This window comes from Pinus tabuliformis, chromosome X, assembly GCF_031772625.1.
Source record: "Pinus tabuliformis cultivar Carrire ecotype Pingquan chromosome X, CPIR1, whole genome shotgun sequence".
NCBI classification, from domain to species: Eukaryota; Viridiplantae; Streptophyta; class Pinopsida; order Pinales; family Pinaceae; genus Pinus; species Pinus tabuliformis.
The window spans coordinates 1,154,971,433-1,155,043,521 of record NC_142308.1 but is presented as its reverse complement, the minus strand read 5'-3'; the positions used below and the strand labels follow the sequence as shown (position 1 = coordinate 1,155,043,521).

At 37.3% G+C, this 72,089-nt stretch overlaps 1 long non-coding RNA gene across 1 annotated transcript; it reads right to left on the bottom strand.

Moving 5' to 3' along the window:
- Positions 1 to 32,486: 32,486 nt before the first annotated feature.
- LOC149143992 (uncharacterized) lies at positions 32,487 to 68,757 on the bottom strand. The gene is made up of 3 exons (XR_016264990.1): positions 68,342 to 68,757; positions 67,610 to 67,674; positions 32,487 to 32,767 (listed from the first exon to the last, which is right to left on the bottom strand). It is a non-coding gene; the product is annotated as an uncharacterized LOC149143992 (long non-coding RNA).
- Positions 68,758 to 72,089: the final 3,332 nt, after the last annotated feature.

Below are 72,089 nucleotides of genomic sequence, written 5' to 3'. Positions count from 1 at the left end.
CTGAGTCACATGCTCCTGCATCAGATAACTTTCTTGGAAGAAGACTTGTGTATAATACTCTTGATGACCTAAGGTTTGAGGATGCAAACCCTAGGATGGACATAGAGACTAGTGGTAGAATTTTCCTGTAAGTCTTGAACTTGTGTCTATGTAGGATTAGTGTCTTAAAAGGCTTCAAATCCAATTGCATGTTTGCCATCATAAGGAACTCCCCTTCGTTAGGAAAAATACATATATGGATTGAACTTGGTTCCATAATTGAAGTGATTGCTAAATACGTCATTGAAGGTTACAATTGATCAATTTAGGGAAATTACATTGAAATTCTTGAAAATCATTCAGTGTTTGTATTTATAGATTTGTGACATCCTATACATATATTGTTCCCTGCAACAATGTATGACCAAAATTCTCTCTACAATGCATGTACAAGCTCACAGATATGGAATTTGATTTAGTTGTTTAAAAATATTTCTTGTAACTACAAACTGGAGAAATAGGTTATGCACATGTCAAGCCTCTTTCCAAATAGACTTGACATTACTGTGGGTTAATATAAATTAAATTTGAGGTAATTGGAATGTTAAATGAGGATTGAACCCATTTCAAAACAAATCGGGGTTATAAAGAGGTTTTAAACTGTCAAACTAAAAATAACGACCTCTGATATTACTTGCTATATCCTTGTAAGGGTTTTAAACTGTCAAAGTATAAAACTACAACCTCTCGAGATTGCTTGCAGTATGTGTTTGATGTACATTGACTTTATATTTCCTGAAAACAAAGTAAGATTACTAGCAAGAGAATGATCATTGTATATATGCGTTTGTAGCTATATGAATGGAAAATGATTTGTAGTCAAACTTAGAAAGATAATAGACTATGTAATGATTTCTAGTTAACAAAAAAGCGCAAACAAAGGAATCTTTAATGATCATTAATGAAACTTTCTCTGCAATGAAAAACAAAGATTTAGTGGTGAGATGGGTCTTGAAATAATGATTGCAAGTACTCATATTGAAGTGGGCTATATAAACAAGTTATGTTTGATATACAACCTTATCACAAACTTAAACATATGATCAATACTATTGAAGTTTGACTCTCATATTGAATGTGGGCTATGATAGGTCCTTTTATTTGCTAAGTTAGAAACTACTATCAAATCATATTTTTTACACAAGCATGAAACATATGATGTTTGAAGGATTCAAGGTAGGGATTGCCTTAGAATGTCAAGTTTTAGCCTAGTACCTTTAGGATGGATTAGTTCCTATGGAATCATAAAGCACCTAAAGATTGATTGTACATAAGCCAAGGAAAATAAATGTATGGGCCAAATCGGAGCAATCAAAGCTACATGTACAATATTGAGATTCGGATTTGAAAAGCCTCTAGACTATATCAGATTTCAAGTGATATGGAAAAGAGAAACCATAGCCTTTGTCTTTTAGTTGTAGACCCAAAATATTCTTGATTGTCTTCATAAAATAACAAAGAAAAAAGAAAAAAGAAAAGATGTGGTGAATCTGAATCTCACTGCAAGTTAAAGGCACTTGATCTTCATACAAGCTTTGTTTTCATCACTACAATCCAACTTACAATCTTAACATTTCTTTCATGGGTTTATAACTATTATGGTAAATGGTTTCTATTCCTTAAAACATAGTATGTATACTAATAAGAGGTAGCATGGTAGCGCGCACGCACACACACACACACAATCATATTTGTCATCTCCATAAAAACTTTTGAAATGTTGAAAAGTAGTTGGCTTAGTGTAACCATACTGTAAATTGTCTCTATAAAGAAATGAGATTTATTTATGTTGGTAAAGGTCAATCTTGGCAATAGAGTGAATTCTTTCCCATGATAGATTTGTCCTTCTTACTTATTAATTTAAACATCGTAACCCTTATATATGGCTCTAACGCAAAATGACTAGAATGTTACCCAATAGCCAAGAAGTACCCAATCCTCTTTACTAAGTACCATTTCCTACCCTTTGTGATAAACATCACTTGATTTGATCTTGAATGATGAGCTACTGAACTCCTGCACTCTTTTAAGTGGTTTGGCAAGGTAGGTTTCAAAGAAAATAATGTATATTTTTTGCAAAATCTTATGATCCTATGATACTCTATAGAAGAATCTATAGGAAACATGATGCTTCAGCATGAGCATAGATACGCTCATCTCAAAAAATTTATGTTGATGGAAAGGGACCTTTGATTCCCTTTGGGGTTTAAATCTATGATTTCTAGCACTAGCACTCCATTTATCGTACATTTTGAAATAATCATGTTATCATGAATAACGACCTTTAGTCTCGTGAATAAACCTTTCCCTCTCAAATTTTTTCAATTCTGCCATAGTAGAGTTGTGCCTTTTTTGAAATTTGCTTGTAAATGTAAATTCAATCTAACTGGATTCTAGATATTTAGCTACTCTTTCAGATCCTGAGTTGGCATTTACTTGTACTCATTTTCTTGTATTTCTACTTAAATATGTTATTTTTTGTATATGAGGATCTATTTTAACACATTTGTACCCAATCTCCAAGGTGTGATTCTAGTGCTTGCTTTAAACAATGGTGGTTGTTGTCTTTGGTGGTTACAATGGATTACACATTTCCTAGCCAAAAATAAATTTGAATTCAAAACTATATCTACATCTCCATTCCTTGCATTATATTTTATTTCTTACTCTTGTTTACCATGTAGCTTGTACTAGTACAAGTTAACAAAACAAACATAACTATGAGCTCAAGTTGACCAATGCTCAACCCTCATTCTCAAAACCCTCATTGTGAGGGCTCCAAACCAAAACATAAAAAAACTAAAAAACATAAAGTAAAAGAAACCAAAAGAGATGGGCCTTTCCTAGGAAGGACTTGGGCTTCCTTCTTCCTTGATCAAGCTAGGGGCCTTTCATTTCAAAGTGTCTGTGAGATTGGACAATGGGGCTAGCAGATCGTCTAGGCTTAGGATGTGATCCTCTTGTAAGCCCTTATACCCACATGAACTAGCATGGTCATCCCCTCATTCATTGTTTCACAAGCTACCTTTTGCAATAATGGACAGTCTAAAAACCCCTTTGACAAAGGCCTCAAATTTTCCCCTCAAGAGGGACAATTATTACCTTAGCACTAGTACCTCCTCTCATTCTGTTGTCGTGACCTATGCCCCCATGGATTTTGTATGCCAATACATCTCAACCAATCAGAAGAATTGGGTTTCCCATATATGAAAATTTCCCAACTCGAACACCTGCCCTTGGTTTTCACTTAGTAGTCTCTCTAAATCCATTATTTTCCAAATATTATAAATGACTACATCAATGTCATCCATTATTTCCTCCCCTTCCATTGAACACCCATACAAGAATCTATTACATGCCATTTCCATATCATATTATGCTTTGGTTACATGTCAATAATTAGAGTCTTGACCATGAGATCCCCCAAAGATGTTCCAAGGGGTTCCCCCCCTTTTTTTTCCCCTCGATTTCAAAGCCATGTATTCGAATTCTATCCTGCACCCTGTGAACTAAAATCATCCTTCCACTTTCAAGGTGCAAACATGAGGGAAATTATAGACTAATTTGGTGAATCCAAGGAAACATAATTCATAAAATTCATAGCACTAATGGACTATTAATCCCTTGATCACATCCCACCCGACACTTTGCTTCATCATATTTCAATTTGGGGCTCATGGAAATAATGGCTAGAGCCTGGTTCATCCCTCATACAATTCTTGGCTTTCACATCGCATGTACTTGGCATGTTGTGATCATCCTTCACCTTTCCCCGGGACATCCTTTCATATGTCCTATATTCTACATATCCATGGGTCGTGTCTTTGATTATGTTCCCACTATTATGCTCATTCATGGTGACATTAATTGTAGGTGGTGGTACCATGTTTTAAGCTCCATGGGAATGATGGTTGATACATCTTTTTATGGGCATAAGCCATCTAACTTAGTTTCCCACACCTCATCCATATGCCTTGCCACTTAAAATTCCCCATTCATTGCGTCTCATGCATGACTAATCCAACTATGTTCATCATGGTTGGGCACCCATTTGGGGTCAATGGTACCTTGTTAATGCTCCATAGATTCATCCCTTTTCCATTGGTTTTACAAATGAAGGAAGGTATCAACTATTACTAACAATAGTTCTTAGTAACCTTGTCGAACTTTAATAGAGATAAGTCCGATGACTTCCATGGTCATTATCTCTTAATAGAAAGGTAAACCAACTAGACCATCACTTATGGTTAGATTTCCCTATATAAATAAATGGATGGATAGATAAATCTTTTACCATTTTATATCATTTTATATCATACATCTAAAATATGATTTTTTATACATTAGCATTAGCATTAACATAAACTACACTTGTTTTTCTCATGAATAAAAAGATCAAAAAGTATATATCATTAATAAAAAAGAGTATACATAAATCATAAAATCGGGTGATCCTCTTAGTTTGATATAAGGATCCTAAACTTCTAGACTATTCACACAAGGAAAATCGAATTTATCATTGATTTATAATTGAGCATTTATACACACAAGTTGATGACAACGATTTTTCTTATTGTGATCATTTATGCATTAGTGCCATGATTAGAATGTAACATTACAAGTAAAAGTGCATATAGAAATTAATCAAATCCCAATTAAATATCAAATTTATAATTAAATTTTAATATATTTATTTATTTATAAAAATATAATGTAAATCAAATATATCATACTTAAAATAAATAATTAAATAAATAAAATAACTAACTTGAAATAAATAAAATAACTTATTTGAGGGAGTATTTAAAATATAATGATTTAATATTTATGCAACTTAATTTACATTAACTGAACATAGTTACTTGCTACCAACTAGATCTATCTTAACTTGGGATCTATCAAGCACCAAAAAGGATCAAATCTCTTAAGATACAAATCTCTTTTAAAGTGAAAAGAGATATGATCCATCTAAATGCTTAGTAGATTTGAAGTTAAGATGGATCTCGACTAGTTTAATTATCCATTATAATCAATTATAAATATAATTATTAATTTATATTTTATTAATTTATTTATTATTTTAATGTAATTCCACCAAGTCAAAATGTTTAATTGATAATTATAATTATTAATGATTTTATTTTATTTTTGTTTTTATTTTATTTTGATCTAATTAAGCCCCGAGGGTTAGCTCAATTGGTCAAGTCCATATTGCTAAAGCACCTTATCATTGGGATGTCACACAGATAGTTCTCTTTAATGTCCTTTGGATTAGGATTTGATAAGTTTGGCTAGTGATATGTGATTCATTCGGTGGATTTTCCTCAGAGAAAATTAAAATAATAATAATATATATATATTACAACATCTCTACCACAATTGGGTGGAGAGCGCCTCTCGGTCCAAAATGCTTCATAACATGGTGATCATCAATTAAACTGGGGAACAATAATACACTTTTGAATGCATAAATGGATTATGCACCCTGAAAATCCCCTCAGGCACTTGATCTTTGTAAATTAAACAACTTAAACATATGATTTTTAAAAATTTGTATTGGGTTTTGAATAAAATTGACAAAAAGATGTTTTTGAAATAACCATTTCATCTATTAATTAGACTACCTAAACTTAATTCATAATCTTGATAAAAGATGTCATAACTTTTAATTTACAGTGGAATAGTTTAATTCTTAGTTTATCTATTTATAATTTTTGAATTTTACTTATAAATTGAGATGAACATCTTCATATATATTATTTACTATAATTAGTGTTAGAGTGTTTTACATTTATTAAATCATTAATATATATAGTTATATTTTATATTAATTATTTTAATGGATCGCACATATTTTGCATAATAAATTTATTACTATGTTAAATTTTAATAATCAAATTTAACTACCATATATTCATATTAGTTATTTTATTTTTAAAATATTACTCTATATGAATTTTTTAATTTATATTAAATTAAATATTATATATAAATATATTTTGAGTCTATAGCTTACTAAACCATTCATTTTTAGTCGTTGGATTTCATTGTGTTAAAGTAGCTTTTGAACAAGTCTTATCGCCCATGGTTTGGTTATAGTTGATGGTTTTGTACTTTATATTTATTTAATCTATTAAGTTTTTCCTATGGTTTTGTAATTTATATTATCCAATTTGTTCATTAAATTTTCTTCTATAGATTAAGATGATTGAGATAGATCATTTGTGGAGTTTAGGCTTCTATGAGATGATTAATTTTGATATAAGATTTCCCGATCCATCACATTATGTTTTTGAGTCGATGTTTTGAGTCAACTAGTATGACATTATTCGACATTCATTTACATTTTACATTTATATATATTTTAATTTAAATATTAACTAAAACATACAAAACCTATATTTAATTTTTATTTTTATTTTTTGCTATATATATTTTCTCAACATTTAAAATATGTTAATATACAATCTTACATTACGCCTACACATCTCTTTTATAATACACTATAAAACTTCTCTACATAAACCATATTTACAACATGCCTCGTATGAATATGACAACATGCACTTGATATCAAAATGACCCACCAACTAAGTAACTGGTGTTTAACCATTCTCCTAAAACATTTCGAGGACTTTATTATTCTCTTTGTACTCTCCATAAAATAATTATTTTTATTCGTTTTTTCCTTTTAAAAAATATACCTACATAATAATTGGAATGGGATTTTGTAGGACAAATAACATCTTCTCCTTCTGTATCATAATTTCTAAAATGATATGCTTTTCCTTTAGATATTTATTTTAATCAAATTTGTTGACATCTGCATCAGTTTTACGTTAAATAATCATATAGACATTTAATTTAATCAAATTCGTTGACATTTACATTAATTTAAATTAAATTACTTCGTTATTTTATGGAGAAATGAATAATTAGCCATGGACAAAATTATCGATAAAAGATGTCATTATCAAATGTCAATGTTAACTTTTAATCAAAGGTCAATGTTAACTTATTAATTTGGTATTAGCTTGTCAAATGTCAATGTTAACTTATTAATCAAATGTCAATGTTAACTTATTAATTGGTATTAGTTTGTCTTTCTCACGCTGGTTTGTATTTTTGTGGTTTGTATTCTTGTATTGTTATAGTTTTAATTATTATGTGATGTTTAATACCTTTGTGATTTTTAAATTAAATAATTATTATTACATTTTTAAAATAATAAATGAAAGAAAATATATTGAAATGGAGTAGAGTAGTTATATTTTTTAAAGATAATGCGAGACATTTTTTTTTAAGTGGTATTATATATTTTTATGGCATGATCATTTTAATGGTTAGTTATGGTTTGGATGAACATATTAGATGGATGAAACTTTCGATAAATTAGTCATAAGTGTTGCTTGATCTATTGGTAAGACGAACTTTATATAGTAGAATGCCTTGGCTTACTAGTAGGGCAAAATTTGAATAGTTTGATGTCTTGGCTCGTTGACAAGGAACACATCAAATAGTTTGATGCCTTTGCTTCTTGGTAAGGCACACCAAAAATGGAATCGGGTACCCCTACGAATAGATAGGGCACACTGCAAAAAATGGTAGCTCACACTTAGTCAAGTGCACAAAGGAAGTTAGATGAGGACTTAGCTAGAGGTAAAGAAGGTTGTTGCAAGTGGCATCATTTATAAGGATGCACTTGGTATGGTGGAGAAAGAAGTGACAAGAGGGCTTGATGACTTGGGTGCCTAGACATATATGAAGTGGCAGAGTTACGCTACCCACATTTGAGGATTGGGATAGATGATCAAGATGCCTTTGAGCATAAGTTGCATTGATCAAAACCATGGGGTGCACTTTTAAGACATGCATATTTAGGCATGCATCTTCCAGACACCATAGCTGCATTTTTTGGTGCACTTAAACACAACCAAATAGACTCAAGTAGATTAGGTGCAGTTGTGGAGATTCAAACAAGTTGGGCACACTTGGGATGACTAAGTTAAGTGGGATGATTGGACCAAAGTTACCTTTAGATGATTTGAGAAAATATCATACGCTAAGGCATAACTAGGTGCACTTGGGCATGGTCGAATGAAACATCAGGTATATGGAGTGACCAAGGCAGCCTTGGGATGAAATAGGTAGGCTTGGGACATCCTGGGAAAACTTGACATGAGTTGGAATGATTTGACATAATAAACAATGGAGAAGTCACCAAAGAAGAGCAAGTGTAATACCCTAGGTTGATCCACAAGTTGTATGTATGTATATGTATATATATATATAGTTTATAAATTGGTGAGCCAATATGTTTTGGGCTGAAGCACTTGAGTGTATATGTTTTGGGGTTGGAGTGCCTATGTGATATTAGGCCAAAGATCCTATATGCTAAAAGATCAGTGAACCTAACTTTGTAAATTGTAATAAAATCATATATGAATAAATACATCATTATTGCAAAACAAGTTAGATAAGAGTATGTGGGGCTAGGACTCCACAAGGGGGAAAGGGGACTAAGGGATAAGGAAAGGGGCTTAGCTAAGGAATATAAAAATATATTCATAAAATCCTAATTCATTATTATCATACAATTAATCCTATATTCTTAAGTGTTGGGATGAATTCCCAGTAGCGGGGAAGTAATTCTTTATGTGCCACTTGTCAAATGAGGGCATGGATATATAAAGTTTAGGCTTAGTAAGAAAATCATCATTTGTAATAATTTTCAATCATTCTTTGTCATTGGGCTTGCCATTTGTTTTCCAGGTATGCTGAGTGTGAGCTAAAGAGACACTGTAACCCTATTACCTTGTGAATGTTGTGAATGTTAGGTGGATTTGGGTGTACGATTCTCCTTAGGTTTCCTTAGAGAAGGCCAAAGCCTTAGAATGATAATTGTTGGAAATAGGTTTCCTTATTGCAAGGCATGTAACATGATTGTAGTCTCCATTATAGTAGTTGGAGTTCCTAGAGCCACATATCCTTGGGGCTTATTTACCAACTTGTGTTGGAGCCCTAAAGGGGAAGTAGGATAGCATGAGGGATTGTAGTGTAGAGAAGGGAGTGCACTTCCTTGGCTTGTGTAGCCTAATGGGGAATGAGAGGCTTTTGGTTGGACATCTTGCTAGAGTTTGGTACCTTGGACTATTGTTTGTTCATACTCACTATTAGACCAAGCTGGCTTAGGTAATATTTTCCCTAGTTGAGTCATAACCCCTAATTGGGGGTGACCTATTATTGAAAAAGTTATACCATCGGTATGTATGGAATGTTTGAGGTTTGCAAAGAGTTGACTCTTTTGTTTGAGATAAGTATTCTATGTTAAATTCTTTTATATGATTTTTATTAATGCTCCACAGTGTTAATTATGTTATGTTGTGCATTTAATTCCTTTCTATGCACATTATATGTTTATGCATCAAATTTCATATTTGTTAGGACTGTGTAAGTGTTCATATGCAAGGCATATTATAACGGATTTGGTATTAGTGTAGTTTAAAATGTCATAATTAGTGTCAAAACCTTGTCGGGAATAATTATGGTATCAAAGTATGAAAAAACTAGGTTAAAAAAATTAAATATGTACAAAGGTTCAATTGTAGTTACATATGCACAACAGTGAGTTTGGGGTGTGTTACAACAAGTCAACTCTACAACACTTGGTCCCCCCTTGGAATGTAAGGGGATTCAAAAGATAAGGAAAACTTATATAACTAGGTGGACACATCAAAGTGCAAAGGCATTTAGTGAAGACAAGAAATAAGTGCTAATTCATTCATAGGAGTGCAAGGAGTTCCATATTGATCTGAATGTTGGGCAAACTTGTTAATGCTATGCAATATCCCTCATTAGTATTAAAAAATGTGTTTAGGATCGTTTCAAATTAACCAAATTGTGAGGAATCATGTGTCAAGTGTTGAGTGTCTTTTATGAGCAATTTATGTGGTTAATTAGTTGTTTAAAACACATATACAATAAGTAAATTACAAAGAAGTAAAACACAACAACTCATAACACAAATTTGATAAAGGAGTTCACCCCTCCTGGGCTACATCTCCTTGGACTTACTTCAATGGCTAGGCCCTCTTTGGATTAATGTTCAATTATCTGATTACATGCACATGCAGCGCTCCAATGGATTTGAAACCTACTCCATTGGACTCAAAAGACCCAAAAACCCAATAAATGACTATCCAAGCTCTACAATTAGACTTCAGCTGATCTAGGTTTGACCTACTTTCCTAGTGGCCCTAGGCTTCCTTAAACTTCAACGTAGAAAAATCACATACATAAGTGCCTTTCTACCTCTGCAACCTATTCCATTGTGTTCAGACCATCAAAATAATCTAGGAATGAATCTTTTTGAGCCAAAATTGGTCGAATAATGAAGAATTTATGGTCTCTTCAGTTTTCCCTAGGAAAACTCCACCAAATCTGGAGAAACTCCAGTTAACCCCGCCAAATTTAGAGTAGTGTCAGATTTGTATCACCTGCCAAAACTGCTGCTAACACCCTCCACATTCAGCGTTGGTCGTATGGTGCCCATGGAACCAGGGCTGGTCCCTTACCTCCAAACTTTCAGCGGTTAACATTTAAATAGAATTGAAAATGTTGATGGTTAATCTTGTGGTTGCGGCCTAGCGGAAAGGCATGGGGATTGTGTGGGTGAGGTCGCGAGTTTGATTCCTTGGACTTCCAAAACATTTTACACGGCCTTTGAGAGGGCACAGGGTGGCCTCTGGGCTTGCCACATGTCAACCTCTCATTGGTCCACCTAAATGCCTTTGACCAATTACATGCCGACATTTGTCACAACTTGATTGAGCCACCTGTGGGAATATTCCAAGAATATTCCAAGGGATATTCCCTGGAATGTTATTTTTTCTGATTTGGTTGTACGGATGCCTAGTCAACATCCCAATCAACCCTGTACCCAAAATTTTTCCTGTTTGGCAAAGCAGACATAAGTCTCTATCTTTCTCATACGGGCTCCATTTTGAGTGAAACGAGTTGCATTGGGATTGTATCACTGAGACGGACACAGTATTTTAAGTTTTAAATGATTCCTAGTACTTTGATTTTTGAGCAAGTTTTTGCCCCTAACCCAAATTCTGATCACTCCTTCCCATTGACAGGCTTTTAGACCCACAAAAGTTGGTTATATGATGTGAGTTGAATACTCTTCTCCTTCCCAAGTTCTATTAATTGATTCTACTTGGAAAAATATCCATGACAACCACTTAGGTTCACTGACATGCCTTGCCTTGCAAATGACTTGGCACTTGAACCAATGTTATCCTTTTGTTGTTGACCCAATCAAACAATTGTTGGCTGCTTGCTGATTAAACATCTTGTTGGACCAAAGTGATCCCTCGGTGCTTGGAAAGTTGACTGATGGCCTTTCCACTAAGAATCATGTTCCTCCTTTGCAACACATGCATTCGATGCAAGCTTCTCCTTGGAAACCACTTTTCCAAGTTAAGCCCATCTGAGTGAGCTACAACAATGAGTTCTAATATCAATAATAAAAAGAAAATAAATGACATTATTTTACCTCCACGGTTCCAAATTCCACATCTAGAAGAATGCATTTGCTATCTCTTTCGCTTCTTGGCATAAACACATAAATGGTCTACAATGGCTGCAATTTTTTTTGGCATTTTTTTCCACTTTAACTTCTTGATTCCATCATCCTCCAGTATTAACATGCTGCTCATGTCATGATTTGAGAATGAATGCTAATCATGAGCATCTTGCTCAAGCGCAGACCTTCCAAAATCTTGCGACATCTTGTCACAAGAAACACCATTAACCTTGAAAAACACTCATGCAAGAATATAACTTGACGACCTCTTCCTTTTGCTTCTTCAAAGCAACAAATGTCACATCATTTGAACATCACCATGTACTCTTACATCTTGGTGTATAAACCATTGACTAAACACAAGTCGACAAAACATGCTTCTTCAAACAACTGGCTTTCAAGTCAAGGAAAAGCATGTACGACAACTTGACGATTTACAACAAGAATTCCACATTCTCATGAAACAATTCATCACATCTCCCTTTCATTTTTGGAGACAAAATCAACTCTTCCAAGTTGATATAACATACATGTAACAATAAATTGACGACGCAAGCTAACACTCATGCATGTGAAAATGATCAACATTCTTAAGTTGATAACATACATGTTAACAAAGAAATCAACCAACACAAGTCAATCACTCATGCATATTCAAGCACAATGAAACTATAAAAAATTCCATTGTTCAGACACACAAACTCTCATGCATGCATAACAATTCTCAACTCTCTCACAAGAACAATCATAAGTACAAGAATCCCATTGGTATGTATGAGTAGTTAAAGAGATGAAATGACCAAATTTGTTGCAATAAAGTGATTCAACATACTCCACTTTCGAACACCTTCCTGGCGTAAACATGCAAGTTCAAGAATGCAACATGCATGCAAATTTGTAGTTGCAAATTTCCATCTTTGCTGCATCTAAGTGAGTCAACATAACTCTACTTTTCCAACATCTTACTTCATGCAATATGCAGCATAATTTTAGGAGAAAAGAAATGCATCCAAATAACAAGGAAATGCATCAATAAGGTAAGATTTGCATCAATTATCAAAAGAAATGTAAGGCCTTAATTGGTTAATAAATCTAACCATCTCTTTCCAAACCATTTCAATGGCGCTTCTTTCAGCTGCACTTCATCATGTGTATCATCCTAACCCACATCAATTATGGAATCCTCTTTTCCATTCTTGCCAAAATCTCTCTCCACCTTCTTCAAATGTCGTGGATGACTTGTTGGATGCAAAGTCCAAAACTTGTCTACAAGATGACCTTGCTTATGGAAATGAGTGCAAAATAATTGCATCTTATTTTCAACATGGTTTCCATTATCCAATGGACCTTTGGCTTTCTATCTCTTTTGTTTTGAAAGTTTCCTGTGTATGGCTATCCTATTCCAACACCTCGAAACAACATGGTTATTAAAACCACAAAAGGAATAGGTAAATTTTCTCCAAATTATGTGAAAATTTACCATGTTTATCATAATCAAAAGAAACTCTATTAAAGGCAGATTTATACCTTGCACATTCACCTTTGTCTCCTTCTTGAGGAGGTGAATTTGATGAGGTAGTGGCTCTCTTCAGAATACCAACAATGGTTTCAATGACCTTAGAGCTTTCAATATCCTCTTGTTTTCCATTTCCACTAGTTGCATGCTTATGAGCATCTTCTTGCAAAGTGGGTATAAAACTTTTGCATTCCTCATGAACAGAAACTTCACAATATTGAGGTAATGAAAGTACTTCTTGGAACACTTTCATGTGCCTCCTTGGCTTTGAAGAATTCTCCATCATGTTTTTCATAACCAAGACCCAAATATCCAGGCCTTTCCTCAACAACAATTGGCTCAACTATGCCTTGTGAATGTTTGCCTAACCCTTTACCTTCATAACCCATCTTCATCAATAATTTGGACTCTATTCCTCTAGTGTGTCTTTCAAAAGCACCAAAACATTCATTTTGAGAGGAAACTTAAGGTAAACTTGAATTTCATACCTCATTTTCATGCACATACTTGGCTAGGGCTTCCTTGGCATCATGGAGTTGAATCTCCATCTCATGCATCTTTTCAAGAAGCTGTTGCTTCTCCTCCTTCATGCCCATCGACTCCTCTTGAAGTATAGTGTTCTCCTTCCTATCTTCATTCATCTCTTGAACCATATCTCTCATCATGATAAGCTCCATCAACATCTCTAAATCAAAGAGTGTTGCTGAGGAAGATGGATTAGAAACATCACTTGTTAAAAGTTGCCATCACAATTGTAATGCATCAAAAAGCTTCACAAATCTTCAAAAAGTTTCTCAACAAAGAAGCAACTTAGACCATTCAACTTACACATAGTTAAATTCTCCTTGAAAAAATACAAAACCAATAGCTAATTTTCTAGCTAACCTTGGCAAACCATCTCAGGGTTAAAATGAGCTAACAATGCTCTGATACCAAATTGATCTGAATTTTGGGCAAACTTGTTAATGCTATGCAAGCTCCCTCATCAGTATTAAAAAAATGTGTTTAGGATCATCTCAAATTAAGAAAAATGTGAAGAATCATGTGTCAAGTGTTGAGTGTCTTTTATGAGCAATTTATGAGGTTAATTAGCTGTTTAAAACACATATACAACAAGTAAATTGCAGAGAAGTAAAACACAACAACTCATAACACAAACCTGATTAAGGAGTTCACCCTCCTGGGCTACATCTCCTTGGACCTACTTCAATGGCTATGCCCTCTTTGGATTAATGGTCAATTCTCTGATTACATGCACTTGAAGTGCTCCAATGGCTTTTCAACCTTATCCATTGGATTCAGAAGACACAAAAACCCAAAAAATGACTATCCAAGCTTTGCAATTGGACTTCAGCTGATCTAGGTTTGACCTCCTTTCCTGGTGACCCTAGGCTTCCTTAAACTTCAACGTAGAAAAATTACATACAAAAGTTCCTTTCTGTCACTAAAACTTATTCCATTGTGTTCAGAGCATCCAAATCATCTAGGAATGACTATTTTTGAGCCAAAGTTGGTCGAATAATGAAGAAGTTATGGTCTCTTCAATTTTCCCTAGGAAAACTCCACCAAATCTAGAGAAACTCTAGTTAACCCTACCAAATTTGGAGTAGTGAAAATTTGTCGGACCTACCAAAACTTCCACCAACTGCCGCTAGCACCCTCCATGTTCAGCACTGGTTGTATGGTTCCCATGGAACTCGGGATGGCCCCTTACCTCCAAACTTTTGACGGTTAACATTTAAATAGAAATGAAAATATTTATGTTTAAGTCTTGTGGTTGCAGCCTAGTGGTAAGGCGTGGGGCTTGTGTGGGGGAGGTCATGAGTTTGATTCCCCGGCTTGCCAAAACATCATACCCAACCTTTGAGAGGGTACATGGTGGCCTTCGGGCTTGCCACGTGTCAGCCTCTCATTGGTCCACCTAAATGCCTTTGACTAATTACACACCTACATTTGTCACAACCTGATTGAGCCACCTGTGAGAATATTCCCTGGAATATTCCTTTTGCTGACTAGGTTGTACAGATGCCTAGTCAACATACGAGCTCTGTTTTGAGTGAAACAAGTTGCGTTGGGATCGTATCACCGAGACGGACACAATCGTCCAGCTTTTGAGCGATTCTGAGCACTTTGATTTTTGAGCAAAATTTTGCCCCAAATGCAGATTCCGATCACATATAGTACCACATTGAGGGTTTGGGCATAATGGAAGGAATTGTGCTATGTAGATGTGATCCAAGATCTTTTACTTATAGATGCATCAAAATTACATATAACAAAGCTTATTAACCATGAAACTTAAAAGCACATAAAACGATGCAGAAATAACAAGATAAACATGAAACCATGACACAATGATTTGATTATGGAGTTCGTCCAATTTGGACTACGTCTCCGGGCCCTACTCAATAGTGGGGATGCCTTCTTTCATTAAGTGGGAAAAAAAAGAGATAAAAGTACAAGCAACATTCAATTACAATCCTTATACCTCCAAGCTGGAAGATGGACAAAGAATGGAGAGCCCAGCTTCAAAAATAGATAGTACCACTAAAATCCTGGCGGAAAATCGTGCAAAAACGTATCCGAACACCCAATTCGGATAATTAAGCCTTCTGCACCTTCTTGGAACCTTCGTGTTTCTCAATTCGAGGTCCTGACCTACTGCCAGGTCAAGGCTTGCTGCACATAATGGCTTCTAAACTAATCTGCCAGTCCTCTCTACCTTTCTCCGACACAGATAGTCCTATATATATGCTGGCAGTAAACCCCTTAACTCCCGGACAGTTCTAAAATAATAGACTAAGTTAGCAGGTGGGTTTGATTTAATATCAAGGATCTCAGGTCGCGGCAACAACCCTTAACATGACAAAACTCTTTAACTGCATGCTTAACCAGATAGCCTTTTGCTATCAACGTTTCCCCCATCGGCGTTTCTAATCGGCAGACAGACCAAAGGCCATACATCAAGCGCCCTGTGATAATCACGAACCCAAAGGCTTATTAAACACAATTCATAATATATATCGGGCCTCATTGCAAATATCAATCGATGGGAACTAGGGTTGGCACTCCATACTACTGCTCCCTTTTTGCGAACTGCGATTGCGATATATCACATCGTAACCGGAATTTGCTAGGGGCCGATTCATAAACAATTGATCCCCTCTGATCTGTGATATGTGATATCGCAATCGCAATCGGGATCCTGCCAGGGACCGCTTAAGAAACACTTTTCCTTTTCGCGATGGGCAATTGCAATTTGATCGCATTGCAACCATAACTCGCTTGGGGCTAATTTTCTTTAAGCCACGACCTCTTCCTCTGTGATATGTGGGACCAATGGCATCCTGCCACTTGGCACTCCCTCATTCACTGAGAGTGTCTTCCATGTCATCTCCTATTGCCACCTGTTCAAGTCAAACATAAAATTTTACTTTCTCTAACTTCATACGAGCTCAGATTTGAGTGTCATTCACACCATTAGAATTAGGATGAAAAGCACTTCGATCCAATGCTAAGTTTATCCAAATTATTCCACTTTGAGTTTTGAGCCTTTTATCTGCCACTGGTACTTCTTTAAAGATCCACCTAGATCAATCCTCCCCACTAAGAGATTTTGGACTGCCAAAAGTCTTTTTAGTCAATTGGCAAGTGAGGAAATTGTTTCCTCACCTTTTCTTTCTCCATCCATCGATATTTACTCAGATGCATTCCTTTGAAGCCAACACGAATGTACTCCACACCTACCTGTCGTGAAGTTCTGGTTTTCTTGTCGATTATGATATCTTCGGGCAACTTGTCTAGATACTCTGGTGCAAAATCATCCACTGTAGGAATCTGTGCAACCTCTTCGGTATCCATAATCAATGGAGGTTCATAAAGCTTCAAGTTTTCAACATTTACCACTGAGTGCATTTGCATATAAGTGAGCAAGTCAAGACGAAAAGCATTCTCCAATCTTTTCTAATATGGTGAAGGGACCATATCAAATGGGTCTCAATTTCTTCCCTTCTCCCTTCATTCTATCTTTGCTGATGTGGAGCCATACCTTGTCCCTAACTTGAAACTGATGGTCAACTCGGTGCTTATCATGTCTATCTTTATATCGAGCCTGACTTTTCTGTAAATGCTCCTATATTGCCTGATTAATCACCTGTATCCGTTGAATAAAATTTCGTGCTTTGTCTCTATCATCTCATCCATTTCCATCCTCATCTTTCCCAAAGACAATGTTTAAGGGATCCCTTGGTGGATAGCCAAAACATGTCTCGAACGGTGAGCTCTGTGTGGATGAATGTGTTGTTCGATTGTATGCACGCTGCACATAAGGAAGTTGTTGATCCCACAACTTGGGATGTTTTCCACAATAGCCTCGTACAAGTGTACCACACTGCGGTTGACGACCTCTGTGTTCCCATAGGTCTGTGGATGAAATGTCGTACTTCTTTTTATCTTAGTGTCCATCATTCTCCACAAGATGGTCCTAAACTCTCCAAGAAAGAGAGAGTATCGATCTGACACAATAGATGTGAGCAACCCAAAATGGACCCAGACATGCTGAAAGAAAAGATAAGCAACCTGCTCAGCAGTGACCTGCTTTTTACAAGGCATTAAAATACACATTTTACTAAAATGATCCATGATGACATACAAATAGTCGTGACCTTTCCTAGACATAGGCAAACCACCTACAAAATCCATGGACACACTTTCCCATGGTTGACTCGGAATAAGGAGTGGTGTGTAGAGCCCAAGTTTTCTATTAGAGGGCTTTGAAATAGAACACAACGCACAACCCTTTACAAAGCGACTCACAATGTTTTTCATATGAGGCCGAAAACAAAACCTCTATAAATGACATAAAGTTTTTTCAACCCAAAAATGACTAGACAGAAGAGAGGTATGAGCCGCTCGGATGAGCCTCTCGGATTACATGTACCCTTTCATCAATGGGTATGCACAAATTTCCAAGGTGATACAATAGTTTTCCCTGCAAATAATAATTTTCCACCTGCGATCCACGAGTTAGTTTTGAATAGATCTCTTTAAAATCATTATCATTAGCATATTGTTCAGCATAACCTTCTAACAATACAGAAGAATTTTGCAAAACTATAGATGCAAAAATAGGAGGGCGAGAAAGCATATCTGCTACTTTATTATTGGCGCCCTTCTTGTATTTTATTACCAGATGAAACTGCTGGAGGAATCCCATTCATCTGAAATGACAGGCTTCTTGAAGCTTGGTCTGTGACTGAAGGTATTGCAAGGGATGATGATCCGTTTGGATGATGGTCTCCTTGTCGATCAGGTAGTGTTTCCACTTCTTTACACTCTGAACCAAGGCATACAACTCCCTATTGTACGTGGGATAATTCACAATAGCCTAGGAGAAAGTCTTTGAATGGTAACATACAGGCTTCCTTTGCTGAATCAATATAGCGCTTGTGGCATATCCGCTGGAATCTGTTTCAATCTCAAAAGGCTGCTGAAGGTATGGTAAGGCTAGCATTGGTTCTGTGTTGATCTTCTCTTTCAGTGTGTCGCAGGATTCTCGTTGTTTTCCTCCCCACTGAAAGACCTGCTTCACTCTTGTCAATGCGTGTAAGGGGGTTGCGATAACAAAGAAGTTCACAATGAACCTTCTCCAATATTGTATCGCACCCAAAAATATTCGGACCTCTGTAACATTTGTGGGCTCATTCCATTTCATAATCGTATCTACCTTAGAGGGATCTATTTTCAATTTCCCATTACCGACTATGTGACCTAAATAAATTAGAGAGGTCTTCCCAAACTCACACTTTGACAGTTTAACATAGAATTTTTCTTTTTTCATAACATCAAGCACTTTCTTCACATGACACACATGTTCATCCCATGTCCTACTATAAACAAGAATATCGTCCAGATATACAAGCACAGAATTATCAAGAAAAGGCCTAAACAGATCATTCATTACCCTCATTAAAGTGGTTGGAGAATTGCATAGTCCGTATGGAATCACCATCCATTTGAACAACCCCTATTTGGTTTTGAATGCAGTCTTCCAAATGTCTTTTTCTGCAACTCTAACCTGGTGATATCCATTACGCAAATCCAGTTTTGTAAAATAGACAACATTTTTCAACTAATCTAATAATTCATCAATGCGAGGGAGAGGGTATCGATTCTTCATCGTAATTTTGTTTAGAACCTTGTAGTCTACACACACTCTCCATGTGTCGTCTTTCTTTGGCACCAACACGATCAGTGAGCCGCACGGAGAATAACTCAGTCTGATGACTCCTTGATTTAGCAATTCCTGCCCCTGTTTCTTGATAGCCTCCATCTCGATAAAAGCCATCCTGTACATGCCAATATTCGGTAAAGGAGCATCCTATTATAAATAGTCATGTTGGATTTCCCATTTTGCGGGCAATCCTCTTAGTTCCTGAAATAATCCATCACAGTCAAAAATAATTTCAAACAATTTTTTCTTATGATTAGGATCACAATCTTTGAAAGCGTCAGCATTTTCGGCATCTTTTGCTCTCACTACCATGAGCATGCACCCTTTACTGGAATTAACCAGTCGTTTAATCTATCCTACATTGATAAGGCTAGCACTATCTTTCATATGATGAGCTATGACTATATATTCTACCCTGTCCTTCATGAGGTGGTATTTATTTTCGTGCCAAAAGAAAACTGCCTTTTTGTCATATAGATACAGACTTCCCAAAATAATTCCACAGATATCCAAAGGCACATCATCTAACTCTACCTCATCAACTAATTTGGAAGAAATAAAAAATTTGGCCCTACACTGCTTGGTTACTTGTAATTTTGCTTTATCGCTTACCCAACCAAGCAGGTATGGACTCAGATGAGGCTTAGTTTCGAGGCTTAACTTTTTCACTAAGGACTCTGAGATTAAATTTTCTTGGGAACTTAAATCAAACAGAGTTTTCACCTTTCTGTGTTTTATAATAACTCTAATGTGGAATAATTCAATTCTCTTTCACTCATTACTTACAGGCTCATTCAAATAACTATTACTTGCCATTGAATCATAATTATTTCTAACGGAAGGAGTACCTTTTGCACCCACAACTATGATCAATGTCTCATCACTGGAATTTGATCCAAGGTCCTGCTGCGTTGTTACCACTGTCTTCTGCTTTCCCTTTTCGTTGAATCTCTTTGGCCTCATCTCTGGATGTAGCTTTCAACCGTGGTCCCCGTCATGACCTTCTCTCTTGAAATGTGTACAATATGGTGTTTCTCCGCCCTCTTTCTTGGCTGCGATGATCTTCTTAGCCTTCCTCTTGCCTTTCATCTCAAATTTGCCATGCTAAGGGTTGAACTGTGTTTTCTTAGGTTGATCTTCTCTGTCATTCTTCCCTCAAATTTCAAGATGAATCAACTTTACGCTGGCCACATCAATCGTAGTAGGCTCAAACAATAACAATGAGTGTTTTATGTAACTATTTAGTGCACCAACATACTTAGTTATAGTCTCGGCTGAATCTAATGAGATGCCCAAATTCAATGCTTGTTTCCGAAATTCTTCAGTGAAGCTTTGCACATATTTGCCTTTACCTTGCCTTAGATATTGTCATTCCATTAGTGCATTTTGTGTATAACCCAAAGGATAAAATTGGTCTTTCAATGCAGAAATAAAACTAGACCAAGAGGAAAGAAGGTTACCCGACTTTTTGCTACCCTTTTGCAACTTGCTCTCCCAGCGAACGATAGCAGTGCCACTCAGCTGAAGAGATGTTAAATGGACCTTTGTCTCATCTTCTTCGATTTGCTGGATCCGACAATAAACCTCTATTTGTCTTATCCAATTATTAAGTTTTTCTGCACTACACTCTCCATTGTACATGGGTAGGTCAAACTTTACATCTAGCTTGAAGAACAATTTCTTAGATGCATGTTTGGAATCACGATTAGAGTGATGAGAACTATCACTTGAAGAAGGAGAGGGAGGAGGCTCTTCTCCACCACCTTCATGATTTTCTGATCTATTATCATCGACACCTTCCTTCTCATGCCCAAGTGCCTTCTCATACTCTGAAAACAACTTGTCCACTTTCTCTACCATATTGTAGAATACCTTGCGGAAATTTTTTTCCTCTTCCCAACGAGCTTCTTCATTTTCCATGTTTCTTCTTCATTGTGCACGTCTTACTTTGGGATCAAAGGACTTAAGTGTTCCTTCACCTTTTTGTAGCTTGTTCTAGGTTAGCATATACTCATGCAATTCGCATCAACAAAGACCTGCTTTGATACCAAACTTGATCCAAGATCTTTTACTTATAGATGCATCAAAATTATATATAACAAAGCTTATTAACCATGGAACTTAAAAGCACATAAAATGATACAGAAATATGAAGATAAACATGAAACCATGACACAATGATTTGATTATGGAGTTTTTCCAATTTGGATTACATCTCCGGGCCTTGCTCAATAGTGGGGAAGCCTTCTTTCATTAAGTGGCAAAAAAAGAGATAAAAGTACAAGCAACATTCAATTACAATCCTTATACCTCCAAGCTGGAAGATGGACGAAGAATGGAGAGCCTAGATTTATAAACAGACAGTACCATTGAAATCATGGTGAAAAATCGTACAAAAACGCCTATCCAAACACCCAATTCGGATAATCGGGCTTTCTGCACCTTCTCATACCTCTAGGGTACTCAAGTAGATGTCTCGACCTGTTGCCAGGTCAGGATCTGCTGCACACAATGGCTTCTGAACTAATCTACTAGTCCTCTCTGCCTTTCTACAATGTAGATAGTCCTTTATATATGCTGGTGGTAAACCCCTCAACTCCTGGGAAGTTCTAAAACAATAAACCAAATTAGCAAGCGGGTTTGATTTAATATCAAGGATCTCGAGTCACGGCAACAACCCTTAATTAAAATGGAAAAACTCTTTAACTGCGTGTTTAACCTGACGACCTTTTACTATCGGTGTTTCTCCCATCGACGTTTCCAATTGGAGGATAGACCAAAACCCATACATAAAGCACCCTGCAATAACCGTGGACTCGGTAGCTTATTAAAAAAAAATCATAATATATATCTGGTCTCATTGCAAGTCACAAGCGGCGGGAACCGGGGTTGGCACTCCATACTACTGCTTCCCTTTTGTGAACTGCGATTGCGATATATCACATCACAACCAGAGTCTGTCGGGGGATGATTTGTAAACACTTGATCCCCTCCGATCTCGGATATACAATATCACAATCGCAATTGGGATCCTACCGGGGGCCGCTTCAGAAACACTTTTCCTTTTTGCGATGGGCGATTGCGATTTGATCGCATCGCAACCATAACTCTCTTGAGGTTGATTTTCTTTAAGCCACGACATCTTCCTCCTGTGATCTGCAATATGCGGGACCAATGGCAACTTGCCACTTGGCACTCCCCCATTCGCTGAGAGTGTCTACCACATCATCTCCTCCTGCCACTTGTTCAAGTCAAACATAAACTTTCAATTGCTCTAACTTCTTCATACGAGCTCAGATTTGAGTGTTGTTCGCACCATTGGAATCAGGATGACGAACACTTCGATCCGATGCTAAGTTTATCCAAATTCTACCACTTCAAGTTTTGAGCCTTTTACCATGTCACTGGTACTTCTTTAAAGATCCACCTGGATTAAGATGAGAAGAAGAGTGAAACAATACCTATAGGAGACAAACTTGCTGAAACTTGAATATTTTTTATTATGCAAATATGTTAAGTAGTCAAGCATAAAACCATGCACCATCAACATGCATTTGATTTTCGTTATCACTTGCTTGTCATAAACTAAAACGCTGATATGCATATAATTAAGTTTAAAAGCTATGTTATATATATATATATATATATAAATTTTTACCATTTTTTATGTTTACCTTTTTTTGAGAAATAAATTTTCCTTCTTATTTTATTTATTATGTATTCAAAAATATTACCATGATATTGTTAGTGTCATATAACATTATTTATTTTTTAATGATTTTGAAACGGATGAAAATATTAATTATCTATAATATTTTTTTTTAAATATATATTTTTAAAGACAAAACTATTAGTTATCAGTAATAACAATATTTAGTGATTGTGTAATTTTGGTGGGAATGGATTTCATGAGTTTCTTCACTATTATCTATTAATGGAAAGGGTTGTATCGAGTAAATAACTTGTAAGTGTTAGATTTCCCTTATTAGTGGAAAGGGTTGTATCGAGTAAATAACTTGTAAGTGTTAGATTTCCCTTTATAGATAGATCGATCATTTTATTATTGTTTTATATCATACACCTAAAATATGGATTTCTATGCATCAACATTAACTCTCCATGAGTTTGTAAGTATGAAGTGTGTAATCACTAAAAAACTGAATTACATTTCTTTTCTTGAGTGAATAAAAAACACAATGTATATATTATTATCAGAGGAGAGTGTACATAAGATTACTAAACTGGATAATCATCTTAGTTTGGGGTAAGGATCTTACACTTCTAAACAATTAACAGGAGGAAAATTTGATTTATCACAACTACATTGAACTTGACTTCTAATAGATCATTTATATGTAAAAGTTGATTGTGATGAGTTTTCCTAAAGAGATAATTTATACATTATAGAGGAGAGTGTACATAAGATTACTAAATTGGATAATCATCTTAGTTTGGTGTAAGGATCTTACACTTATAAACAATTAACACGAGGAAAATTTGATTTATCACAACTATATTGAAATTGACTTCTAATAGATCATTTACATGTAAAAGTTGATTGTGATGAGTTTTCCTAAAGAGTTAATTTATACATTATTGTCATGATGAATACTATAAAAAGAAAAAAAGAAAAAAAAAACATTTATGGATTATAAGATTCGGTGAGGAATTCGAAGGAAACAAAACTAAGGCATCCATGATGAATACTAATAAAAAGAAAAAAAACAAATATTTATGGATTACAAGATTTGGTGAGGAATTCTAAGGGAAGAAAAACAAAGGCATCTATATGAATAGTTATTGTACAAGACTATATCACAATTTTTAGGCGACCAAGGGACACAAACTTGTCAATGGAATTCCCACTCAAATGTCTTTCAAGATGGAACAATTTGGAGATTTTAGATTTGGAAAGGGAAACTATATATGCGACTAATTTAGAGAAAGCGAAGCATTTAATATTATTTTAGCCTAGGATGAATTGATAAAGATTTCTCAGAAACTAGATATTTATCACAGAAGCCTAAATTCGATCATCACAACACTGAATAGAGGGGCCACTACAACTAAGGTTCATCATTTTGAATAGGAACACTTGCACGTCTCTAAGATGAAATCAAATCTAGCATTCCTTAAACGGTGTAGAGATTTATCCATCATTTTGAAGTTCGCTCGTATTTAGCTGTTGGAATGATTTGTATCACTATTTAACTTCTTGCCATGATTTGATTCTTCATGTTGTCTTGAGGATGATGTAGAAAATCCTGTAGATTCACAATCTCATGTAATCTACTAAAACAAGAGATGAGAATATACTTCTACTCTTTACAATGGAAGCCCATAAACATCGAGAAAACAATAATCGACAAGAGGAAGACAAATCAATGGCACATAACACAATAAATATCTAGGGAAATCCACAGCTCAAAACCCCATTATCTGTATTGCACTAATAAGAAATCCAAGATGATAATACAATGCTTGTTCTCATAAGAACAATCCCAACACTGAGTAAAATCAATCTCCAACTCACAAGAATGCTCTTGGTCAACACTTAGCCAATTCTCCAGCTCTCCAAGTTCCTATTTCCTTGCGCCCTTGGTTAAAGAATTTGGATAAATACAATATGCTCAGCTCAACCTTGAGCTTAACTTGCACAAGTATTTCCTATCCTTCGCCTGATGACTTCCTTTGGCCAATTCTTAGCCAAATTTCCAAGCCTCCAAGCTTCTAATTTTTTGCACAATTCCTGAGAGAATTAGCCCATATTTAAAGGGAAATAAAGCCTCTAAAACTGCACAATCCCTTAAGGATCAGTTCCTGAATGCATGCACTATTAGTGATACTCAAAAAAATCTAAAACAAATAGTACACTGTCCCTGCACTCTAGTCTCAACTGGGTCTTTCTCAGAATCGACATGCATGAGCTTCTGATGAGTAAATATTCAATTAAATGGAGTAGCACTAATTGAGTGCACTAATGCATCAACTGACTGTTAATTCACTATTAGTTCCTAAAACAATTTGGAACTAATTTAACTAGACTTAACTCAATAAACTGAGTTAACTAATTACCACTCATACTTAACTCATCCTGGACCCCTATAATATAGGGAGAACATATACATGACTTCAGGAAGACTTCCAACTTGAAATTCCTAAGTTAACTAAGTCAACTCACTCTAGTTAACTATTACAAGTTGTTATGAGAATAGAATTCGATTTTAATTATTAGTTTAATCCAAGGACAAATTAAACTAGAGTTTCTAGATTCTATTTTTATCATTTCTTGTTTCTATTTTCAACGCTCCCTCTCAACAAGAAAGGAATTCAACTCGATCCCGATCCTAAACCTTTGGAATGTCATGCACGCAACACTTCTCTCAGTGTTGTTCCTCCAGCAACTCCAGAAACAAAAAAAAACATCCAACCTGAATCAGAATGATGCCTCTGTCGACTGAAAACTTTGCGCTTCTATTGACTCTGTCTTTCTGCACTGTTGTCAACCCTTCTCTATGCTTCTTCAGTATCTGACTTCTCTAGCCTTTGTCACTTTGATCTCTCACTGCATCAATCCCACTGATTCCTCCCACTACTATGTACTTTGAGATCTCGTAGCAAGGTATGATCCATGAGATAAAACCACTAAATGGACCCTGCCTAATTTTATCCCTCTTGGGACTATCACTTCACATTGCCCCACCTCACACCTTAAAGTATGACTGCATGTGTTCCCTCTGCCCACTTGGCTCAAAATTTCCCCGTATTGGAGGTCTCTGCATGACTAGATGCCTCCACTCGGTCTCCTCTCGGCTTCTCCAATTGTGGCGGCTACATAATTGTCTGAGATTGCTTCTTATCTGCTTGAGTGGATCTCTCCACTCGGTCTCCTCTCAGCTTCTCTATTTGTGGCTACTCCACAACTTCCTGAAGCTGCTTCAGAGGCTTCTTCTGAGGGTTGCATGTTGACAGGTAATTTACTCTCCCTCTTAACCACCATGTCTCTAACCTTTTCCTTGCTCCTCAAGGCTTTGCATGAATCTTGAACCTCAAGAGCATACAGGTTCTTGGCTATCACACTAATTTGTTTCATCCGTCCCATCGTCACGAAATTTTCTAGAAAAATGGGTGATTTTAAATCTGCGATATCTCCTTCATTCGAACTCTGATTCGGCCATTTATTTTTTCGAATTTGGGTATTTTTTCGCAAAGAATCCAAATATTCTATTTGTTTCTGAAAATTTTTCCCACAAATTTTCAGATATGCTCTACAAAATCACGGCCCAAAACTCAAAACTTCGAAATCTCCTCTAGTATATTGTTCTCAGCTCTGATGCCATGTAGAATTTCCTATAGATTCACAAGCTCATGTAATCTACTAAAACAAGAGACAAAAATATACTTCTACTCTTTACAGTGGAAGCCCATAAACATCGAGCAAACAATAATCGACAAGAGGAAGACAAATCAATGGCACATAACATAATAAATATGTGGGGAAAGCCACAGCTCGAAACCCCACTATCTGTATTGTATTAATCAGAAATACAAGATGATAATACAATGCTTATTCTCACAAGAACAATCCAAACACTTAGTAAAATAAATCTCCAACTCACAAGCAATATCTTGGCCAACACTTAGCCAATTCTCCAGCTCTCCAAGTCCCTATTTCCTTACGCCCTTGGTCAAAGAATTTGGATAAATACAATATGCTCTGCTCAACCTTGAGCTTAACCTACACAAGTATTTCCTATCCTCCACCTGATGACTTCCTTTAGCCAATACTTAGCCAAATTTCCAAGTCTCCAAGCTTCTAATTCTTTGCACAATTCCTGAGAGAATTAGCCCATATTTAAAGGGAAATAAAGCCTCTAAAAACTGCACAATCCCTTAAGGATCAGTTCCTGAATGCATGCACTATCAATGCAACTTAGAAAAATCTAAAACAAATAGTACACTTTCCTTGCACTCTAGTCTCAACTGGGTCTTTCTCAGAATTGACATGCATGAGTTTCTGATGAGTAAATATTTAGTTAACTGGAGTAGCACTAGTTGAGTGCACTAATGCATCTCACTATTAGTTGTTCAAACAATTTGGGACTAATTTAACTGGACTTAACTCAATAAACTAAGTTAACTAATTACCACTCATACTTAACTCATCTTGGACCCCTATAATATAGGGAGAACATATACATGACTTCAGGAAGACTTCTAACTCGAAATTCCCAAGTTAACTAAGTCAACTCACTCTAGTTAACTATTACAAGTTGCTATGAGAATAGAATTCGATTTTAATTATCATTTTAATCCACTGACAAATCAAACTCGAATTTATGGATTCTATTTCTATCATTTCTTGTTGCTATTTTTAACAGTTCCTCTCAACAAGAAAGGAATTCAACTCAATTCTGATCCTGAACCTTTGGAATGTTCTGCATGCAACACTTCTCTCAGTGTTGTTCCTCCAGCAACTCCAAAAACAAAAAAAACATCCAACCTAAATCAGAATGATGCCTCTGTCGACTAAAAACTTCACGCTTCTATTGACTCTGCCTTTCTGCATTGTTGTCAATCCTTCTCTGTCACTTTGATCTCTGACTGCATCAATCCCACTGATTCCTCCCGCTACTATGTACTTTGGGATCCCGTAGCAAGGTACGATCCATGAGATAAAACCACTCAATAGATCATGCCCAATTTTAGCCCTCTTGGGACTATCACTTCACATCACCCGACCTCACACTTGGAAGTATGGCTGCATGTGATCCCTCTACCCACTTGGCTCAAAATTTCCCCGTACTAGAGGTCTCTGCATGACTGGATGCCTCCACTCGGTCTCCTCTCGGCTTCTCCAATTGTGGTTGCTCCACAATTGTCTGAGACTGCTTCTTCTGTGCTTGAGTGGATCTCTCCACTCGGTCTCCTCTCAGCTTCTCTAGTTGTGGCTGCTCCACAACTTCATGAAGTTGCTTCAGAGGCTTCTTTCGGGGTTGCATGTTGAGAGGTAATATACTCTCCCTCTCAACCACCAAGTCTCTAACATTTTCCTTGATCCTCAAGGCTTTGCATGAATCTTGAACCTCAAGAGAATATAGGTTCTTGGCTAGCACACTAATCTGTTTCATCTGTCCCGCCGTCATGAAATTTTCTAGAAAAGGAGATGATTTAAATCTGCGATATCTCCCTCATCTGAACTCCGAATTAGCTGATTATTTTTTTGAATTTGGGTATTTTTTGCAAAGAATCAAAAAATGTTATTTGTTTCTGAAAAGTTTTCACAAAAATTTTCAGATCTTCTCTGCAAACTCGTGACCCAAAACTCAAAACTTTGAAATCTCCTCTAGTATACTGTTCTTAGCTCTGATACCATGTAGAATTTCATGTAGATTCACAAGATCATGTAATATACTAAAACAAGAGACAAGAATCTACTTCTACTCTTTACAGCAGAATCCCATAAACATTGAGCAAACAATAGTCGACAAGAGGAAGACAAATCAATGGCACATAACACAATAAATATATGGGGAAAGCCACAACTTAAAACCCCACTATCAGTATTGTATTAATCAGAAATCCAAGATGATAATACATTGCTTGTTCTCACAATAATAATCCTAACACTCCGTAAAATCAATCTCCAACTCACAAGTAATCTCTTGGCCAACACTTAGCCAATTCTCCAGCTCTCCAAGTCCATATTTCCTTGCGCCCTTGGTCAAAGAATTTGGATAAATACAATATGCTTTGCTCAACCTTGAGCTTAACTTGCACAAGTATTTCCTATCCTCCGCTTGATGACTTCCTTTGGCCAAGACTTAACCAAATTTCTAAGCCTCCAAGCTTCTAATTCTTTGCACAATTCCTGAGAGAATTAGCCCATATTTAAAGGGAAATAAAGCCTCTAAAAACTATGCAATCTCTTAAAGATCAGTTTCTGAATGCATGCACTATTAGTACAACTTAGAAAAATCTAAAACAAATAGTCCACTGTCCCTGCACTCTAGTCTCAACTGGGTCTTTCTCAAAATTGACATGCATGAGTTTTTGATGAGTAAATATTCAGTTAACTGGAGTAGCACTAGTTGAGTGCACTAATGCATCAACTGAATGTTAACTCACTATTAGTTCCTCAAACAGTTTGGAACTAATTTAACTAGACTTAACTCAATAAACCGAGTTAACTAATTACCACTCATACTTAACTCATCCTGGACCCCTATAATATAGGGATAACATATACATGACTTCAGAAAGACTTCCAACTCGAAATTCCCAAGTTAACTAAGTCAACTCACTATAGTTAACTATTACAAGTTGCTATGAGAATAGAATTTGATTTTAATTCTGAGTTTAATTCAAGGACAAATTAAACTGGAATTCCTAGATTCTATTTTTATCATTTCTTCTTGTTGTTTTCAATAGATGAACCACGTTGGTTGGTTTGAAACGTGTCGAAAAATGAATCTTTATGTGATTTTCACCGAAAAGGATTTCTCAGAAACTAGAATGACATCATGAAGAGAAAGGACAAGGAAGGAAAACCCAAAAGTATGTAAATATTGTAAAATAAATTAGGCCAAAAAAAGATCCAAAAGAATTGCAAAGATAGATGCGAGTGAAAAGAAAGCATGCAATATTCTATAAAAGCCAAATTTATTAACCTATGAGTTGTAAACCCATTGGTTTGTGTGGGGTCTAGTCCCCGTTAGGTATTAGGTTAAAATCTCACGGGTAGGGGTTGAGGGTGGGAGCTAGTTGTGGGAGATAAAAGAAAATTGACACAAGGGGGTGTCTAGGCTCAACTAAGTCTTGCACAATCTTGGTGACAACATCCCACTATTGGGAGCCCATTCTTCCATCTAGTATGTGGGCTAGCCCCAACCTAGGTTCAATTTAGATGCCAAAAGCCACATAACACTAAGTGAAAACCTTATTTTATTGCAATATGTAAAAGAAACCTTGAAAGCCAAAAATCTTGATCATAGAAGTTGGAAATGTAAAAACATCAAACATCCCACTGTTGGGAGCCCAATCTTCCATCCAATATGTTGGCTAGCATGGCCTATGCTCAATTTAGATGCCAAAAACCCCATAACAATAAGTAAAAACCTTCTTTTATATGCAAAAAAAAAAAAAACAAAAAACAAAAAAACAAAAACAAAACAAAAAACAAAAAAACCTTGTAAGACAAAAATCATGACCATAAAAATTAGAAATATAAAAAAGTACAAAAACATAAAACATCAAATTGGAACATCAACTTACCAAAATTATAGCTTTGGCATACAAACTTAATTTTCAATATTCGTTAAAACTCTTATATCTCTACATCAGGAAAAAAAAACATGATTTTAAATGATGATTTAAACCTCCAAAATGGCTTCTAAAAATTGAAGACTTAAAATTACTTAATTCAATATTTATTAAAAAACCATAACTTCTCAAAAGTATAAAGTTTACATACTATTGAACTTTTGACATTCAAATATATTATTGAAAAGATCTTAATGCATTTTCCAATATATAAAGTATCCCAATAAACTTAAAAAAATATAAACTAATTTTAAGAAATTCACATTTTAAAAATATAAACTAATTTTAATAAATTCAAATTTTAAAATTTGTTAATTCAAAATGGGTTTAAAATATATTTTTAATAAAAAAATTAATTAAAAAAATATTCCAATTAAAAATTAAAAATTAAAAATACAATTGTGTATCTAGGGATACCAATTAAAATTAATAAATGAATATAATTTTTATTTATATATGATGATGATGATTAACGTCTATTAAGACCAATACCATTTATCGGACTTCAAGAAAAGAAAAATAATCTAATTGTGATTCTTCAAAATCTTGTTTTTGTGATAAAAAAGAAGAGAAAGAAGCGCTCCAAGATCGCTATAGTTGTGTTGATTTAATAAGTCAAGAAGATTGTAAGTGTGGCAGATGTTAGCAAATTAAGAATGATGTTAGTAAGAGCCGGGCAGTCTAAAATGAAGTGTTTTTCATCTTCCACCTTCTTAGTATCACAAATCTAACAGGTTCTATCATCTCAGGGAGTCTTGGGAGTAGACCACTGCCGAATTTCACTTCGAAGCTCATGAAAATTAGTTCTTATCCTAGCAATGTTCATTTTTTCCTTAATACTTGTCAACACAAAAAATAATAAAATTTAATATATTTGTTTATTCACATGAAAAAATCAAAGATAATCTAAATCAAATGTATCATGCCTTTTTAATTAAAAATAAATAAACTAGCATTTGCACCTAATGTTGCAAAGGAAACGCCGTAAGGCATAGTGTGTGGAAGAATATTGAAATGTGAATAGGCTTTTGTGGGCTTTTTTGAAAGCAAGGGCCGATGATTTCGAGTTTTAATTTGAGGAAGCCATGCCGAAAACCGTTGAAATGGAATGCAAGTAGCCATAAATATGCATTGAACTTGTTTAGAGACATTTGTTTGTAGTTGGTAAAAATTGTGGAGTTAAAGGTGAAGATAAATGAATGAATCCATGCGAACAACAACCGGGTATCCATATTGATTTGGATAGGGTTATTTAAAAAATCATTATTCAAACGGGAAATTAAATTAATATGAAGATATATTGAAAACATGTATTATATTCATTAAAATCAATTGATTTTGTCAACAAAATATGTTAAAACCCATTGACAATGAATTGGTTGTGAGGACATAAACTATCAAAATGGTATTGATCTTGAAACATCCCTTTTTAAGTTTGAAATGGAAAACACAAATAGTTGTGAGGACATAAACCATCAAGATGGTATTTGATCTTGAAACATCCTTTTTTAAGTGTGAAATGGAAAATACAAATAGTGTATTGTAGCATCTTTTTTTAAGTTTGAAATGGAAAACACAAATAGTTGTGAGGACACAAACCATCAAAACGGTATTTGATCTTGAAACATCCTTTTTTAAGTTTGAAATGGAAAATACAAACAGTGAATTGTAACATAAGAGGTTGGAGAAGGAATATAATATTCAAAAGAACATTGTGCTTGTCATTCCATATTTGAAGTTGTATGAAAACATGTTGGAGGCATCGAAGACCTGAAGAAGTAGTAATGGACCTGCAAAATGTATATTTTGTTAGAATTAGTAATATGTAAATCAGCTGCGGAAATTTATTAGCAATACTTTGCAGGTGAGTTGTGTTAAAATGAATCTGGAATGAATGGAAATGAAGTTACCTTTGCTATGGGGATTTATATATTGTTAGTGGAAGATGCATGGTGAATAACGGCATATTGAACACCATTGGAGGTTAATGCGTAGTTGGAGATGCATATTTTTTGCTTGCCATTCTACTTGTAGTTGCTTAGGTATGCTATTTCTGAGTCCATGTGTCCTGTTGCAAAAGAAAGAAAATGTTAGAATGAGATGTATAGATAATATAAAGACATTCTAATATTTGCTTAATTATTAATATTGATTAAAGTTGGTTGTTGTTGAAAGATATGAAAAGTATGTTATGAAATAGAATGAGGTAAATAAATGGAGGAAACCTTTTGGTGATGTTAAAGTATGGGTTGGAGCAGATTATCTGGAGGCGGCATTGAACGGAGAATTTCTTCTATGTGTTTTCTGTGAGCAATGTTTTTGTTGTCCTTCATTTTACTGTAACGATCGAAACTGAATGCGGGGCTAATCCGGAGATCTTGTAGAGAAGGTACTCTTGAAATAGCTGTGAATGTGAGACCTTGACATTCTGTTTTTCCAATGTCAATTGTTGCTTTTGGAAGTGTCATACCTTGAGATTTATGTATGGTTAAAGCCGAAGCCATCTTCAGTGGAATTTGTGCACGTCCATTTATTTTTACTGCTGGAATAGGCAAGTGAGTGGGGTTTCTCTCATCCCAAAGAGGCCCAATGTATTTGGGAAAATCTACGACAACAAATGTTGGAATTTGTGGTGGTGCAGTTGATTCTTTGTAAAAGATGGTCACAATTTCTCCGAGGGAACCATTAACAAGTCCGGCTGAAACCCAAAGGTTGGAAGTCAACATAACTTTTTTGCCATTGCATAGTAATACAATTCGCTCAAGTTGCTCGTCTTCTGAGGAAATGCTGGAATATGTGTTGTCATCTTCAGCAATGGATCTTGCGATAGGAGTGTTTAGAGATTTCATCATTTGCTTATTATGGACCATTGTTTGAGCATTTGTTGGAAATAGATGCATGGAATCATGGAATGAACATATTTCTTCTTCTGATAAAAAGGAATCTGTGCGCGACATGAGTATGTTGTAGTCGTCGATTGTTGGATTTGCATCTCTAATGTTCTGGAGAATGTTCCTGAAAGTAACCTGTGCGATGTTGTCGCCTTGTTGACGAAATATTGTGTCTAATGTGATGACTGTGTTGAAGGTGTTCCACAGTGCGCTTCCGTGGCTCGTCCCTGCATATAGAGGTATGTCTTTGATGGGTGGTAGCTGACCGAGATCACCAACCAATATAATGGAATAGCCACCGAAAGGAGTGTTTCTTTGGCCGAGAAATGCCTCTCGAAGACGTTCATCAATATGGCTGAGAAGCTTTGGCCCAATGAAGCTCATTTCATCGATTAGTATGTATCTTATATGCCTGAGTTCTTCTTGGAATTTTGCAAGAGCATTACCTTGTAAGGGCATAAGATCCTTTATAGGAAGGTGTAGAGCAGAATGGATTGTCGATGCTTGTATGTTGAAGGCAGCAACCCCTGTAGGGGCAAGGAGCATGATCGGTGAAGGTTCTGGGCTTGCAAGGCTTATGAGCATATCTTTGATGCAATTAATAAGGAGGGATTTTCCTGTAGCGGTAGTGCCTTGTATTATCATTCTGAGAGCAGGTAAATAATCCTTCCTAGCAAAATGATTAGAAATAATATTTAGAGCTTTTCTTTGCATTGGAGATAATGTAGTAAGGGTTGCCAGGATATGTTGATGTGTTTGAAGAATGCGGTGGATGGAGCGGTTATTTTCAATGAATTGTATGGCATTATTTTGTAGATCCAATGGGATAGTGGTATGATTCCAGTTATGGGTGTCATCAAAGCCACGAAGACCAAGCATGTCAAGGTCATTTATGAAAATCTCATTTGTAGGGTGTAATTGGGAAAGTAATTCCCATTCATTTATTTCCATGGTGTCTGGAGGATTGGTTTCATGAATAGTTGAGGTATCATTTGTGACAGATTCAATATCAGATAGTGTGCGGTGTTGATGCCAAGGTTTGTAGAATGGACGAAATGTTTGCCAATTTGCGATGAATTTTGCAGTAGAATCTCCTATATCTTGTACGATATGGCAAAAAGGTTTGTATAGCATAAGTTCAACCATGCAAAAGTCAGCGTAGCAAGGTTCTGTTGTGGATGGTATGGAGGAGTAACGTGGTATGACCCGGACAATTGCTTTTGTAGGTCTTTGTTTCCATTTGTTTGTTTTGCGACGAGGATCATATGACCAAGATCTTGCCAATTCTATTAGTGATGTGGATTCTAGGGTAGAAGGGCGTTGGATATATGTATCTATGATGTGTGGGGATGTAGTGGAGGTGGTGTTCGTTTGTGGAAGGCGCATAAGAAATTTTTGGTTTACATTTAAAGAAATGAATGGTCGACTACATAATGTTAATGGTAATTTTTGCAGCATATGGTAGGTTTCTTGTGCTCCAATGTCACGATCAACAAGGGTTTCTGCAAGAAATTTTCGAAATGCGGATGTTGCTGGGTCAGCAATGTGTGAAGCCAGGACAATTCTACGTAGCATGTGGTGGATGCTTTCAGATTTTTTTTCTGCTTTGGATGCATATTTGGCAATATATTTTTGTACAGCGTGTATGAAGAGCACTGGTTGGCAGTCAACATTTGCACTCCAAATAGATAGGATGGTAGGGTTATGGCTATTGAGTCGATCGTTGTTTCGAGCAGGGGTGTATGTTTTTTGGCCATTGGAATCAATGAATAAGGCCGATTTTGGATGTAATTCCCATGGTGCTTTATAATGACATTGGAGTGAGGATCCATTTTTTCTTAGGCATGTGCTTTCTAAGCATTTTGTGTGACGTTCAACACAATTGACGAGCTGTTCATAGTCACTGAAAGGATTGGTTTTGAAGATTTGCGGTGTGGACAATAGACAAGGGTCTTCGAGATTTGTGCAAGCAATTGGTTGGTTTGAAGTCGAAGGAGTACGAGGGTTCCAAGCGGAAATATATTTGTCGAAGAACTGCCTTGTAATATCAACTGCTTCTGTGTCTTCCCAGTTGAGGTTTTCCATATCAGGTGCATTTTCTATCCAAAGGAAACCATGGATGTGCGCAGATCCCCTATGTTGCCATTCATACCTACCAAGAATGCGTTTTTGTAAGATAATTTTGCAATAGGTGAGGAATGTAGTTTCGAGTTTTTGGAAAAAAAATGCGGTAGAATGCGTACCTGTACCAGTAATCTTTTGTATTCAAGTGTTTCTCTAAGATAATGTCATGGTGCATATATAGTGATGTTAAATGTGGGTTAGAGATGATGTTATCATTTCTCCACTTTTGTTGTTTTGCAATATCAGAAGGAAGACATATGGGCATGATTGCATGAAGATCAGGCCATTTTGTATCAGCTACACTTAATGTGAAGAAGAACGTCGGGCAACTGAGTTGAGATATCATGTCCGTTAGTTCATTTTTAGCTTTGTGCCAAAATGATCTTGTTCCACGTAAAGAGCTACCGAATCGCATGACTTGCTCTGCCAATTGCTCATCTGGAAATTGTTCTAATCGGATGTTCAGATCTTGAATAGATATGGGGAAGTTATCTGTGATGTTATTTTTCACAAAAATCGATGCTGTTGCTTGACTGCGATGTCGCATCATGAGATTATATATGTAATAACAAAAGCGTGGGTGCTTTCCAAATCTGTTATCGTAGTAACATATGAGATGAAGTGCATATTCATGTAACTACACTGCTTTCATTCTTGGCTGATTTGGCATTGCAGCTCCTGTCGGGAAAAGGGTGGGGAAAGCCATAGAGAGTAGACCTTCTGTGTTGTATTCATTGACTGGCGATAAACCAATTGGTGGCCACTCAATTGTAGTATCAGATTGGTGGTTGTAAGCATGTAAATAATGGCGGATTTCTTGGATTTCTGTATTTGTATTAGGTATGATGGGTGCGAATGACGATGTTTGGTTTACGGATGGGTCTGCGGAATCTTCGGTGAGCTCATGTGGTGGTTCAAGTGAAAGGTGGACAGTGGTTTCTGTAGTATTGGAATGGTGAAGGGAGGAGGAGACATCGGTGGGGATTGCTGGTAAGGATGCCAGTGCGTTGGTATCAATACGAACATTCTTATAGTATGGGTCATTTGCCAATTTGTATTCTAATGCAGCGAGAATGCGATGTCTACTGATAATGAAATCATAAGCCTTATGGTCATTACTATGACGCGTGACAATCAGGATGTCCAAGTGTTCAACACATCGTGGTAACATGTTTGCGATTTTTGTAATGTCTTGAGGAAAACAAATTGTGTGGCCACTGTATTTATATTGGCCACCACGTGCATGTGTTACTTGCAGTATAGGGTTAACCCTAGCAATGAGCATTTCTTCTATTTGTGAAAGAGATGTAAGGATAGCTGGTTGAGGACCAGGGTCCATGTTGTTTGATAATGAGAAGCGATGACCCTTTGTTTCAGAGACGCATCTGGAGCAGCAATACATGTGGTTGGAATTGCGGATATGTATTCCAGGATATGATTCAAGACAAATGGAGCATGGGCATTTAGGTGGAAGTTTATCAAGCTTTGCACGGAAATCTCGATGTGCTTGATTAGTATAAATGTTGCTGAAAGCATGTGCGAAGGAGGGGTTAGGGCAATGAGGCATGGATGTATTTGTTTGAGAGGTTTGCTGAGAAGATAAAGAGTTTGATAATTGCAAGGGAGGATTGTTTTCCGAGTGGGCCATTTCAGATGAGGAATGTTGGTTTTCCTTCTGTTTTTTGTGTTTTTGACATTCTCTGATGTCTTTTTTTGCGTGATAAAGCTCACGGCGACGTGCATTTATTCGTTCTTTATTTGTTGCATAGTATCTTCGAGCACGTTCATTATTAGAAGAAGAAGCCATTTGCAAAATTTATGGTACCTATAAGCAAGAGAGGGGAAAAGAAGAATGTTATTTGGAGACAACAACCATGTTATTGTATGAAAGCGAAAGAAGGGTAAAAAATTCAAGCGAAAGCGAAAGAAGGGAAAAAAATCTAAGTTTTGAATAGTTTTATGTGAATTTTTTTATTTGAATAATCTGTTTGAAAGAACATATTAGTATTTTTTCTTTATACATGTAGATAGTTTCATGTGTAACGTAGCAAGTTACATCATTTTTTAAAAGAAGATGATAAAAGAAAAAAAGAATGTGAATTTGTCTACTCACATAATGCTAGATACAATGGAGGACGAATACTTATTTCAATGGTATATAAGAAAATTTCATAAGAAGGCATGCAACAGTATATCTTGTAAAGTTGTATTTATAAAATTGGACAATAGGAATTGTCAAAAAGCAAGGAATACATTTTGCAATATTTATCTACAATGTCGAGATGTTCTGAATTTCTCGAAGGATGTTGTTGCATTCTGTCGTGAAATGCAACTTTTCTTCTTTTATGATAACGCACTTCAATCGTGGCACTTCTTTAAAAGTTTCTGTCTTCACTGATAGCGTGAAGATATGATCTGTCCATAGAGCTTTAGAGACAATTTCCTTGATCAGTTCTGGATCTGAAGACAATAAGTAGAAGTCTTTGGCATTATTTCCAAGAATTGTAGATCCTGCGTCTTCGAAAGCAACAGTTGAAGCTAATTCACCAGTGTGATCTTGTATGTCGATTTTCAATAAGTATCTGTAATCACAGTCACTTACTTCAGTGTTGCATTTTGGACAGAACCACATCCCTGTATTTTGTGGAATAAGTTTTTTCATGCATTTTTTCCCACCAACGATCGACGGGCAAGAAATGTAGTAAAAACTATCCATCCCAATTTTTGTTATTGTGCCCTTTAATTGAAAAAATGATGGTTTCTCTAAGGAATCCATACTGTAAATGTCAGCAATTGTTATTTTTTTTTGTTGATCGCCAAAAGGAGATCTTGTTGTCAAAGATGTAGAAGCTGCAGTCGAACCTTCTTTTTTAAACCACGACTTTAGCGTATGGGCCTCTTCAATGTCAGGATCTACAAGAACAATGGATCTCGTTGTAGTGCCGATATCTTTTCCATTAAATTCTCCAATACGCGCAGATTTGATTGCAATGATGGGGTTATTTCCTGTAGCACATAGGGAGGAGATTTCCTGTGACATGGCATTAAAATTATCTCCCCAAAAGATTGCATCTATGTTATACCTTGAAATTTCTTGAAGTTGTATTGTTTGTTTATTAACTTCAGAGCCGTCTTTTCTACATATAGTGCATACACTGGAAATGGTTGTGACAACACCAAGAATATCAACAATGGAGTTGACATTTGTTGTTCTGATATCATTAATTGATTTTATATTGAATCACACTGTTGGATTATGTTTTTTTTCGTTGGCAACATGTTCTATGGTAGATGTTGCATTCAACAAAATTTCCCAGTCATTGTTCAAGTGGTTGTATTGCTTATTAGCCATTTTTACATTCCCTTTAGAGACAATGTAGACATTTTCATTCTGGATTTTGTCGAAAAAATAATCTGCGACATTATTGAAACATGTAATATGTATTTCTCCACCCTCTGTATCGAACAGGTCAAAACCAAACACTTTACCGGGTCCGTATTGATTCTGAAACTGTCGAAGAGCTGTTTTCCTTTGGACGTATCCTTTTATGCACCAATTTGAGTGGTAAGGGTTTAACGATTTGATGGGAATTTGAACTGGCAGAACGGATGGAGTTGGAGTAGTTGGAAGAGGGCAGTGTCTTTTTGATAAAGGATTTGGGTCCGATGAGGATGGAGTGTTTTCATCAGATGTGATCAAGATACTCATAGTTTTTGGATTGCCAATTAAGGGTGAAAATGAAGTAGATATTTCAAAGTCTATTAGCTTTATAGACCTACACGACAAATGAGAGTCATAGGAATAACTGTTAGAAGCGGTTGTGTTATAAATAAAAAATGTTAAATTTGAAATAAGAAATTTATAACAAACTTACGTTGATGGACTGATAGCTGAGGTAGTCCAACTTTTAACATTTATAACAGAACCCTTTTGTAGCAAGCCTGTTGCTACAAGATCATTGAAATCTTTTGGAAGCATGATGTGTTTCTTATGTGTTCCGTCTGAAATTGCAGTACGATAACGTGGAGTTGAATTTTGCATTGATTGTATCGGTTCAAGTTCAACAATTTGTAGGTATGGTTGAATATGAGTTGATCCAGATAACATTGAGGAAATTGCATTCTGAGTAAGGTTTGTTGTCATTTTCTGGTACAAAACAAAACACAAAAATGTTGTTTTCTTCGCATAAGATGTTTAATATTCATTACATTCCTACAACATTACTTGAAAATATATGAATTAAAGGGCAAAGGGCAAGAAGCATGTTCAATTTGTTTCTAAATGAGTGGGTATCTAAGCTTGGAAACATAATGAAGAAAGATATTTATTACAACAACTTTTATACGATCATTTTTTTTGAAACATAGTTTCACCAAGCGAAGAGGAAGAAGGAGAGGGAGAAACAGACGAAGTAGAAGGTTGGAGGGTAACTCTAGTATCATCTGGTTGTTGATTTGATTGCTCAAGAATCATGGTGTTTTGAACGACAGAGGTCGAGAAAAGCCATACCGGCGGGCCAATTGCAAGCCCTGGAAGGGACAATGTAGCCATATGAGGTGCACCAACATCTCCCCTAGAGGAAAAGGGAGTAGGATTCACCCAAGGGGAAATCCTTGACTGGTGGACTCCATTTTTTCAACCTGAGACCAATGAGGGAACAATGATGTTATTCCGATTTAAATAAATTTTATGACGCTTTGACACAACTTGCTTTTTCAATTTTTAAGAGTCGAGAAAAAGCTAAAGATGACTCTAGTCGCCTTCGATTTTTAATGAGCCTGAAGTGACAAGTGCTCAGATGGACCTTTTCTAGTCGCCTTCGATTTGGGTAACTCTAGTATCATCTGGTTGCTGATTTGATTGCTCAAGAATCACAGTGTTTTGAACGACATAGGTTGAGAAAAGCCATACTGGCGGGCCAATTGCAAGCCCTGGAAGGGATAATGTAGCCATATGAGGTGCACCAACATCTCCCCTAGAGGAAAAGGAAGTAGGATTCCCCCAAGGGGAAATCCTTGATTGGTGGACTCCATTTTCTCACCCTAAGACCAACGAGGGAATAATGATGTTATTCCGAATTAAATAAATTTTATGACACTTTGACATAATTTGCTTTTTCAATTTTTGAGAGTCGAGAAAAAGCTAAAGATGACTCTAGTCGCCTTCGATTTTTAATGAGCTTGAAGTGACAAGTGCTTAGATGGACCTTTTCTTTTAAGGAGTCTGAAAAGGAACGAAAGTGACTACTCTGGATATTTAGACAGGGGGATTACCAAACCAATCGCAAAACTGTAGAATACTTTTTATGGTACGACAGTCAATCTTCCCGAATGCTGTGTTTAGTGCATTGCGATCGATAGGGCGACAGACACGGCTTCCTAAGGATAAAGGGTATAGCCTACTATGGTCTCCCAATATATACTCGACGATACGTGGGAGCACAAGTCCGTACTGGCACTTGTCATTTCAAAGAGGAGGAATCACCCAACCTACGATGAAAGCGATAGTTACCAGGCTTTACGACACCGGAATACGTCTCTAGCCTAGACTTCTAAATGTTGTGCGTTAGGTTCCAAAGCGTTTTTATGTTTATTGAAATTTATTTTACAGTTGATCTTTCTTAAGAAGTTTGCCTTTAAGGTTGATCGCGTGATGTACATATACAATTCCTAAATATGCAATCTAAGATGATAAACAGTCGTTTACTTTCTTTTTGCAGTGAAAATCCTAGCTACTAAGGAAAGAGAAGTGAAATTGTTTCAACATAGAGCAGAGAGCACACACTAAGTCATAAATCAATTTCCACATGCATTCTAAATGCAAATGCACATGCAGTTATTTGTTTTCTGCTTTCTTAATGTGTGGATGACAAAAAAAATGCCAAGTGGTATATAATATCAATACAGGGATATGACTATTCCAGAATTCTGATAGACATGAGCAAAGCTATTAAAGTTGGTATCTAAGATTTCTAGAGTCTGTTCACCAGAAACAAGACAGTCACGATGGCACCACTTTGCATTAGTTTAACACAAAGGAATAAAGTTTAAATTATCAAGAAAGCATATATATAACTGAATCAATTCAATTGGGAAATAATTTTGAATCAAATTTATAAGACTCTGTATCTGCTATGTGGCTAATGTACAATTGATGGCAGAGGATTTTCTATCATGGTCCATGGATGAAATAGAAATTAAACAAAAACTCAGAAAGGAGATTAAGGCTGTTACCGGAGATGAAGTAATACAGAAACGTCCAGAAATGTCCTTGAAAGCTGAAAGTTGAATCGCCCAGAGACAAAACAGAGTAGGCCAAGGCAAAGTATCTGTATATAACATTGTTGTGTGAGTAACCTGTTATCACAAAATCGCTACTAAGGGCTGCAACCAAGTAAGATTTTATGTAACTCTTTCAACCAGACTTTAGACCAAAGATTAGCCTCTTTGGTCAGAGAGGGCTCTCTCACAAACTCTTGATAAAAATCCTTCACTACAACAGATGGCTGACTCTTTACTCATTCATGAAAACAAAAGCTGGTTGGATACATACCAAACTGGTCCTCATTGGGCTATGGAGTCTCATACACTAAGTAAACAAGAAAAACATAGTCATTTCATGGAAGTCAAGGCTCTTTGCATTAAATGTTCAAACATACTCCATAAAAACCACAGCTTGCCAAACACACAGGAAGTCAGAGCATAAGATATGAATTCTGAGTGATTGTGCTATAACAAGGCTGTAAAAGAACATATAATATAAAACACCACCATTATATTTGAACACAATAATCCATCGAGAATCTTGAGAAGAAATCAACACTGTTTTACTATTACTGTAACAAGTCTTACAATGGCCCAAATAACTCTGTTTTTGTATAAAATGTCCAACCTTTTTTACATCAGAGTCATTTCTATATATAGCAAACCAAAATACTACTACCTGAGACTCCTCAACAAGCATGAAGGGAGCTCGGAATTCTATCATTAATTATCTTATCTATATCTTAAACAAACTAATTAATTACAAAGGTATTGTGCTACGAAAACAGAGGGTTCCATTCCCATTTAAACTTCAAGTCTATCTCCTCGTGTGCATTGATGCGTTCTTGAAATTTGACACCTGTAGCACTTCAATAATAGCCAAGCCAAGCTGGAAGAACATTCACTGAATGAGCAGCTTCGGATGCCTAATATATGGATGATTCATCAACTGATAAGAATCTGTGCCCTATGTTCACGGTCTCTGCTTCCCATTAGTGTTCATGCATTTAAGATTATGCTTCAAGCCATTTAATTCTCTAATAGTCACGTATGATGGAAGAGACCTTATGATCTGGCCATCTCATAAACTGAACAGGTGTACCACTCAACACCTCGGCAACCCTACCAGAACCCTAAAAATTCGGATATAAAGTGAAAACTTTAACAAAAGACAAAATTTCACCTTTTCCTTAAATACCTACACCTGGCACCTTTTTAAACATCTGAATGGCTTTATATAATCTCCATGCTAGCCTCGAGTCATCCCTTTAAGATTCGCTGACCTCAGCATCAATCTCAAATTTTTCATATAAACAGTCATCTACAGCAGTTTCGTAGCGCGCTACGAAACTGCTGTAGGTAATCAAAATTAAGCATATGAACCTTAAAGCAGCAATGACTTAACTCTGTGATCTCTTCAGCTATTTTACACAAGTGTAAGGACTTCAAAAAGTTTTAAAAAGTTTCAAAATGATGACAGCCAAAATTTACCAAAATTTGGAAGGCAAATTTCCCCTTGGATCAATTAGCTAGTTTGCCTAGCTTCCTCTTCAAGCTGCTAACTTCTTCCTTTAACACCTTGTTTTCTGCTCTTAAGCTTGTATTCATTTGTTTCATGATTTTTGCCTGCTTCAGAGTTGGCACTGTCCACACATATGCATCAGATACTGAGTCAGTTTGGCTAATCAAACTTGTTCTGCCTTTCATTACAGCCTTTTTATAATTTGTATATCTTACTGCCCTTTCCTTAGAAACATTTTTAATCTGAGGTATTTCTCCCTTTGTTGCTCCAGCTTGTTTCTTGATAGCAATAACATTTCCACTTTGACTGATGATAACCTTATTATCTTTGTTCTTGCTTTTGGCTGCTTGAACTATTCCAGTGAAAACCTCAAGTATCTCTGTCCTAGGCACTTCTAAAGGTGCCTTCACTTTCTGTGCTTTTTCCACTTCTTTGATTTGCCTTCTTGTGACTGGTCTGCGTGGCTTAAAAGCATATTATTTACTAGGCTCTTCAAATTTCAACCTTTTAGAAGCCCTTGATTTTTTAGAACTTTTAGGTGAGGACTGAGTGAGGTCAATATGCATTGGCTGCACCGAGTGATCTTGCTCAAATTCTAGTGGTTCAATTTGTATTGGCTGATCTTGCTCTAGTTCAATGGCTTCAAGTAAGTCATTTAAACTACCTTTTGAAATAGGACTTTCTTCCACAGTAACTGACTTTCCTTTCTCCTTGTTTAGTTGACCTCTGGTTCTCACCCTTGAAATCTTTTCAACTTCACTTGATTTAGCTTCATCCTTCTTTTTCTGAATCTTCTGCTTTGATGACTGAGGTGTTTCCTTAGATGATGACTTAGGAGTTTCCTTTTCTGATACTCTAGATGGCTTAGGAATTTTCTTCACTGATGCTTCAAGTGTCTCTTTAGCTGCCACAGACTTCTCTGACTTCCTTGATTTAGTTTTAGGCTTCTTATGGTCTGTCACTTCTCTTCTAAGTTCAGCCAAAGTGGGTTCTTCACTCCTTTCTTCCCTTTCTCTCACAGGCAATGGAGTGAGGCCTGTTTTGCTTGGGAAGCCGGCCATAAACACAAATGTATCCCAATCTCTGCCAATTTTTTGTAAACTATCCAACACCAGCAATTTTACTAGACCATGATGAAAAAGGGATGTTTCACAACCATCTTTCTTTAACTGAATTTTATCACACATTTTGCTAATGCTCCTGAACAAATAGAAAGGTATGTCTATTGAAACCTTACCTGTGAAATGTAACAGAAGTTTGAAGTGGTAGGAGTAAACTTTATTGTACCTACCCTCACATGTCAGGTATTTCTGGATGCATGTGAGGATCATAGCATAATTCTCTTTTATATAACTCCTTGGCAACGCTTTGGTGAGATCTTCATCTACATAAGGTTCCTTCAAAAACTCTTTACAGGGACTCATGTCGAACTTGAAGTTTTTGAACCATTCTTGGCCACCCCTCGGAATTTCAGTGACAGTGGAAATAACTTCAGGAGACACCGGAAACTCTAACATTGCCACCTTCGAATTCAGTCCAGTGAAATTTAATGCGAAAGCCTTCGTCACCTCTGCATGTCCTCCTTTCAATTTTTCGCAAAACCTCCAGCAACCAGCATTTCGAAAGGCTCTTGCTACACCTTCATCCCTGAGAGTAACATCTAACCCCTCCGGCTCTGTCCTCACACACTTACCGGATCGGTGTTCCCTCCTTTCCATCCTGCTTTGAATATTTTCACACAGGAAACTAATGGTAGCTTGTAGCATGAAAACAAACTTCGACTTTGGAGTGCAGGCTCGCTTGCAGTGGTCCTTTTAAATAAGAACTTGGGCTTCTCATACAACAAACATGTTTACATATTATGAAAAACCCATTATGATATAACCATTCCTTGTAAAATCCCTTAAACTAACACTCAAATGCATGACTCTGGACTTTATGGCGGAATAATGGTTTATCATGACATGGAGAGGACGTAAACTGACAATCATGAACGGACCTATGACTCACTTCTCTCGGATTTGACATTCAAAGGGAGAGCGCTACAAAAAACCCTGAAACCCCGATTTCGTAGCGCGGGCAGTTCAAACTTAACAAGATGCGCTACTAAATCGCTGATAAACAGAACGCTGCGAAAAAACGAAAACATCATTTCGCAGCTAAACTGACCAATCAAACCTGCGCTGCGAAACTGCGCAAAGTACTAATGACATGACATGCTTTAACTAACAATGATGGAGGGTGTCAAATGATTTTTCCTTTACACGAATTCACATCAATACCTTTTGAAATTCAAATTTCAAATTGACATACACCAATAAACCTATTCACAAGACTTAAAACCTTTATATAAAACTTATGGACAACCTTATATACATGAACTATAGTTCTAAGTGATAACATAACCAACATAATCTGTACAGTGCTATGGAAATTAATAGTCTCTGCGGGAAAAAAACCCAATATAATCCACACAATCTAATCCTCACGAGGAAGGTTTTGCAGGAATTTAAAGGTTTTCTTATGTTATAAAATCCTAAGCTAATGTGGGTGTCCTAGCAAATAAAAATGTATACCATAATACCCACTTACTATTAAGCATACAATCTAAACAGTAATCAAAGAATAGATAAGAATCAATATACTATACAATAAAAAGAAAAAAAAGGGAGTATGGGATAATGGCAATAGAGCCTCTGTAGGGAAACAAACCCAAGTTTGAGTCCAAAATCCCTAAGAAGACCCTAAATTCAACATATCCATGTGGATATGAGGTGTGATGACTATGTACAAGATTCCAGGAAATAGCAATGTCAATACAACTAAAAGAGCATCAAAAACTCATTAGCAGACCTCTGCATACTTCAGCAAAGGTGAAAAAAATCCAGAGCTTATCAGTCTCTAACTTCAGCTTCTTATCATGATACTAAATGAAGGATTATGCTTTTAAAAAATCTGAAGTAGCTATGAAAAAGATTAATGAGAACACAGTTCTACTTTATTCTTCTACAAATCCTTATCAGGCTAAGAAAAAATACTTCTAATTTATGCATTTCAATCAACCATCAACCGACATTACCCTCGGACATATCCCAGCTCGATGTGGTGTCCACTGAATGTGCTTTGGCAATGCCAATTCTCCAGCCAATCAAGGATGACATCATGACATTCCAATGTAACGTTTGGGATAGAAGCAAGCCACCGAATCATGATAAATCAATGTACAAATCTAAGTTGTTGTAGAAATACTTGAGCAAAGGTGAAAAAAATCCAGAGCTTATCAGTCTCTAACTTCAGCTTCTTATCATGATACTAAACGAAGGATTATGCTTTTAAAAAATCTGAAGTAGCTATGAAAAAGATTAATGAGAACACAGTTCTACTTTATTCTTCTAAAAATCCTTATCAGGCTAAGCGAATATACTTCTAATTTATGCATTTCAATCAACCATCAACTGACATTACAAACATAGTACAAATTCATGCAGCTTTCTGGCCCACAGGCATACAATCTAGGGCCAATCAAGAGTTTTAATAGCTTGGATAAATGAAAAGCAAGATTCCTGAGCTATATAATAATAAATGCAGAATAGGGGGACCCCGATGCCTGGAATTGGAGAGACAGACCTCTTGTCCAGAGGCTGGGAAAACACGTGAGTTCTAAACTACAAATAAACCCTAACCCTGCCGTGAGCTGACAGAACGGAATATTAGAAGCAAGCCAGAACACTGAGTTCATACCGCAGACTGTTTTTTTATTTCTGTTGTAGACGCTAAAATTCTCTGTTGAACTCCAGACTTGGGACTTTAATTAGTAATTCTGTGCCAGACTGGATTAAATTATTTGACAGCAATTGCAATTAGTCTATAATTGCTTGGCAGGACAGTGGTATACTGTTTAACTGTTATATATATATATATATATATATATATATATATATGGAAGAAATATGTTAACAAACATTGATTCAAAACTTCACTCGTATGAGATGGATCCGGCGTGCTCTGATGTTAGCCGCGAGGGTTTCAGTTAGGGCATCCTGAAACCCTATCTCCTCAGCCTGCAGTCTACCGCAGCCTCCGTTTCGAACCTGCCGACCGGGCCCGTTTTTTCAGGTCACAACTGTCGCTGTCTCTTTCACCATGGAGCCGGTTAATGAGGTTATGGACACGGAGGAGGAAGTCGATTACTCCGAAGACCCGCACCCGTCTCAGGTCATTTTCGAACGCCCTCCTCTCGCATCTTCGTTTGCTGCTCCGGGCCCTCTGCTTCCTGGGTCGCACCCCTCCCCTGCGGTATCTATCCCGGTCCCCCCCCCCTCGGGCACGCCAGAAGGTGCTGTTCTCTCTGAATCGGCTGGACTGGACCTTCCCCCCTTATCTCCGGGAACCCTTCGCTTTTTATCATCAGTGATCCCTCCATCACCGCCTTTCGAATCGCATCCCCTGTCATCCTCCATCCCGGCTCCACCCTCCTCAAGCCAGCCCCCTCCTTCATCGTCTGGTTTTTCCAGGCTCCTCCATTCTCCCTCGGGGTGTTTTGAAACCCCTGCTGTCAAAGTAGTTTCTTCCAGGACAAATCCGCCAGACTGCCTCCCGGATCCCTTGGTTCACCACCCTTCTGCGCCGCGTTCTGGTAAAAAGAGAACTAAGTGTGTCAAATCCACAGCAAAAGACATCTCTATCTGGTTTGGTGAGACTACGGCCATAGCAGAGGCTGCAATCATGGCCAATACTATTCTGGTGGGTCATGTCCGGGGGCGAGCCTACTCTGCGACCCGGTTAACACAATGGGTAAAGGAAATCTGGGGTGGGATTCTGATGGAACTCCCTGAAGTACAGGTTCTCCCCCGCGGCTGGTTTGCTCTACATTTCGCAAAAGAAAATTATACGGATCTGGTTCTAGCCAAATTCTGGCATATTGAGATGGCGCCGGTGTTGCTCAAGCGATGGAGTCCCCTGTTTGATCCGGAACGAGAACAGATTGGAGCTGGGCCTTTATGGGTTCGACTGCCGGGTCTTCCCCTACAATACTGGAACGAAGAGGTATTCATCCGCATTGGAAATGCTTTGGGCACATACCTCGATCATGATCGCACCTTTGTGGAGTCTAGGAACAGAACACTCGCCCGGATCCTGGTGCACCTAGACACTCGCGAAGGTCTGGAGGAAAAAATCACTCTTCATTGGGGAAGATACACTCGTGTTCAGATCTTAGATTACGAAGGCGTTCCCTTCAGATGCCGTCGCTGCCATAGGGTGGGGCACGTCTTCAAGGACTGCCCGCTCAACCAGAGACGAGCAGACGCACCTGATTCCTCCATCCCCACTCCGAGATCAATCCCTCCGGCAGCTCAACATGTCCCGATCACGAGCATCCCCACTAATACTGCCCCACAGGCTCAGGGTGTCCCGCATGGACGTACAACTGCTTCGGTCACTAGATCTCGGGCAGCCACAGCATCGGCATCGGCAGGCATTCCGGGTAACTCTCTATATCCTTCATTGTCAATTTTGTCTTCATCTCCATTATCATCTCCTTCATTATCTGCTGCATTTTGTTCGATGCCTTCATCCTCCGTCATTGCCCCTGTGGTCACCGCCACTCTAACACCTACATCCCCCACATCTTCCCTCTCATCACCCAGGGGCGCAAATCACCCTTATTTCCTGTGGCCTCGCCCTCACTCTCAGGGTCCTCAATCTTCACACATTGGTTTGGGTATAATTACACCTGGTCCGTCCTCCCTGCCCTCGCGAGGGAGAAAATCTGATCTCACAAAGGCTATCCGGAGAGCGGGGGCAGAGGTAGCCACCGGGAGACAATCCACTATTGATGGGGTACTTAGAGCGAAGAACACCCCTGGACACCTTCCCCCATGAAGTGTCTCTCCTTCAATTGCAGAGGCCTGGCTAGTGCCTCAAAGAAACTAGCCCTCAAGAGATTGTATGAATCCTCTCCTGTCGATATTATATTTCTCCAAGAAACCCTTGGACCTGCGGACTCCATAGCGGCCTCACTATCTTCTATCTTCCCCGGTTGGCAGTTCTCGGCCATGGACTCCTCTGGTCGATCAGGTGGTTTAGCGATTGGATACAATCCTGTTACCATTAAAGCCCAAGGTACTTGGGGGGGACCTGGCTTTCTGGGGCTCGATCTTTTCTCTGCAGACTTGGGCATCTCTCTCAGGGCTATAAACATATACGGGCCGTGCCACCAGCGTGAAGCCTTCTGGAACAATCTTCTGGGCTTATCCATCCTATCTGTTGAACATTTATTCATCGGGGGGGACCTAAACTTTTCTCTGGGCTATGGTGAATCATGGGGAGCCTCAGCACAAATTGATCCCATATCCGCTTACATGACTGATCTATTGGATCGACATGACTTGAGCGATGTCCCTATGATTAAACCCCTACCCACCTGGAGGAACAGAAGGATCGGTGATGCTGCCCTGGCTCGTAGACTTGATAGATTCTTGATGAAAGGATCTCTGCTTCAAAGACTACACCTCTACAGGCAATGGGTGGGGAATGGAGGTATATCAGATCACCATCCTATCTATCTGGAAATAATCGGTCCAAATAAAAAACCAAAGGCGCCATTCAAATTCAATCATGGATGGCTACAGGACCCATCCTACATCAAACTTGTTACGGATTTTTGGCCCTCACACCCGATTGATCGAGCTGACTCCTTGGCTAAGGGCTTCTGCACGAATCTATTGCAGCTCAAGGAACTCTCGATCGAATGGGCTAGGAACAAATACAGGCAGGAGGTAGCAGCTCTCATGCACATTGAAGATGAGCTCACCTCTCTCACCGATGAAAGAGGATTGGGTTTCATATCGGAGGCAGATAAATCCCACTTAGTGGAGTTGGAAAATCAGAAGCAAAAAATCCTCAAAGAGAGGGAAGAATCTACTCGGTTGCGCAGTAGGGCCACCTGGCTTAAGGCCGGAGATGACAACACTCGTTTTTTTCACAATTATGCCAAAGGAAGAAAAGTCAGTAATACTATTTGTAATCTCCCAATGCTCGAGGGTGGAGTGGCAGACTCTTTCAATAAGCTCTCACAGATGGGTACAACCCATTTCAGGAACTTATATAAGCAACCCCCGGGTTCCAACATTGCAGATATCATCAACATTGCTGGACATTTCCCCAGGTTTGTAAATGAAGACGAAGCTGAGAGTCTTTTTGATCCGGTGATCCCAGATGAACTTGAATCCACCATCAAATGGTTTAAAAAGGAGCGTAGCCCGGGTCCAGATGGATGGACCATCGAATTCTACATTGCCTTTTTTGAGATGATCAAAATGGACCTTCTTCGGGTAGTAGAGGAATGTAGAATGTCGGGAACCATGTATAATGCCATCAACTCCACTTTCATTGCCCTGATTCCTAAATCTGACTCGCCCTCCTCTTTTGATGAATATCGCCCCATCTCTCTCTGCAATGTTCTCTACAAAATCATCTCAAAAATCATTGCCAATCGCATTCGACCCATTCTGTCTCGCCACATTGCCCCTCAACAATTTTCCTTCCTGGAACACCGCCAGATTCATGAAGCTATTGGGGTTGCACAGGAGGCCTTCCACTCCATCTGGACAAAACACCATAAGGCCATCATCTTAAAAATTGATCTTGCAAAAGCCTTCGATCGGGTAAGCTGGCTATACATCAAAATGCTCCTCATACATCTGGGCTTCCCCCACCAATTTATCACTTGGATCATGGCTTGTATTACTACCCCTTCTTTCAGTGTGTTGATTAATGGATCAGCAACACCTTTCTTCCACTCTGAGCGTGGTCTCAGACAGGGGTGCCCTCTGTCTCCCCTTCTCTTCCTCATTGTCATGGACAGCCTCAGTCGCCTTATTGAATCTGCCAAGAGAAATGGAGACTTCTGTGGCCTCAAGATATCAGATGACTGGTTCCTCACACACCTTCTATTTGTGGATGATGTCATGATCTTCTTAGATGGTAGCATCCGGGACTCGCGCTCTTTCTCAAATATTATCACTCTCTTCTCATCCGCCACTGGGATGCAGGCCAATCATTCAAAGTCATCAATCATTCTAGCCAGAACCGCTGTAAATGAATCGCATATGGCTCTCCAGCTATTTCCCTACAGCTTACATCCCCTGGATCAGGGCCTCAAATACTTGGGATTCTGGATCAAGCCTATTTGTCCCAAAATAGCTGACTGGATTTGGCTAGTGGCTAAATTGGAAAAGAAACTAAATATTTGGAGCCATCGATATCTTTCTCGTGCGGGTAGGCTGGTCCTGATCAAAGCAGTGTTGGAAGCTACCCCGGTCTTCTGGATGGCATTGGCCTGGATCCCTCGCAGCATTTTATCTAGATTACAACAAACCTGTAATAGGTACCTATGGAATGGGGCAAAAGAGAAGCGCATATTTGCTTGGATCGGATGGAAGAGGATTGCCATTCCCAAGAAATGGGGGGGCTGGGGGCTCAAGGATCTCCCTTCTTTCGCACAGGCTCTGGCTGCAAAGATGGGATGGACCCTTATCTCTGGGGAAAATCTGTGGACTCACATGGTTTATCATAAATACATATGGCCTCTACAGCTTATGGAATGGATCCGACTTCCGACTTGGCCCAAAGCTGGGATATCCTCTGTCTGGAAAGCACTTCTTCATGCATTACCACTTATCAGAGAAAACCTGATATGGAGAATAAATGATGGCGCTCAGGTCAGGGTCGGACTGGATCCTTGGAATGATAGCGGGGGCAGGCACATATTACCTGAAGCTCTCATCCGGTTCCTGCACTCGCAAGGGATCACTCACATTGCCGATATTGCTGATCAACAGAATACCTCCATCTTTGAACAGCGTTGGAAATCTGCTGACCAGATCAACATCCCTCCTCAATGGCACCAAGATTGGATGTCATATACCAGTGCTCTATCTGAAGCACACATTAGAATCAAACAGGGCCCCGATGAACTTATATGGTATCCTTCCAAGCACGGTATCTACACCCCTAAAGATGGGTACCTCTCCCTCATCTCTCACAAGATCCCGGACCACATATCTTTCTGGTGGAACTCCATTTGGAAACTAACGGCGCCTCCCAGACAGAAGTTATTTTTTTGGTGCATCCTAAAGGGTGTAGTCCCCACGGGAGATTACCTCATGAGACGCGCGGTCCATGGACCATCCTGGTGTATCTTATGTAAACAGGCAGCTGAATCATGTGTACACCTTTTTCTGCAATGCCCTGTACTGACTCACATTTGGCAATCCATTTCCTCTGATATTCGATACTCAGGTCGATGGGAAGGAGATGACATAAATCTTATCTGGGAAAATTGGTACCAACAACACAGGAACTCAAAATTTCAAAGCTTGCCCATCATCATCTGTTGGTATCTCTGGCTGGCTCGGAATCGTTTGACCTTTGAGGATAAAACGATACTCTGGCCTCAACTCACTGCAAAGATCATTGCTGTCTTTAACGAAATACCGGAGCCTGTGCAGCCAAAGTCCCGTCGTCCTCATGACCCTCCCCACATCAATCAAAACAGCCCATGGGCTTTTTTCGATGGTGCTGCCCAACAGCAAGGTTGTGGGGGGGGGGGCTTTATTCTTTACAAATCTGAACAGCATTTCTACAAAGCAAAACTAGGATTGGGTGCTGGTTCAAACAATTTCGTTGAGCTCATCACCCTTCGCAATCTTCTACATTTTGCTTTGAGCCACAATTGCATACATCTGAGCATATATGGAGATTCAAAGATTATCATAGATTGGTTCAATAATAATACTGCATGTCACACTCACACACTCAGCAACATATTGGATGAAATAAATTTATTGAAGGCACAATTTAATGATATCTCTTGCAATCATATCTACAGGGAACACAACAACAGTGCCGACCAACTATCCAAGGAGGCCACGGCACTTCCCAGAGGCGAGTGGATGATACAGGAGCAGCGAGGCGCCAATGCATACCAGTACTACCACCACCCGTATATAGATGCACAGTATCACAGGGCAGCCAGCCCATGAAAATGTTTATGATCTGATATTTATTTTTGGATCATTTTGTATATAGCTGAAAAAGAAAACAACTGATAGCCCTGCGTGGCAACATATATATATGACGATACAAAACATCCTATAGGATGCATTTTGATTATTTTAGTTTGTAATAGAATCTACAGCTACCCACATGTGTGGTGGAAGAACATACAGCATATGCTAACCGCATCTACAACATGTAGTTTTTTCCAATCAATGAAAAGATTACGATTTTTCCAGTGGAATATATATATATATATATATATATATATATATATATATATATATATATATATATATATATATATATATTGAGTTATCTGGTTGTAACTGTTTGGTTTGGACAATATTGTTCATTAAATTTTATAATGTGTGGACTGTGGATGTTTGATATTAAAGCTGTTACCTCGTGAAGTGTTACGAGAAAATTGCTGTATAAAACGTGACTATGTGGGAAAACCTAGGACAAATTACCGTAGCTCACTACAAAACCTCACTTCATTTAGAGAGGCAAACAAATGTTAATTCTTACTTAAAAGATGTGTGGCTCTCTTTAAGATTAACTCCTTATTGTTAATATCTAATTAGATGACACCCCATCCATTATCCCAATTGTTTGTAAAACATGAAAGAAAAACTTTACTTATTAAATTTTGTTGCATGCCCATTTGCATTTAATCATCATTCCGACTTGTGAAAATTACAAATCCTTACTTTTCTTTTTACTAAACTTATTTCCCATGGAGGAGGCTTTCTTAATGATGTTCTCCATATTTGCGTAATCTTACAGTCTTCCAACTTCTCCTATTCAAGCATGATTCAGCCTATCGAATTGTTCTTTCATAAACTTACATGTATTAACACCCATCCTTTCAATGGTGAGATTTTGTTTGATTTTAGAAGACACACAAAATACTAAAATAGAGAGGCAGAGACAGAGATGTGACATGTCTTTTAGGCCTTTAGGTCGTGGTGGTTGTTTAATGCAGCCCATTGCTTTTGTATAGCTTTCCTTGTACATATTTGTATGCTAATAATCAAAGGAAGTATTTTATTTAAAAAAGAAAAGGAGTTTCCATGTCTGAATACATCTAATATAGCACAGATCACTGCATAAATTTCTAACTTTGGTGGATAGAAATAAGGTGATAGTATTGAAGGCACAATTCCCACATAAAGAACCAAATATCTTCTCAAGGCCTTCAGAGGCAGTTGGACCTTGGATGTTGTCTGTAACTTTTTGCAAACATAGACTAATAGCAGTGAACCTGAAAAAGATGAGGGTTATGATCCTCAATCTCAAACATAGACTTATCACATTGAACCTTAACAAGACTAAGGTTACAATCTTCAATACCAAAAATAGATTATGGCAGTGAACCCTAACAAGACTAAGGTTATGATCTTCAATACCAAACATAGACTTATCATTGTAAACATTAACAAGACTAAGGTTATGATCTTCAGTACTTCTAAGAACAACCATACTTCCATTTCATATCTACAGGGGATGAAGTAGAGAATCGAGATTGCTACAGCATATACCTATGTGGGGTTCCAATTCACTGGCAAGGAAGAGGCCTCAAAAAGATACAAGCCTTGAGCTAAGTGATAGAAACTCAAGGGACAGAAAAGTTAAAAGTAAAGGGGCCAAGTCTTGCTCAAGACAAGCATTCCGTGAAAATGGTATATGGATTCCTTGAACCCCTACTAAATGCCAATGAACATGGTGATCATAAATTCACAATAGAACAAATATATGTAAGAACAATACATTCTTTCATAAAGGCTTACAGGTACCTACATTAACAATGGGCAAGAGAAATTTTGATGCAGTAGTAGACACAAGCAGAGATGAGCATAATCTCTAATCTCTGTTGTGAAGAGGTATTTAGAAAACCACCTCTAAAACCAAGAAAGATGATAAGATCTCTATAAGGGTGGCCAATCACATTATTTGCAAGACCATAGGTAAATTGATGGCAGTAAGAACACAGTGTTATGAGATCACTCCTCATAAAGCATTTGAAGTCCTTAGATTACCTAGAAAATCTTATTGGGCATTGCTTGGAAGATCTTGAATATATGAAATGAGAAGAACCAGATGTTTCGATAAGGAAGAATTCATTTTCAAAAACAGCCAAAGAAATGTAAAATCCCACCAGGTAAAAGTAATGTGGTAGTGGAAAGTGAAATGGATACCACAAATATAGACAGGCCATCAGGACCAAAACCCGAATGGAACACACTTGTATATGATGTGGAACCCAGGGCATTAGGAATTTTTGTTTTCTGAACAGGGTTTTCATAATTTTCATCTTTAGCTGGATTTTTTTACACTTTGCTGGAGGGTGGGCTGACCACGGTGAAGAAATTTCTAATTGGAAAATGTAAACTGTTGTTAAATTACGTTGTTCTGAAGGTGAACATCTGTTTGATAATATATCAGTTTGTGGAGTGACTGATAATTTGTAACGCTGATAAGCCACTCATTTTGTACTGGCATCTTTATAGTAACAGAATCCAAACTATTGAGTTAGTATTTTCTAATCTCCATGGCATTTGTTTTGCATAGCTTTTTTTTACATATGTAGTGGAAAGTGAAACGGATACCACAAATATAGACAGGCCATCAGGACCAAAACCCAAATGGAACACACTTGTATATGATGTGGAACCCAGGCCACCAGGAATTTTTGTTTTCTGAACAGGGTTTTCATAATATCATATTTAGCTTGCAACTGCTTTCTATATAGTAAAAAATGGCTATTGTCAGATAAAGGTAGTGAGAAACAATTGCAAATTCAATAACAGAACAGAGATTAAACTACATGCAAGATGATCCGAGAACGAGTAGTAAAGAAAAAATTACCTAACACTTTCTCCAAGGTGCATAGATATCGAATTCAGCTGTGCCCTATTCTCATAAAGGCGCTGAATAGCTTGCCTCCATCTTACAATTTCTTTTGCCAAATTCTGCCCAAGAAAATTTTGACTCATCAAAGATAAAAGCAAAGCATGTTTCTGAGTACTAGCAACCTTGCTGATGTTCTTTAGTCACAAACATGATATCATTAAATTTAGAAATTGTACTAGAGAGAAATATAACAAGAATTGTTATTGGAGGTTTACCTATTAAATTTTGTTGCATGCCCATTTGCATTTAATCATCATTCCGACTTGTGAAAATTACAAATCCTTACTTTTCTTTTTACTAAACTTATTTCCCATGGAGGAGGCTTTCTTAATGATGTTCTCCATATTTGCGTAATCTTATAGTCTTCCAACTTCTCCTATTCAAGCATGATTCAGCCTATCGAATTGTTCTTTCATAAACTTACATGTATTAACACCCACCCTTTCAATGGTGAGATTTTGTTTGATTTTAAAGACACACAAATTACTAAAATAGAGAGGGAGAGACAGAGATGTGACATGTCTTTTAGGCCTTTAGGTCGTGGTGGTTGTTTAATGCAGCCCATTGCTTTTGTATAGCTTTCCTTGTACATATTTGTATGCTAATAATCAAAGGAAGTATTTTATTTAAAAAAGAAAAGGAGTTTCCATGTCTGAATACATCTAATATAGCACAGATCACTGCATAAATTTCTAACTTTTGTGGATAGAAATAAGGTGATAGTATTGAAGGCACAATTCCCACATAAAGAACCAAATATCTTCTCAAGGCCTTCAGAAGCAGTTGGACCTTGGATGTTGTCTGTAACTTTTTGCAAACATAGACTAATGGCAGTGAACCTGAAAAAGACGAGGGTTATGATCCTCGATCTCAAACATAGACTTATCACATTGAACCTTAACAAGACTAAGGTTACAATCTTCAATACCAAAAATAGATTATGACAGTGAACCCTAACAAGACTAAGGTTATGATCTTCAATACCAAACATAGACTTATCATTCTAAACATTAACAAGACTAAGGTTATGATCTTCAGTACTTCTAAGAACAATCATACTTCCATTTCATATCTACAGGTGATCTTCAGTACTTCTAAGAACAATCATACTTCCATTTCATATCTACAGGGGATGAAGTAGAGAATCGAGATCGCTACAGCATATACCTATGTGGGGTACCAATTAACTGGCAAGGAAGAGGCCTCAAAAAGATACAAGCCTTGAGCTAAGTGATAGAAACTCAAGGGACAGAAAAGTTAAAAGTAAAGGGGCCAAGTCTTGCTCAAGACAAGCATTCCGTGAAAATGGTATATGGATTCCTTGAACCCCTACTAAATGCCAATGAAGATGAACATGGTGATCATAAATTCATGATAGAACAAATATATGCAAAAACAATACATTCTTTCATAAAGGCTTACAGGTACCTACATTAATAATGGGCAAGAGAAATTTTGATGCAGTAGTAGACACAAGCAGAGATGACCATCATCTCTAATCTCTGTTGGGAAGAGGTATTCAGAAAACCACCTCTAAAACCAAGAAAGATGATAAGATCCTTATAAGGGTGGCCAGTCACATTATTTGCAAGACCATAGGTAAATTGATGGTAGTAAGAACACAGTGTTATGAGATCACTCCTCATAAAACATTTCAAGTCCTTAGATTACCTAGAAAAGCTTATTGGGCATTGCTTGGAAGATCTTGAATATATGCAACGAGAAGAACCAGATGTTTCGATAAGGAAGAATTCATTTTCAAAAATAGCCAAAGAAATGTAAAATCCCACCAGATAAAAGTAATTTGGTAGTGGAAAGTGAAACGGATACCACAAATATAGACAGGCCATCAGAACCAAAGCTCAAATGGAACACACTTGTATATGATGTGGAACCCAGGGCATCAGGAATTTTTGTTTTCTGAACAGGGTTTTCATAATTTTCATCTTTAGCTGGATTTTTTTACACTTTGCTGGACGGTGGGCTGACCACGGTGAATAAATTTCTAATTGGAAAAAGTAAGCTGTTGTTAAATTACGCTGTTCTGAAGGTGAACATCTGTTTGATAATATATCAGTTTGTGGAGTGACTGATAATTTGTAACGCTGATAAGCCACTCATTTTGTACTGGCATCTTTATAGTAACAGAATCCAAACTATTGAGTTAGTATTTTCTAATCTCCTGGCATTTGTTTTGCATAGCTTTTTTTTACATATGTAGTGGAAAGTGAAACGGATACCAGAAATATAGACAGGCCATCAGGACCAAAACCCAAATGGAACACACTTGTATATGATGTGGAACCCAAGCCATTAGGAATTTTTGTTTTCTGAACAGGGTTTTCATAATATCATATTTAGCTTGCAACTGCTTTGTTGACACCTAATCCTTGTGATTGGGTGAATTATTGTAAATAAATAATTGAGAAATGTGAACAGTCATCGGGAGATGAACTGAACAGTCTCTCCCTCATGTATATAACAGACCTACCTGATTGAATGAATAATACGAATCAGTTTTTGTTTTGTGGAGTTACTGCCTAGCCTGACATGGTATCAGAGCCAGCTCCTTTTTTTAGCCTTTATGTCCTTGTAACTCCTGGTCTGCTCCACTGCTCCCCATATAATTCAGTAACTGATTACCTGCTTCTGTTTGCCATCCCTACGCTCTCTGTCTAACATTCATCTAACATGGGAACACTTGTGCTGCCCTTATACCTGCGCTCTCTGCCTAACATGGTATCTCTGCGCTGGATTAGGTATTAAGGCGATGGTCATAGTAATAATTGAACACTGTTTGAACGTTGGACATGGTATCAGTCTCATATGCTTGAACAATGGAAATTTCATATATCTGAACGCTGTTACGCATATAGTTTCTTTTTCAATAAAAACACTGTTGTTGTTAATACGCCTGAGACTGCGCACTGCATATTTGAGACAGCATGATATGCCTGCTCATGTTTTGTTAATAAATCTGATATGCTTGGCTATTGTGGTGATAATACCTGAGATACGTGGAGATGTGCTGTTGGAGTGTGTTGTTGAGAATGCCGCATTCTTTTTCGTTTGAACGCAGATAGAGTCTATCCGATTGCTGGTGATTTCAGACCTGGTTTGGATGAGTCGCAGCTAAATTTCATAGACATTTATGTATTCATCACCTAGTCGCAAATCTGAGATAACTCCTGCGTTCTCTGCTATTTTTCTGTCCCAATCAGTTATTGCCTCAATTTTGTAAGACTGTACAGAGACTGTCAATTGGTATCCATTGTTTTTAGATGAGCGTTTCCCTGTATTTTTTGATGAGCGTATCTTTGCTCCTCCATGAAAACTGGTCAATGTCATATTTCTGCTGGAGTCCACATGACTGAGCCCACTCCTAGTCGAGTCATTTGCAATCATTGACATCTGTAATCAATCCACATGGAAGTCCACGGCTCGGAATGCAGCGATCTGAGAATGCACACTCGTAATCCGCCTTCGGTTTGAGAGGATTGAAACATTGTAGGATTTTCTGAGAGATGATTTGGTTGATGTGGATGATTGAAGCGCTGGATGTGATTTGAGTGGAAGCAAATGCCTCTGGTCCGACTGTTGGTTCGTGAGGTGTGACCAGTTTCAGGCCCAAGTTTCATCGCTGCCTCAATACTACATTCGACACAGCGGTTTTAGCAGCCTTGAATAATTTTTTGCTGCGCTGGAGGACTAAGTTGCGATACTCCCTTTAAAAAAAAAAATTGGTCGAAATATTCTCTTTGGATTGAATAATATGTTGCCATACTTCTTTCTTTTAAAGTCTGGTCAATATATTGAATGACAGAGGTGTGAAATTGTTGTATGGTGAATGGTGTCAAATACATTTTCAAATGCTGCTGTTTCATGTAAAAACATTGGTGCGGTGAGCGTGGAATGAAATTTTATTAAGTTTTTTTTGGCAATATGTTATATGCTTGAGAAGTGGAAGGTATAACATATATATTGTTTTCTATCAGCAGAAGTAATTTCTTTTCTTACAGAATGCATTCAATCATCTCCATGGTAGGAATAGTTCTCACTGGCAAGGAGAACTATCCTGAATGGTCCCGAATGATAAAACACACCCTCATCTTCAATGAGTTGTGGAAAGGAGTGTGTGTCGGAGAAGGAGACAAAGACCCAGTACAGCCTACCTCAGACAAAGAGCTCGTCATTTGGGAAAACAAGAACAACAAAGCCTATGCATTAATCGCAGCATCTGTAAATGAAGAGGTGAGTCGCCATATTTCATCATATTCAACTGCCTTTGAAGCCTTACAAAAGCTGAAAGAACTCTATGACTCACATTCTGCACTTGAAGTTGTTCAGCTCATGATTAAACTCTTCACTCTTGAACTGAAAAATAATGATCCTCTTGCTCTTGCATCTGAAGTAAAGTCTATAATGCATGATATCAATTCCACTAAGGTTGAGCTGGATATCCCTCTTATTGCTTTTCTCAAGGCACTCTATCCTACTTACTCCAATTATCTTGAGTCTTTGTAAGCAAATGGAAATCTCAAAGATATAACCTTTGACACTCTTGTGAAAAAGTTTGCTGAAAGAGAGAAAGATTTTGGAAAGAAGACAGCCCCTGAATCTTCTAAAGAGACTGTGTGCCTTGCTCATAAAGAAAAGCATCCTGCTCAAGATTCTACAAGAGGAAGAGGTGGATGAAGAGGAAGAGGAAGATATTTCAGAGGTGGGGGGGCAGACATTCTCAAGGAGAAAAGGCAGATCTGCACTGCATTCACTGCAAAAGAAATGGCTCACATGATGCCTCTACATGCAAGCTACCATGGGACAAAATTGAGCAGAAAAGAAACCAACAGAAAGGTAAAACTGATGATATAGAAAAAGGTAAAGCACCTGAATCTGCTCACTATATTGAGTCACAATGTAACATTGGAGTAAATGAATATTTGTTTAATGCTTCACTTGCTTCTTCGAAAAATGATTGGTTGCTTGATTCAGGAGCAACCTGTCACATGACTCATAGAAAAGATTTTTTTAAAGATTTCACTGACAATGTTGATGGAGCAGTATACTTTGCAGATCAGTCAAAAATCAAGCCATCAAGGCTTGGCACAATCAGGCTTAAACTACCTGGTCTTCTAGACTTTCTTCTGGATCATGTTCTATATCTCCCACAGCTCAATAGAAACTTGCTGTCCTTGGTCCACATCCGCTAGCAAGGTCACTCCATTCATATGTTTGATGGCAAGCTAGAGGTAAGAAAAGCATTTGACCACTCACTTGTCATGAGGGGAATAGAAGAAGAAAGGCTTCTCAAACTGCAAGGAACCTCTGCGCATGCACAACATTTCTCATATATTACTCATCATGAAGAAGGTACACTTCCATCAAGTTTATTATGGCATGCTAGATTTGGACATTTAAACTATGACAGTCTCCGATTATTGAAGAAAAATGGTGTTGCTAGTTTGCCTACAATTCCTAGGAAACATAAGCAATGTGATGCTTGCATTCTAGGAAAGCATAGCAAACAGTCTTTTCATGATTCACATTCAAGAGCACATAGGAAGCTTGAACTCATTCATTCATATTTATGTGGTCCAATGCCTGTTCCTTCTGCAAATGGAAATAAATATATCATGACATTTATTGATGATTACACCAGAATGTGTTGGGTTTATTTATTGAAGAACAAATCTGATGCTTTTCAAACATTCAAGAATTTTCATAAATGGATTGAAAATGATGCACAATCTCATATTGGGTCTATTCACACTGATAATGGAAAAGAATATACATCAAATGAATTTGAAAACTATCTTCGCCAACATGGGATCAAACATCAAACAACTGTGCCTTATAATCCCCAACAGAATGGTGTAGCTGAAAGAATGAATAGAACAATCTTGAATATGGTACGATCCATGCTTTTCTTCAAAAATGTAAAGATAATGTTTTGGGCTGATGCTATTCTATGTGCTGCATATATAAAGAATAGATGTCCATCTAATGCTATAAGAAACAAGACTCCTTATGAATTGTAGTATGGACATGTTCCTTCGGTAAAACATCTCAGGGTCTTTGGTTCCACCTGTTATGCTTTGATACCAAAGTTACATAGAAACAAACTTGGTGCTAGAAGTCATAAGTGTATCTTCCTGGGGTATTCAAACACCTCCAAAGAATACCGCCTCTATGATGAAGTAAATAAAAAGTTTGTTGTATCTAGAGATGTAATTTTTCTTGAATCATCCAAATCTGACAATGTTGTTGAGCAGCAACTTGATCGCTTGGATAGATTCGCAAAAACCAAATCATTTCAAGAATTTGATAATCAGATTCCACATGTTGAAGGGGGGATTCCTATACTAGATCAACATGTGGAATCTTCTTCTGAAGAACAATCTCCCCTGCATGAAACTCCAACAATGGATGATGCTTTAAGTGATGTAATTGATAGAATTGGGAGACTCAATCTTGATTTAGTCCCAACTCAATCAACAAAGCAGCCTGGACCATCTCAAAAAGGTCCGCCAAAGTGGCTAACAAAGACACTTGAAAGTGTTCATCCTGATGAAATTGGAAAAACAGGAACCAGAAATTCAAACCGACAAAATGGAGGTGATGTAGATGACTCTAATTCACCTGTTGATATGGATGTTACTTATGATTGTGAATTGAACTTGTCTACAGATTTTGAACCAACTTCCTTCAAAGAAGCTGCTTCTCATGATGAATGGAAAGAAGCGATGCAAAAGGAGTATGATGCCCTCATAAAGAACGACACTTGGAAGCTGGTTGATCCTCCATTTGGAACCAAACCAATTGGCTGCAAGTGGGTCTACAAGAACAAGTACAAAGCTGATGGCTCACTTGACAAGCAAAAAGCTAGGCTTGTGACAAAAGGTTTTGCACAGAAGGAAGGGGTCGACTATGAGGAAACTTTTGCCCCCATAGCAAAATGGGCCACCATCCGGACACTCTTTGCACTAGCAGCTCAGAACGGTTGGAAAGTCCATCAAATGGATGTAAAAACTGCCTTCTTGAATGGAGATCTAAAAGAGAATGTTTTTATGTCCCAGCCTGAAGGATTTGCTGTGAAAGGACATGAACATAAAGTATGCAAACTTGTGAAGTCCTTGTATGGCCTCAAACAAGCACCACGAGCCTGGTATGAAAAACTAATTGAGCATCTTTTTGAAACTCAACTTCAATCATTTTGATCTTGATGATGCAACTTTATTTGTCAAGAAAGTTGGCAAAAAAGTTGTATATCTTGTGGTATATGTAGATGATCTTTTAATGACAGGGAACAATGAAAGCTACATTGCATCCATAAAGAAGGAATTGGGGAAAAGTTTTGAAATGACTGATTTGGGTTATGTTCATTACTATCTAGGCATTGAAGTAACCCAACATCCAAAGTCCATATTTCTTTCTCAAAAGAAATACATTGGAGATCTGTTGAACAGGTTTGGTATGACAGAGTGCAATCCCCTTACTACTCCAATGGAACAAAACTTAAAGCTCACATCTATTGAAGGAAAAAAATTTGAGGATGCAACAAAGTATAGACAGCTTGTAGGAAGTCTCAACTACCTAACTACAACCAGACCAGACATTTCGTTTGCTATTGGAATCCTCTCCAGGTTTATGCAAAAGCCTTGTGAGGGACATTGGTCTGCTGCAAAAAGGGTTCTAAGGTACTTGAAGGGAACTCAAGACCTTGGAATCAAGTATACACAGGTGGACGACTTCAGCTTTATTGGATACTCTGATTCAGACTTCGATGGAGACAAAGAAACTGGGGTATCTACTTCAGGATATGCTATGAGTCTTGGATCAGGAGCTGTCTCCTAGAGATCACGCAAACAATCAGTTCCAACAGATTCCACAACAGAAGCAGAATACGTGGCAGCAGCTGAAGCAACAAAAGAAATTGTGTGGCTCAGGAAAATTCTTGAAGATTTGTAGGTAAAACAAGTACAATAAACCCCACTCATGATTGATAATACCTCTGCAACAAAGTTGGCCAAGAACCCAAAGTTCCATGATCGAACGAAGCACGTCAATACTAAATATCATTTGGTTTGACATCATGTTGAGGCCAAAACAATCCATCTCCGTCATTGTTCCACAAATGAGAAAATTGCAGACATCTTCACCAAAGCGCTTGGAAGAGAAAAGCTTGAAAGATTCAGAATGATGCTTGGACTCACCAACATCCCTTCAGATTAAGGGGGGGAATGTTGACACCTAATCCTTGTGATTGGGTGAATTATTGTAAATAAATAATTGAGAAATGTGAACAGTCATCGGGAGATGAACTGAACAGTCTCTCCCTCATGTATATAACAGACCTACCTGATTGAATGAATAATACGAATCAGTTTTTGTTTTGTGGAGTTACTGCCTGGCCTGACATGGTTGCTATATAGTAAAAAATGGCTATTGTCAGATAAAGGTAGTGAGAAACAACTGCAAATTCAATAATAGAACAGAGATTAAATTGCATGCAAGATGATCTGAGAACGAGTAGTAAAGAAAAAATTACCTAACACTTTCTCCAAGGTGCATAGATATCGAATTCAGCTGTGCCCTGTTCTCATAAAGGCGCTGAACAGCTTGCCTCCATCTTACAATTTCTTTTGCCAAATTCTGCCCAAGAAAATTTTGACTCATCAAAGATAAAAGCAAAGCCTGTTTCTGAGTACTAGCAACCTTGCTGATGTTCTTTAGTCACAAACATGATATCATTAAATTTAGAAATTGTACTAGAGAGAAATATAACAAGAATTGTTACTGGAGGTTTACCTATTAAATTTTGTTGCATGCCCATTTGCATTTAATCATCATTCCGACTTGTGAAAATTACAAATCCTTACTTTTCTTTTTACTAAACTTATTTCCCATGGAGGAGGCTTTCTTAATGATGTTCTCCATATTTGCGTAATCTTACAGTCTTCCAACTTCTCCTATTCAAGCATGATTCAGCCTATCGAATTGTTCTTTCATAAACTTACATGTATTAACACCCATCCTTTCAATGGTGAGATTTTGTTTGATTTTAGAAGACACACAAATTACTAAAATAGAGAGGGAGAGACAGAGATGTGACATGTCTTTTAGGCCTTTAGGTCGTGGTGGTTGTTTAATGCAACCCATTGCTTTTGTATAGCTTTCCTTGTACACATTTGTATGCTAATAATCAAAGGAAGTATTTTATTTAAAAAATAAAAGGAGTTTCCATGTCTGAATACATCTAATATAGCACAGATCACTGCATAAATTTCTAACTTTTGTGGATAGAAATAAGGTGATAGTATTGAAGGCACAATTCCCACATAAAGAACCAAATATCTTCTCAAGGCCTTCAGAGGCAGTTGGACCTTGGATGTTGTCTGTAACTTTTTGCAAACATAGACTAATGGCAGTGAACCTGAAAAAGACAAGGGTTATGATCCTCGATCTCAAACATAGACTTATCACATTGAACCTTAACAAGACTAAGGTTACAATCTTCAATACCAAAAATAGATTATGACAGTGAACCCTAACAAGACTAAGGTTATGATCTTCAATACCAAACATAGACTTATCATTCTAAACATTAACAAGACTAAGGTTATGATCTTCAGTACTTCTAAGAACAATCATACTTCCATTTCATATCTACAGGTGATAAACAGAGAAAAAGGTCACTTCTTTGCACAAAATGCACACGTTTTGAAGCTACCAGGCAACCACTATTTAAGAGTATTAAACTGGAGAAGATAAAAAGAAATTAGATGACAACACTTCATGGCATAAGGCAAATATGAACATGGCACATATCAGATGGTATACCTGTTGAGTCTTTGAGATGCACTCTATGTATGTAGCAGCACCGACCTGTTTCCTTAACTCCTCACCCTGAAGATAAAGAGAGACCTTCATATCTTTTCGTGGAGCATGTAGGGTGTAAATGCAGTTTTATTAGGCATGTCCATCATCTAAATTCAAAAGTTGTGCAAACTAAAATCCCAAACATGGGAACATCTAAGAAACTTCATCTAAACTAAAATTGCCCTTATTATTAACAACCTAACAATCTAATATCGAGAGTAAGCAAAATGAAACAAACATGCCTGTGCAGTTGTTATTGGTGTAGTACCCAGATTGTCGGCCAAATAACGCTTATCTTCACGAAGATCTGCATTGTGAATAAAATTCACCACTGAATCAGCCTGAAAAGTTAGATATATGTCTCATAAAATGCAGAGCAGGCAGCAGAGGTTGGAATGTTTTCAAAAATGCAGAGCAGGCAGCAGAGGTTAGAATGTTTTCAATCTGCTTTTGTAAAATGCTTAAACTGTGAGATGTCATAAGAGAATTCACCAATTTTACAAACATCACATGCTGATGAAATTATTTCAGTGAGAAGTAATAAGTTAACTGTTCAAGATTATCATACTCTCTGATTGAGAGGGAAATAGCAGGCAAAAGGTAAACATGATATAGCTAATTGTTTTATGTTAGTTATTCTGGATGGGTTTGGAAGTCCTATGAATTTACTTTTGTAATTTCTGTACATTAATATAATTTTTCCAAGTTAAAAAGGGGATTTATGTTGTTTTGTATTATTATTATAGCGGTGATGATACACTTACATTATCCATCCAAAAGAGGCCAGTTTTGGGAACACTTTAAGCATCTTTTACTGAGAAAAAGGTCACTTCTTTGCACAAAATGCACACATTTTGAAGCTACCAGGCAACCACTATTTAAGAGTATTAAACTGGAGAAGATAAACAGAAATTAGATGACAACACTTCATGGCATAAGGCAAATATGAACATGGCACATATTAGATGGTATACCTGTTGAGTCTTTGAGTTGCACTCTATGTATGCAGCAGCACCGATCTGTTTCCTCAACTCCTCACCCTGAAGATAAACAGAGACCTTCATATCTTTTCGTGGAGCATGTAGGGTGTAAATGCAGTTTTATTAAGCATGTCCATCATCTAAATTCAGAAGTTGTGCAAGCTAAAATCCCAAACACGGGAACATCTAAGCAACTTCACCTAAACTAGAATTGCCCTTATTATTAACAACCTAACAATCTAATATCGAGAGTAAACAAAATGAAACAAACATACCTGTGCAGTTGTTATTGGTGTAGTACCCAGATTGTCGGCCAAATAACGCTTATCTTCACGAAGATCTGCATTGTGAATAAAATTCACCACTGAATCAGCCTGACAAGTTAGATATATGTCTCATAAAATGTAGAGCAGGCAGCAGAGGTTGGAATGTTTTCAAAAATGCAGAGCAGGCAGCAGAGGTTAGAATGTTTTCAATCTTCTTTTGTAAAATGCTTGAACTGTGAGATTTCATCAGAGAATTCACCAATTTTACAAACATCACATGCTGATGAAATTCTTTCAGTGAGAAGTAATAAGTTAACTGTTCAAGATTATCATACTATCTGATTGAGAGGGCAATAGCAGGAAAAAGGTAAACATGATATAGCTAATTGCTTTATGTTAGTTATTCTGGATGGATTTGGAAGTCCTATGAATTTACTTTGGTAATTTCTGTACATTAATATAATTTTTCCAGGTTAAAAAGGGGATTTCTGTTGTTTTGTATTATTATTATAGCGGTGATGATACACTTACATTATCCATCCAAAAGAGGCCAGTTTTGGGAACACTTTAAGCATCTTTTATTGAGAAAAAGGTCACTTCTTTGCACAAAATGCACACGTTTTGAAGCTACCAGGCAACCACTATTTAAGAGTATTAAACTGGAGAAGATAAATAGAAATTAGATGACAACACTTCATGGCATAAGGCAAATATGAACATGGCACATATCAGATGGTATACCTGTTGAGTCTTTGAGCTGCACTCTATGTATGTAGCAGCACCGACCTGTTTCCTCAACTCCTCACCCTGAAGATAAACAGAGACCTTCATATCTTTTCTTGAAGCTCAGTCCAGAATTTCCTACGAGTTAACTATATTCTCTGACAAGTATCTTCCCATCCTAAAGCCAGTTTGCTATTTACTTACAGTAGCATCTTGCATTTTAGACTTGGCCCATAATTCATAGGTATTAGGGACACTGAGTTGCATCATAGGCCTCTAGTTAGAAACAACTCCCATGTCTTCTGCTTTAAGAATGAACTTGGAATCCCTTTAAAATAAACTTTCTTGATTTAATTTGTTATTTAAAATAATCTGTGAACTTCTATTATCATATTGTTCTCTTGTTTTACAGAAAACACTATGATGTGGGGGTTGCACAGATGATGTTTGGGAACAAACCCCTTGACAAAGATGGAGATGGAAAAAGACTAGGAAGAATAATATTTGATAGTGGTAGCTCCTACACATACTTCACAAATCAAGCTTATAGTGCTTTCCTTTCAGCTGTAAGTATCACAAATTACCCTTCCCTTGTACTATAAGGAATTTTTCTGTTTCTAATAATGCAATGCTGACAGGTTAAAGAAAACCTAGCTAGGAATCAGTTGGAGCAAGATTCATCACACTCATTCCTACCACTCTGTTGGCGAGGGAAAAATAGGTTGAAGAAGCTATTTATTCATTAAGCTTAATGATTGCTATGATAAAAAAAGATTACTGCTGAATGAGTTTCAATGCACAGGAAAAAGGTAACGTCTGCTCGGGAATCTTGAATGGTACTGCAATCGGTAATGTGGACACGAATATTCTTGGAGGTAATGAAACAGCATATTGTTTTGCTGCTTTTTGTTTGTGTGTTTGTCAGTCTGATTTTTCTACAAGCATGTCATGAATGACCTTGGGTGGGCTTGTATCTAGAGCAGTTAAGGCATGTTCTTAATCTACATGTTGGTGATTGTATTAAGATAAAGTAACAAAAGTGTGTTGCATTTTGCAGATATCTCTTTGCAAGAGCACCTTGTTGTTTATGACAATGAGAAAAACCAGATTGGATGGGCTCGCTTAGACTGCCAAAATCCTCCCAAGTTCTGAACCTTCTTCTTTTACCTTTGATTCTTATTCTATAGGATTTAGTGCAGTTTTTATTATTTTTCTTATGAATTTGTACATGTAAGAGATATGGCAAGATGAGAGCTAGTAACTGACTCTTCCCAAGTACACCATTGATTGCATTTTTATTTGTCAAATAAGGGAGTAGTTGCATCTACATTTTTTATGAACTTGCATTTAGGGAATCTTTCATAATTTATCCTTAGTACTACATCACCACTTCCTCTTTTTGGTGCCCTGCTATTCCATCTGATCAAAACACTGCCAGTAATGCCCATGTTTTGGAGTTGAATACAGAGAAAATTATTCCCTTTCTTGTCTTTACTTCCTAAATAAACTAAAATGGAAGAGATTGGTGAGGTTGCTTAGATGATATCATTGTACTCATATTTGATGATGTTTAATATAATCTTTGGTTCACACGAACAATCATGACACCACGAATCATTTAGATATTAGAGATATCGATTATATTTCCTAACTTGAATCTTTTCTTTCCTTGTCAGATTGACAGATTGTAAACCTCATCAACCACAAAACAAGTAATCAGAAATGTAAAACCTAAAACTTTTGAGTTGCAATCAAAATATATTTTGTAATGTATGTGAAAAGAAGGTAAAGAAACTATCTTTGTACAATTAATTACTTGTTAAAGCGCTGAAAAGTACACTTAAGAAAGGCAAATTGCATTGAACAGCCCATTAATAGTAAATAGTCTTCTCCAGTAAAAGGATATAGAAACAAAAAACAGAATTGAATCACACAAAAAGAAGACTCGAATCACATTTAACAGCCTATGAAGAGCAAATAATCTCCTCCACAAGAAATATATAGCATTAAAAACCTGGAAGGCTACCCAAGCAACCTAAAAGCTGAAAAGAACAGACAACTCTTAAAATTTGCTTCAAGGGCAGCACTCTTCACTACAAAGGAAAATTACCATAACCACTACCCCTACTTGTAATTCAAAATGTTTCATCCTTAATCATACCATACCCAATACCCAATACTCACACCCAGTCTTGTGCAACATTGATTTAAACTTATTGCACCAAATCTTAAAAATAGGGTTCATAAAATGGGATTAACGATGGAAAACTGCAGCTATTTCAGGAAACCCGAAAGATGAAAATTTTATTGCCTTCTATCTGTAATATGAGCATCAGGAGATTGCTACATAACTACAGAGTAGGTATGGGCAGGGAAACGACTGTTTAATGTGATGATGGGTTCGCATTTACTCCTTGAAAGGATAGCAATTGCATCTTTTTCAAAAATATAAAATCCAATGCAGATCGGGTAAAAAACATTATGCACACACATTCGCATATATTAAATCCAGTTACCTAACATAAATCAGAAACCATAACAGAAAGAAGGGCTAACATAAATCAGAAACCATAACAGAAAGAAGGGCAAGAAACACTGACCGCTAAGAGTTTTCCAACCAGAAGACCTCTGAGCAGAAATCCCATGTGTGAAGCAGACGAGTACAAATATTGATATAACAGCACAAGGCTACGCGGCCCTCATGCAGGGAAGAAAGACATGAAACCAGGGAAGAAAGACACGTTTTGTCGGTTCAGTCACTGCGAAGAGTCTCATCGCCAGGAGGCCTGGCCTTTCATGGCCCATAGCCAGATCCTCCCTCTCTGTCTTCCAGCCGGTGGGAAAAAAAACATTTTTCCATGAAAAAAACAGATTAAACCAACGGCAGAAAACACCCCAATCGCCTCTGAGCAGAAATCCCATGTGTGAAGCAGACGAGTACAAATATTGATATAACAGCACAAGGCTACGCGACCCTCATGCAGGGAAGAAAGACACGAAACCAGGGAAGAAAGACACGTTTCGTCGGTTCAGTCACTGCGAAGAGTCTCATCGCCAGGAGGCCTGGCCTTTCATGGCCCATCGCCAGATTCTCCCTCTTTGTCTTCCAGCTGGTGGGAAAAAAAAACATTTTTCCATGAAAAAAAAACAAATTAAACCAACGGCAGAAAACACCCCAATCGTCTAACACACTGAATCAATGGCTCAGGATCGCACACGTCACATTTTAGGGATATCTTTCTCAGAGGGGACGCCTTACGGCGTAATTACTTTATAGCTATATTTAAAAGTATATTGACCTGACAATACGGAAGTAAAAAACCCATTACTTATATTTAAAAGTATAAGTACTTGGCATTCACGGACACCGGTTAGTTTGATTAATCTAAATCAAATGTATCATGCCTTTTTAATTAAAAATAAATAAATTACTTTATAGCTATATTTAAAAGTATATTGACCTGACAATACGGAAGCAAAAAACCCATTACTTATATTTAAAAGTATAAGTACTTAGCATTCACGGACACCGGTTAGTTTCCAACAAACGACACTTACAACGTACATTCCATGATTGTGGCAACGTGCACTGAATATCTAAATGGCCCACCAAGTGACTAACGGGTGTCTTCAACATTCTCCTGCATCCACTTTTAGGGCATTATTCTCTTTCAATTTTAAATAAAATAAATATTTTAATGTCTTTTTTCCTTAAAAAGTACATGGGTCCTACACATAAAGGATAAAAAGGACACTGTGTTAATAA